The 72,089-nt window shown below is 40.7% G+C and overlaps 3 protein-coding genes across 3 annotated transcripts in view; all 3 read right to left on the reverse strand.

Moving 5' to 3' along the window:
* Positions 1-6,137: 6,137 nt before the first annotated feature.
* On the reverse strand, positions 6,138-11,890 carry tekt3 (tektin 3). Its single transcript, XM_022743445.1, has 7 exons — positions 11,321-11,890; positions 10,586-10,669; positions 10,412-10,482; positions 10,112-10,255; positions 8,847-9,069; positions 7,435-7,589; positions 6,138-6,442 (listed from the first exon to the last, which is right to left on the reverse strand). The coding sequence occupies exons 1-7, from the start codon at positions 11,888-11,890 to the stop codon at positions 6,226-6,228; spliced, it is 1,464 nt and encodes a 487-aa protein (XP_022599166.1). The 3' UTR covers positions 6,138-6,225.
* Positions 11,891-41,114: 29,224 nt separating this feature from the next.
* Positions 41,115-62,276, reverse strand: cdc42ep4 (CDC42 effector protein 4). Its single transcript, XM_022743332.1, has 2 exons — positions 62,076-62,276; positions 41,115-45,735 (listed from the first exon to the last, which is right to left on the reverse strand). The coding sequence occupies exon 2, from the start codon at positions 45,542-45,544 to the stop codon at positions 44,528-44,530; it is 1,017 nt and encodes a 338-aa protein (XP_022599053.1). The 5' UTR covers positions 45,545-45,735; positions 62,076-62,276; the 3' UTR covers positions 41,115-44,527.
* A 4,205-nt stretch (positions 62,277-66,481) lies between these two features.
* Positions 66,482-72,089, reverse strand: part of sdk2 (sidekick cell adhesion molecule 2) — an 85,973-nt gene continuing 80,365 nt past the window's right edge. Inside the window, exon 44 of the mRNA XM_022743299.1 lies at positions 66,482-68,711. Within this exon, the coding sequence (XP_022599020.1) occupies positions 68,289-68,711 (423 nt within the window). The 3' untranslated portion in view covers positions 66,482-68,288. The remainder of the gene's footprint in view (positions 68,712-72,089) is intronic.

Consider the following 72,089-nt stretch of genomic DNA (forward strand, 5'->3'; position numbering starts at 1 on the left):
CGTCGTTAAGATGGCAGGACTTATCTTCACGTTAGCGCAGGCAGACAGTGAGAGTGCATACCGAAGCCATAGATAGGACCTCAGCCAGAGGGGGTGGAGGGTGGGCATGAATCTGGAGATTAGACATGATTGAGTTACAGTAATTCCATCCACATACCAACATGGAGGAGAGTGTTAAAACAGATGCGGCTATCATAAGTGATGCTTCTTTTTTTTCCTACCAATGTAATTCCTATTAAAATGTTTAAGTATTAGATGTAATGATGTAGCAAAAAAGACATCACCAGAGGTGGGACTTTGTCCTTGACTCAATTAGATTCCATTTCTTGCTGATTTTAAAACACAGTGACAGGCTGCTTTCTTTCACTTGATTGCATTTTATGTAGTTCCACTTATCTCAAACCACAATCCATTAGCTGTGATGAATAAGTGGCTCATACTCACAGCAGACTTTGAGACAGCGGATCCAGCTGATGCTCCTTACGGGTCAGGGGTAAGGCCTGTCTGCGTCACCACCAGGGAAGGGAGCCTTCTTGCCTTGTGTTTTCGAGTTGTGGCAGCTGTCGGTCAAACGTGGCTCAGTCCTTGAGTCCTGTCATCAGCATGTGAGGTGCCGTTGTCTGTCGGCCCACGGAGCTGCAGTAGTTTAATAGCTCCCCTCCTACTACAGCCGTGTCGGAGTCGGACTGCCCCTCTCTCAACTCACATTGGACTCCTGTGGCCCCAGTCTATCTAAACAAACTTGCACCCACATATACTTGCATGCATGTATGAGATTTATTAAGCATAGGACAGAAAGCACATGATACCAATAACTTGCATAGTCAAAGCAATATTAAGCATGCAAATTGCATATGAGTGGGTAGAAATAAAAGAAGAGAAGAGGTGGAGACAGGGGTGGTGGGAACACAAAAGGGGGGAGTGGCAAGCAAATAGGAGAGACAGAAAGGCTGAAAAAGAGATGAAAGGTAAATACAGTCTGTTTGTTTGATAAGTTTGAAGCTACTTGCAACCCTTGTCTTGTCATCACACTTTAATTAGACCAGACACGGGGTGATGACAACAGAGGGGTAAACTGAGCCCCGTCCTTTAAAATACACTAAATACACACAACACATTGCCAAGTGATGTGACGGCCTCCTGTGTGGGTCAAATTTCAAATGAAAGCTAAAATGTAAAGGTTTCAGTTTAAAACCATGCTAAGGTAGCTGTGTCATTGCTATATTATCAGAGAACATGTTAAATCTATGCTGATGAGTTAGCTACATAAGGTTAATTCTAACCCTAAAACCTCACCATTTGTGGATCATTTCTCATTGAAATGAAGCTCTGAAGCAAACTAATTTTACCATTAAAACATAACGTTGGAGAATCTATAAGGCATCATCTGACATTTCATATGGTCATGATTCACTTCCTGTATCATTCAATTTGTAAACGGGAAGTTTACAAAGCATGAAAGCACTGAAAATGTGTTTATGTATAAAGAAAAACTACAATCCGATCCAAGTGTGTTGCTCTGGGGAACATTGCTTGTGTTTTTTTCCTCATGAGCACTGTGCTTGTTCCCTTGGTATCGGATATATAAATAAATAGATAAATTTAATGAATGTGACTTTAAGTCAAATTACAGTACACAGCTCTCAGCCATCCTCACCCCACTATGATTCAGCAGGAAAGACTGCAGTACAGCATCATGACCTCTGTGTCGCTCTATTATCCTACCACCCCTCTCTGGCCGAGCCGCTGTCTGGAATGAGGAGAACCGGACTCACAGATCAATGTTATGGATTGTTCCAGAATTCCATTTTATCACACAGATGACCCAAAGATGGTCCGTCTCCTCTACGTTGTACTGCATGTACGGGTCTTTGTAGCTGACCTTTGAACTTTGATTAGCAAGTTGGGCTTCTCCAGCTTATCGTGGAGTTATGTGCAGAATGCCGGGGGAAGATGATGTTGATTGAATAAAAGGTTAGAGACGTAAAGATTTCTCATGTGAGCAAGGATCAGCAGACAGCCACACAAAACCACAGAGCCGCTGTATGTGATGTCGACAGTTAGGATGGAAAACCACATAGAATATAATGCATCTTATCAGTCTGCCTCCAGCTTCCTCTCTCTAGCTCTTAGCAGTTACTAGGCCGATTAGTAAACGGATTCCCGCTTTGTTTCTTTTCTTATATCCTAGTTTACAGTAATAGACAAACGTCATAACCCCAACGATGGAACGGCCAAACAGCCTCTTGAGAAAACTCAGAGTTTTGGCGCAGATCCAAAAGCCGCAGGAAGAGCTAGTTCCCATGAATGTTTAGTGTTCAGTTCAAACTGAGTTCTCCAGCAGTTTGAGATGAGCAGAGTTTTAAATGTTCCATATCATAGAGCCAGTGGGAATTAACTAGATATTCCAGTAAAAGCAATGATCCCCTGACAGCATATTTAAGTAATGTTGTCAGGGGAGGTGGATATATTTTCAACATTTATGACCCAGACACATTTTTTTATGTTTAATTTGTTACTTACAAGCAGTATCTCATATGTTATTCACATTTATTCCCCCTCTATTGCTATTGCTACAAATCTATGATCGTGGCAAAATAGCTCATTACATTTTTACATTTCTTTTCCATTTATGCTCAGCTAAAACTGTAATTGGATATTTTCTAGGTATCATGTAATGTTGATCTTGCAGTTCTACATTCCCACACTGTAGTATTTGATGCATTTCATATCATAAAATTTCATTTCCTTTTTTTCTTTTTTTAAACTTTGATGTTGAAGGTGGACATGGGGTTTGAAGAGGATTCAGTTTAATATTATTTGGCTTACTGGGTAGGCTATTAGACAAAAGTCCTAAATTGAATTGGCATAAAGAATGCACTGGATACATCACCTGTGCAGAGTATCCACTGAAAAAGAACAAAACAAAGTCTGACATAGTACAGCAAGGAAAAAAATGGTAAAATAGCACATTTTGTCATGTATGTAAGCTGCAATAATCATCATTATTTATATTAGCATTGAATGAAATCACTATATAATACATTAAATGTGAAATTAGTTAATTCCCAGTGATTAAACCCCTAAAATTATCACCAAATTTTGCAGCTCTACAAAGGCTTTTAGCCTCATTTAGCTCATTGTTTTAGTTTAACAGTTGGTCATTCAACATCACCAGAACCCTGTTTCCAGCAGCATGAGAAGGCTGCTTTCAAAAGAAACAAACAAATAAAAAAGCAAAAGTAAGGGTTGTTAAACCTACTGTGTGCTGTGCTCAATGACATAAAAATAACTTTAGCAACTAGCAGGAGAAGGGAGTGGAATAGCTAGCATGTGAGTCAGATTTTTCACTGATGTTGGTAGAAACAGAAAGGGCTGGCTGTAGGGTGATGATGTTGCTCTTTTTCAGCTGGATGTGTACGCAGGCCCTTTGCTAACACGTTAGCCATAACACTTTAATAACGCGATAACCTGTCACGGCTGTGTGTCTGTTTTAGATGTGCATCCTCTAGTGGTAAAAATGATAATAAATCAGCAATAATGCAATCAAGTAACCAGCAGATAAGCTTGTGCCTGTCTGCGAAGAAAGACTCAAAGTAAGACTCAATGTAATGAGGTAATCAGTGGTAATATATTGTACTTGGAGGGAAAAAATAGTCTCCATGACATCCAGCGCATTTCTTCTTCAGTGATGCATACTATGTCTAGGTTTGTAATTACAGCACGAGTAAAAAACCGTCAGTGACTGACATCAGTCTCAAGTGATCTGCAATCAGCTCTTTAGTATGGTATGATGGCATGTAAGAAACACAGAATAACATGGGGCACAGGGCATCTATAACAAGAGTGCATGTTAAAAATAAACTGCCAATATGTTTGGAGTGCGGGAAGAATTTCAGAGTACATTCCCCATATGCGGGGGTGGTAGAGGAGGTCAAATAGGAAGGCCTATTTGTGTTACATCCAGAAAGGGAACCATAACCTCAAATTAAACATGGGAGGGAGACAGAGAAACAGGGGTTCATTCCACTTAACTGAACTTTTCATGGGTACCTCCATTATGTATTTCTGAACCATAAATGTGGGAGTTGAAGGGGGAAAACAAAGGGGACAGATGAAGGGGAGAAAACCCCTCATCTCTGTGCTATCTGTCAGTATGTTTAATTACAAGTTGATGAGAGCAGGGAGTCTTTTGATGTAAGCTAGACAACACGGGGTCTTTCTTTGCGATACCAGGGCTCAGGAATGTGCCTGGGCACAGTAATATGAGGGCGCACACACACACACACACACACACACACACACACGTTTAACACGCACATACATGTAGGAAACCATGGCAGAGACCTCCTGCCATTGACTTGCTCCTGAGCATTGTAGTCAAACAAAAATGCTGTTTGCACAGCAGGGAAGGCAGAGAAGGCAGTTGTAAAACATCACACCTAAATCAAAGTGCAAGTTACACACATGCGTACACTGAGTGGTTTATGTTTATAGTCACTCCCTCCCTCCTTTCAGGAGCCTGGATAGTGAAACTACTTACATGAGAGATGTTGATGCTTTTACCTTCAGTTTTCAGCCACTAAAAGGATTTAGATGGAGCCAGTTTTCATGATAGAGTTGAGGTCAAACTTAGAGCTTAGATTCCACGTTGCATCTTTTGTCACATATCTCTGATTATCATGCCAGTCCAGACTAATGTCCGTCTCGAACTTCCATTCACTTTGTCTGCAGGTACTCACCCAAACTGAGACATACAGTATTTTGGTTTTATGGCATATACCCTCTACCCACTGGTGCTATAAAATAGCAAGGATTAGAAACATAAATTAACTGCAAGGAAAGAACAAAAGAGAATACAACTCTTGCTTTGTGTTATGATCAGTTCCTTCAGTTAGATAGTGCTGATCAATTTAATGAATGGAGACGTGGCAACTTGTGTATAGGCAATCAAAGTTTACATTCCTCAGTGAAGCCAAAGGTTATGCAAGAGGTGCAGTAGTGGAAGGGTTGGCCCAAGGAGTGTGATAGTGTTTACAGTATGTGTGTGCCTGTGTGTCAATAGTTTGTTCAGGCTCTGAAAGGTGTTGACTGAATAAATAAAATGAAATGAAACTGATATACTTCACATCGCTGGATGTACGGTATCGAGTCAGGGTTAACTCTTTCAGGCGCCATTTCTCCAGGTACTGGAGCATCAGGGTACAGAAGGGTGGAGGTAAAGGGGAAAAAAATAGTGAGGTGTGTGGGGTTTAGGACTTATAGGATGGGTGTGGGGTTTCATACATAACTTAGAAGTTGTTTGCCCAGCTCCTCCTCTGGGTGAGGTGATGAGTAATGGGCCACACCAGTCATTAAAAGAAGAATGGACATAAAACACAAAAGTCTTTCACATTCCATAATTCTGTGTGCACCAAACTAGCATATCTTAGAGAGTATATGCTCTCACATTGAGCACTCTATCTAAGGTGACATTCAGGTCACTTAACCTGACAGAGCTGAGTGAGTCTTCAGAGTGTCTTTGTTTCTGGCTGTGTTGTACAAACTAATCTCTGCTGTTTGTTTGGAGATTACTGTCACATGTGCTACCAAGACCACTGTTTGCGCCCTACTGGGCTGTGGCCTGTCGCCAGTGTATTGATAAGAACCCTGGCTTGGATAGATAGTCGCACCACATCATATTACTGATGTATATTGTGTTAAAAACAAGGGTTACATTATAAATCAAGGGTTTCAAGGTCAGAAACGTAGGGAAAATACATTTTTTGTGGATTCTATCACACAGCATATTAAGTCACTGTTTATTCACAGTTATGACCACGACTGTTGAGGTACCACTTCTTCAGAAATTTGAAATAGGTGTGCGGGTTGTATGTGCAGTACATATCAGTGATTATGTTTGATGTTTTACAAGACTTTTGTTATATAATTTTCAAAGCTTCCTGCATTTTTTCAAGGATAAAATGTTTGTAATTGGAGGCAAAATTAAAGCATTAGGAGACATTGAGTTGTGCCTGATCAATCACCATGGCAGTTGATTTTTTAACGACATCACAATGTGTTGTAAAAACATTACAGGTACAATACTTAAAATAAGGACAATCAGCCTATAAAGTTAAATCATTTTGTTTACAATCAAACCCACCCTCTAAATCACTCCAAAAAATTTTAAAAAGTCATTGTTGATTAAATTGGTCGTAAAGGTTCCCCTTTCTAAGACTTGACTTAGGTGTAGCCCACCAGACGGGGCATGCTGGGAAAACACTTGCGCATACTCATGCACTTCTCCTGGTCCAGGAAGAGTGAGTTGGCCTTGATGGACAGGTCGTGTTCCAGGGTCACTTTGGTCTTAACCAGATTCTGCAAAGTGTTCTCAGCCTCCATCAGTCTCTCCTGAAGCTTATGAATGGTGTCCTCGATCTCTCTCACCTCACTCACAAGTCTAAACAAGGAGGGAACAAGGAAGATTGGTTAAAATGCCTGAAAATGTATCTTGACACAAGTGACAAATGTTCCACTTTGCCACTGATCAATACGTTTCATTATGACAGCTTCACACTAAGTTTTACATCCATGAGTGAACAATTGAAAATGTACAGTGTCAAATAGTAAAAATAAAACAATCTCTATGAAAATTGGTAGTCTACGTGTTGGAGTAGGGTTGGTATAAAAGTGCATTGCTGCGTGTCACTGTGTAATTCCTGAAACTGCTACCAGATGTTGCCAAAGTAAGAACTTTGAAAATTCTAGATAGTGGCTTTAATCGAGCTAATATTATATACCTTTTCACCATTCACAGTAAATTTAAAAATGTCAAATTAGCTTAGATAGATTGTATTTTAGCAACAAGGAAGTTCTAAATGAAGTACAATTACATTATCATTAAATTTGGTATATGTAGCTGGTTAATTGCCCATTCGTTAGTGTGGATTGTTTAATTTCTGAGCCAGTGACACAAATGCTTGTTGAACAAGCAATTGATTTTACATAGCTATTCTCTTTGAAAATTCTGTTCTTGTCCCTCATGGCTACCTGTGTGTTTGTGTGGCTAATCATGCTAGCTAGCTAGATGGTACTATGAACACCTTACCCCCCCAGTTTTACCACACTCAGTGGTCACAAATGACCAAGTATCCAGAAGTCTTGTAATCTGGATTTTAAATGCACTAGTATCCATTCAAAATGTGCCAGTCAGTAGGAGGTGATTGCTTGCTTGGCCTGCGTTAATCCAGTTTGCAGCTATCGTGAGAGTATCTTCCAAACAACAGAGACAGACAGAGATTCCTCCATTTCTAGTTAGATTTAAATAAATCCTTCCCATCACTAAGATTGACAGTGGTAACTCTCTTGGCAAGTGTGATTCATTTTAAGAAATGTATTCATAGTAATAATAAATTTACATGCCATCTGGCAAAGCAATAATTGCAGAGCTACCTATGGTGTGGGTTGTCCCTGCAGAGCTCTATGTTTGGCCTGCGGGTCCTCTCCTCCAGCCTGGTTTGAGCCACTTTCAGTGGGCACTCTTTGTCTCTTAGAGCCTTCTTCAGAGACTCAATCAGCATCTCAGTCTGGAAAATCTCCTGCAGAGTCTGGATGAGAGGACAAGACAGATACAGAATAAATTTAACAATTCATTGTTAAATCATGTTGGCAGCAGCTGAGTGCCTGTTTCATGAAAATAGCAGGACATCTAATGTAGACGGTGGTAATTATAGTAAAGGAGGAAAGACTGACCAGGAAGGAGAAAAAAGTGACCATCTAAAAGGAAGTAACAGTAAAAAAGTGGCACACTGCAGGCTTCAAATCATATGAACACAGTGCTGCACAGTGGCCTGCTCTGTCCAGACCCATTTGATCTAATTCAATTCAAGCGAATCACCTCTCCTTACAACTGACAGTGACTGAGGTTAATTAAGGACTGTGTGCCTCATATCACAGCTACTGTCAGATACAGACAGATGGGTTAAAACACCCCATCTAACAGCTGATGTGGACTCAGACAGTAATAGTAGTAGTACCCTGGCAATTAACTTGAGAACAATGTGATCCAGTGTAGAATATCGCACAAGCAATGAAAGAGGCATCTACCACAATTCCTCTCTTTTGACGGTAATGTTTTACAGTAAACTTGCATGTCAGAAGACAAATGTCCCCTGCAGGCCATGTAGCAGACAATACAGATTTATGTGAAGTGCACTCTGTGCACAATCTCTGCATAATATGGTGCTGAATATAGTACAAGAAAAGAGAATGGTACAAACACATGATCTCTTCCTAATTAGTGGCAAATTTAGTTACCCAATGATGGAGGACAGTGAATGCATTTTGTCTTTATCCCTCACATAGAGCCATGTGATTGGTCCTTTGAAGCCACTTTTTTTCATTATCCAGGCTTTTTTCTTTATCATAAAACTTCATCTGACCAAGACAGAACTTTGATAGATAATTCAAAATAAAAAGAGCACCCAGAGAGCACAGACCTCTGCCAAGGCAAGTGTCAAAAAAGCATACACCAGACTTCAGAGAAAAAAAAAAAGGAAATTCATCGTAAAGGATCTGGATATACCCCCAAAATTTAGTGGGTTCTTCCCCATCCCTCCACCAGGTTTTGTGGAAATCGGTTCAGTACTTTTTGCATAATCCTGGTAACAATTAAACAAACAGACGTGGATGAAAACATAACCTCCTCAGTGAAGGTAAAAAAAAAACTGAAATCAAAAATACTGTCTGTTTTACCACATCAAAGTTTAGGTCACCAATATATAATTATAAATTATGCTCTTGGTACACAAACATGTATTATATTTTCGCTTTATGAAATGCAACCATATAGAAAAGATGATGACCTTAGCCAGGTGTGTCTGCAGGCTGTTCTTGGCATCTGCGGTCTCTGATACACGGTTGGTGAAGGCCACGTTGACATTGTTGAACTGGTTCCACATTTCATTAGATGTGGTGTTCAGCAAGATTTCTATCTCATCCCTGAGCTTGTGGGAGGAAGCTCGTTCGCTCTGGGAGTGCAAGATGTTGTCGTCCGTGAACTTGGACCACGAATCTGGCAGAGAGAGTCTAACAGACAGAAAAGAATGACTTACTTTGAACGTGCTGTATATGGGAAAGAGTTGGGCAAGATCATGGGTGGTCCGTTGGTCCACCGCTTTGGTCCCTATATGAACAAGTACGTTCATGGTTTTAGGATGAATCCTAATGACTTTGGTTATCCGCTGACTTCATCTCTGGCTCCATCAGCAGATCAAATGTTTTCCTTATCCTGTGTTTGAAATATCTCAACATGAACTAGATGGATTTATGGTTGTACCCGAATGACTTTGGAGTCCCCTTGACTTTTCCTGTACAGTTCCACCATCATGAGGTTCACGTTTGTGATTTTGAGTGAAAAGTCTCAGCTGTTGGGTGGATTGCCATGAAATTTGTTATATACACATTCATGTCCCTCTCAGAATGAATTGTAATAACTTTGGTGCTCTATTGCAATCTTACAGAGCCACCAGCATTACTAGACTCAGTTTTACTATGGTGTTTTTATGCTTCTGTGCTGGCGACAGACGGGGCCAGAGACTTTGTGTTTTCGGGTTGTACATCCACCTGTCCCATTCTTGTGACCATGATATGTCAATAATGCTTCATGGGAATTTCTTCAAATGTGGCACAACCATTTGCTTGGACTCAAGGATGAACTGATTAGATTTTGGTGGTCAAAGGTTAAGGACACAGTGACTTCGACAAAGGATGATTTTGGCTTTGTGAATGCAACATCTCAGGAACTCCTTAAGGGAATCCTGTCAAATTTGCCACACATGTCCACCTGGACTCAAGGATGAACTATTTAAATTTTGGTGTGATCTCACAAAACATGTTTTTGGCCTCTTGAAGCTGATATCTCAAGACCGCATACAACCCCAAGGCAGCAATTCTAGTTAAACATATTTGGCAGAGAAAATAGGGCAGTGGTTAACCAAAATGACTTTCAAAGGCTGTCTAACGTGTTATTGACAATTTAACTGAAGAGCCCAGTCCTATTCTAAGCTGGTTCAAACAAAGATGAGAAACTGTTAGCATTTAATATTTGATCACATAAAACTATACTCACGAAGGGTCTAGTCTTTCGATCCCTCTGTAATAGCCAATACCATCTGATGTGTTCCTCAGATGGTGACACCTGTCATCGATCCTCTGGGCTGTCACTTTGTCACTCATGTCTCTTTCCAGTTCATGCTGGGCTGCTCTGTTTGACCTTAGGATCCCCACAAAGAAATACAGAAACAAAAAAATAGATAAAATATTAAACATAAATATATCAAATGCATGTCAAACTTCACAGTTTTGGAAGTAACTATACAATAGGATCCTGCATGTAATAATATTTTATTAATTGATTTTTCAGACTCACGCCAGCTGTGCGATGGCTCGGTCCAGATATCGCCTCATCCTTTCTTGACATGACTTGATGACTTCCACTTCCTCGTTGAAACACAGGTAAATACAGATACAAACACCTTATTTATTTTATCAGGTTGGTATCAGAATTAACAAACATATACTCAAACTGCTGCTTCACTGTTACCTTTATGAGGTCTTTCTCTACGTCGTCATGTACCAGATCGATGGACATCCGCTTCTCTCTGTGGTACAAACACTCTTGAGACACCTATTGACAGAGTGATCATGACTAAAACAAGTTGAGGTGGTTGTATAATGAGCAGAATTTAAAGTCACTCAATATGCTGCATTTTTCTTTCCTCGTGACAAATAGGTGGGGTAGTAATTTGAGCAGAATGGAGCAGGGCATGTACTGCATAGTGCGATACATCAGCTGCATTCTTCAGCTTCAGTTACCTGGAGAAGTTTCTAATAAGGTCTTCTGCCACATGATCTTAGCCTAGAAAGGTGTCTGTGTCATCAGATCTCTGGCTACATTAAGTTGACCCTCTCTGGGTGAAACAAATGACCAGACATGCTCTAACGGGACACTGAGGAGATCTAATTAAGAGTCTGACCCAGAAAAAGCACAACTGCATTTTAATGTGCAGATACTGTTGCTACAACCAAACCACTGTTTCACCACAGATACTGTCACCCGGTGATATAATATGCATGAATGATAATATGAGTGCACTGAACTGAACAGAAGCCAGAGAGTTAGCCAGGGTGTTAAGATTTCAGGATGCAATTTGAAATGTAAATATTTCCTGCAAAACGTTCCAATAACAAACATCAAAATTCAGATATTACTTACCAGAAGAGGAGAAATTGAAGGTAACACACACACTCACTGAATTATATCCCTTCCTCTCCTCACCTGAAGGGGCCCCTCGGTCTCTGCCAAGGCTCTCTCCAGCCTCCTCTTGACCTCAGTGAGAGCTGCTATCTCAGTCACCATGTTGTCAGTCTCATGGGTCAGCTCAGACCTCCAGAAGACAATGTCGTTGAGCCGCTCGCCGATGTTCTTGCTGGTGCTCTCCTGAGTTCTCCTGGTCATCTGCTCTCTATCCTGCATCAGCCTCATGGTGTCTCTTCTCAGTCTCTCTGCGCTTTTCCGGGACGACTCAGACTCCCTGTAGTTGTTTTGGTTGGACTTGTACCAATCGTCTGGGGTGTAGCGGGTAGTCAGCGCCGTCCTGTTGGATGGGTAGAACATTGTCTTGGCTCTAACCAGGTCTAAATTCTCTCGCTGTAAGGAAGAAGGGGTTGGGACCGTGCTGCTGCTCTTGAAATAGCTGTTGGTCCTCCACAGGTTGGCACTGGGATTCATGGCCAAGGCAGGCTGGGTGTTGCGATAGCTGGATGCCATGGTGGAGATGGCAGGGAGGAAGTGGCTGGTTTTTGGCCGAGCATATGTGGCTGTCAGGGTGGATCCAATCAGCTCCATTGTTGACTCCCCTCAGAGTGCCACTGGTTTTAATGCAAAATGATTGTCACAACAGACTAAATATTTACATATCATGTAGAAGATACATACATATTAATATATTATTTTAATTTTACCAATCCAAAACATTCAGAAATTAAATCAAAGATTAATCAAGTACTCTAACAACACTAAAGTGACAAGAAAGCATTAAAACAGGAAAACAAAAGTCTTACCGAGCTTTTCCTTCAGTACACAGCGTCTTCCTGCAGGCTACCTCTCGGTTGTGTGTACCTGGAAATGAGCTCAAGAACGCACTAAAGGTATACTGACATGCATAATAGATGGACAAGTTTGCAAGTCATTCATTCAGCCAGCCAATGGTGGTGCACAGTCCTGGGCTGCCGGAGCTGGCCTGTCCAAGATTTCTGTTGACACAGAAGCAGTTGCCATAGGTTACTGCAACACTCTGCCTGGGATTTTCAAATTAATGGTGAGCAGGTGCTTTTACTTTGTTCAAGGAAATGTAGTGGGATTGCAAAATGTCACTATTGTCCAAACAAGATTTTTGTCTTTGTACTTTTTCAATAATTGGATTTCTGTGCTACAGATCCTTGGCACGGTAACCCACCATAGACCGTAAATTTTTTTACATAACCACCATGGACTTGATGCTGCATTGTTCCTGGCCTCCACTTTCCTTCCTAATAACTTTATCTTCTTGATTAAATGTCAAAGTGATGCAAAGGTGAACCCTATGGAAACGAACTGATTAGATTTGTTTGCCAGCATTATAAAATAAAGTTGTTGTTTTTTTTTTTTGGTAGTTAGGTTTTCATTTTAAAGAGGTCATTTACCTTCAAATATCTCGTTAGAAGGGGAGCAATCTGAGCTTTGTCCAGTTGGCCGCCGAGCAGCATCAGATAGCTGTCACCCAGAGAACCTAGCTGTCTGTATGGATTACAGTCACCTTTTTAATGATTCATGCCACAGGAAGAGTCCACACAAACCCCTGTAGCACAGAATAATAATCTGTGTTGTGTTACCTAGCTTTAGAAATGAGGATCATTTACACTAATCTGTTCTGAAGGGGTGAGGCTAGACAGATGATAGCCTGGTTTCCACTACAGAGACAAGCAAAGCTGTAGCCAGGAGTTACTCAGCTGGTTTATCATCATCACAGAACTTTAACCAGAACAAAATACACATATGTGATTGTTCTGGGTTTTGCCAACATCGCTTATTTCTTATTTAACCTATCAGTTTAAATTGGTTGGTGCATATATGTTCATTATATAATGTTGTCAATATTTTTGGAGCGTTACTTTGCAGTGCTGTGGTTGTGACAGGTGAGGAGAGCTTTATGTGATGATAAACACTGATACAACAGCAGTGTTCTAGTTACATCAGCCCCATTACATGGAAATCTTTAGCAACCTTCATACAAGTGTTACCACCAGAGCTGGAAGAAGTATTCAGCTCCTTAGCTTGAGTAAAGTAGCAAAACCACAATCAAGATGTTTTCTGTTACAATTAAGCATCCTGCATTCCTCCATATTTCACTTCAAGGTCCAGCTGCTGTTTTTTGACCCGATATACTGAGATGTTTGAGGTGCCTTGACAGACATAGTCAAGATGAGAGTTTAAATTATAATATGTTCCAAAAAGAGCCAAAAATGTCAAATATTTTGGGGGTAAAAATGAATGACTAAAAAAAATTAAGAAATAAAATCTACAAACAATATATTGACCATTATTAATTAAAAAAAAAAATGTTTAACTTAAAAGACAAAAAAAAACAGCAGATGGCCAGATATTCCCCAAACTTTAAGTGTAAGATGACACAAATTGAAGCAAAGCATCAATAAAATAGCAATTACATCAAAAATCTATTAACCTGACCGTCAAAAATACATAAAATTACCACATGTAAAACATTTTTGTATTAGAATTTCTATTTCTCTCCTTTCATTTTATTTCTTTAGTGAGCCAATACTCAATCTACAATATCAGCCTGCTGATTTATTGATGGACTGTTCTATCCACTTGCATGTCATGTAATCTTACGCTCACTATTGATGGCTGTGTGATTGGCTGTATGTTCCTTGCCTTGAAATCTCCTCTGCGTCCACTATTTGACAGGCTAGCGCTCTGTGGCAGCTTCAAAGAGGCCGTGCTGGGCACTGCCCTGCAGCTCGTGGTGAGGCTACTATTGTCATAAACATGGAGGTTTGGATTTAGAATGGAATGACGTGTCATTGCTCCACCCCTGCGGCCTGCAGCATCACTTAACATGGCCAGGTTGGAGAAGGCCACCCCACATGCTTCTGCTGCCCTGACCTCAGCCACTATAAATACGCCCCAGAAAAGCATGAAAAGCCTGCCCTCGTACGAAATTCCTCCCCCATGGATAGAGCTGCGAGGGTCCACTGGAAAAGTGCTTCCTTGTCAACCTCCCTCAGAATGTGAGGGAAAGGTTAGAGGGGTCTATATATATATATATATATATATATATATATATACACTCCTGCATTGTGGCCCTTGAGAGTATGTTGTGAATTACTGCATAGTGGAAATATCTGAGGGAGCAAACATGCTGTCCACTCCACTTAGAGCATAGTGACACTGAACTGAAGGGTGCAATGCTCATACAGCAGGAATGAAAACTCAATAAATAAGAACTTTTTAATTAAATGTTGGCCTGACATGCATGGTTAAAAAAAAAAAAAAGAAAAAAGGTTTCCATATGTATGTGGTATCGTAGCCACTTTAGCAGTTAAGCTTCATAGTTTGGGGATGAAAAGTGAACCGAGCAGGAAAGGAAAAGTGTCATAATTTCTAGATGTTTATGTCATGTGGTCTGGCAGACAGGTTGACTGCCCTTTGACTTTTCTCATTTTCTCATCACATTTGGACAGAGGAGACAAAAAGAAATGATGCACTGGATCTCCAGTCAGTGCTGTCAGCTTACCGCACACAGAGGCTTGGATTTCATTGATTAGTAAATGAGAAAGGACTTTGGACTTTTCTCTGGCTTGAACGCTGGGAGACACAAGCGGTGCCTGACATCAGTTTTAATCAGGGGCGCAGGTAGCAATGCCCTCTTCAAATATGACAATACTGTAATTGTGCAGACTGCAGCCTCTTTCTCGGGCATCTGTGACACCCACAAAACCCCCTCAGTATTAAGACAAGCCAAATATAAACACAAGAATTCTTCCCTTATAATGAATCGGCCAGACATCATCAACCAGAGGCTCAGTGAGGAACGCCTCCTTTAAATTATGGTGAAAAATACTACCTTTCCTCCAAAACAAACACTTCCCCATTGGTCTCATTTGCAGCATCAACATCTGGTGTGTAACATTAGCGAACACGTTACAACCCAGGAATAACTGCACTTTCTCACTGAGGAAAAAGCACATAACCTGATGATGGCCTTAACTAACCTGTCAACAGTTCTGTCACACCCACTCCACTATACATACACATGCACGCGCACACATACACATACACACACACACACACACACACACACACACACACACACAGTCCCACACTCCCTAAGGCCTTGACACATCCTTCACTTTTCACCGTTGACCTCAAGCTTATCGGGTAAGAATAGAAAAGAGGCAGGGGTCAGGAGTGTTTTCTAAACATTTCCACCCAGTGGAAACAAGTCCTTGTCTATTCCCTTTTGGGACCCTGGTGTTTTCACTTCTTCTCCACACATCCCTTTCGATGTCAACCTGGCAAGCATCCTGCAGTCTGGTCCCACCACAGTTTCCTCTTTTTAAAACCTCACTTTCAGTCGCCCTACTCCTGACTGTATAGTTTAATGGATTAGTATACAGGGACAGCACTGTAATGGCATCAGTTTCCTCTCGTGAATTGTGGATGGAGCGGCCTTTGAGGAGGGTGGCCACACCTGGAGAGGAACACAGGAGAGGAAATGAACCATTAAATCTGATGACAGTATTAGAGATCCCCCGCTGAGATAATGGTGGGTCCAGATGGGAAAATCACAGGAGCCTCCCGGGCTCATCTCAGGTCATCAGTAGTCATTTGAGATGGGTGGGTGTGTTGCCTCACTGTTTACTCTTGTAGCCATGGTACACTATGCATCTATCCTTTACCTATTGTGAGTTAGTCATCCAGCTTGTCACTGAGGCCTGCTTTTTTTTCCCCCAGTGATAACAAGTGAGCGTGGTGTTTATTGAACTTGACCATGTGGGCTGATAACATCTGACTTTTCTGAGCATTTTCCTTGCAGGGGTGGAGCAAAAATGCACCAGAGATACGACGACTGTAGAGACAAAGTAGGACCTGTCTGCTGTTATTGACGCTGCAATTTAATCTTGTACAAAAACAATTGAAGATTGGATTCTGAAAGCCAGTTAGGCAGCATTTTCCAGTCTCATAAAGGGCCTCGGATTGATTTGCCGTGTCAGTGTTAGTGGCATAATGACATCATTTTCAGATGCACAAATTTAAAAATGGACATTAGCGTGAATTGGTTTCCAGTTAATGTGATGATTTTTTGAGTGTGTTGTGGTAGTTAGTGGTTAAACTGTTCAGCCATAGTGCAATGAGGTGTTTTTGTTTTTTGTTTTTGTTGTTGTTTTTGTGCGTATGTCTGTATGATCTGAACACTATCCAACATCCTGGCCCTGTCTGTCACACTCGCATGTAAATCTTTAAAAATGGGTCACAAATAATTATTTTCATTCTTTGTAAAGGGTTGTGTTTCCTTTTAAACAACTGGACACGGTAGAGGTGTGGAGAGGCAGCTGAAAGAGCGTCCTGTTGGCTGTGGCATAAAAAGGGAGTAGATGGAGCTGGAAGCCAGGAGGAGAGTGGCAGCGAGCTGGCCACACTGCTGACCCACCAACCAGAGAGAGTTGTGGTTAAGGGTCAAGGCACTCAACGAAGGCTGGACACCACCTGAACACCTCTTCCCTAAACTACAACTAGACGAGCCATGACTAGACTAGTTTGGAGTTGGCATCCTAGAAATGTGTGTAAATCTCTCAAAGAGTTAATCAAACTGAACTGTTTTCAGCCACAGAGTTGGTGTGCTAAAGTGTATTTACAGTAGCAAGACAGAGTGTGTGTGTGTGTGTGTGTGTGTGTGTGTGTGCGAGTGTGTGTGTGTGTGTGTGTGTGTGTGTGTGTGTGCGTGTGTGTGTGTGTGTGTGTGTGTGTGTGTGTGTGTGTGTGTGTGTGTGTGTGTGTGTGTGTGGCATCGCCTCAAAATGAAATACAGTCCCCATGAAGGATCCTGCCACCCAGTGCAATGGTGTGGCAGGAATAAGCTCCTGTATATCAAGCTTTGACCGGCAGGACCTGTGAATACGTCTTTGTCATGGGTTTGTTAACAACAAAAAAATATATACAATATCATCATTTTAGTAGAGTCAGATTAGTGTACATTGGCCATATACAAGTTGCATAGCAATTAACATGCTTGCATGCTTTGTGCATGTTTGTATGGGGTTGCATGGTAACTTCTGTGTTTGCAGGTTGATGTCTGTAAATTTGCTAGAAAAAGCCTTGGAGGCACAGAATACTCTATGGCCTCCATTATATTACCTACACAAAGGAGGCAAATGAATTTTGTATTAGATACTGTGACAGAGGAAGCAGCTGCCAGACAGACAGTCAGGCATCAGGATGTATGTGTATTGTTTGTGTTATCTGGCCTCACTGACTATCTATGAACCAGTGAACATCACTTATCATTCACATAAGCCTAAGCTAAGAAAAACTTAGCTCTTGTTCATTTTGTTCTCCACATTATCATGATCAGCACTTGTTTAACAGTCCCATATTGTATAAAGTCTTTTTTGATTATAAAGCAGGTCTAGGTTCTCTATTAATACTGTCAAAGTATAAAAGCGCCCAGTCCACAGAGAAATGCACACAGCCTTAAAATGAGCCGTCAGGACTTCTGTAACTTTGTGATGTCACAACAAAGCAGTCACAGCTTGCAGCTATGCCCCAAGCCCAGCCGATCCAGACCCACCATCCAGCCTTGCAGATTTGGTTTCTCTGAGCGTTTACCTGAAATCTGCTAAATATTTTATTTCAGTCACTCAGGAAACAGCTCAAAGGCTCAGAGCCTTTCTTCTGATTGGCTCACTGACCTGTTGTTACTAGAGCTCCAGAGAGAAGCTTGAAAGAGGAGATGTAAAACTACATTGAGGTGGTTTTTTGGTTCTTATACCAAAAATATATCTTTTTATGGATATCAAAACTTCAAAATAAAACACTGGAAAAGTGTAATATATGGGACCTTTAAGATCTCTCATGCTACAATTAAATGTAATGGTTGGTGGGTTGCTAATGGTTAACAAACGTCACAGACTGAATTCCACCTGTTTCGTTTCCAGCGTGCGCAGATAATGGTTCTCTTTATTCCTATGACATCACACCAAACACTTTCCATTTATCAAGTCAGTTAAGCAGATGCAGCAAACATCCGAAGGGGCTTTTGATTGTGACTCTACCTATGTATCTGTTTGTGGGTATTAATGAAATGAAATGAAAATATAAAATGAAATGCAACAGACAGAGATGTGCGCCTGATGTGGCGGGTGGCAGTCATATGTCGGTGCAGGGGTGGGTTAATGCCTTTCTGACCGGACAGGCAAAGGCTGGATGGACTCTGGCCACCACCCACCACCACCCCACTCTATGATCAAGGCTCCCAGTTGCAAACTTCCAGAGTGGGACGAGGGGGGCCATGAATGCAGGGCTTTGTCCAGTCCATGGTCATCACATTCCACTGGAGCCACTGCAGAGCGGAGGAGAGGGCAGGCCAGGGCAGGACAGGGCAGGAGAGGGCAGGAGAGGGGAAACACTGACCAGAATCTCTGCCTGTCATATTGTTGTGCAACATGACGATCATATCAAAGATGCTCGTGGTTCCTAGCCATTTATGTACAGTTTGAGCTCATGGTGAATTATAGACGGTAAGGTTTTCTGAATACTCTCTCTGTGCCAACGTCTTCATCCCAAACCATTCACAAAGCCAATGTTGGAGGTCTCCTTCCATGAAACCCTTGTTGTTTTCATTTTCAAAAGGACAGCACCTCTACTGGTCAAGCACAGGAAGTGTGCTAGCAATTTGTAGTGCAGTGGGAACTTTTCTGTGCAGTAATTGGTGCTTGGTGTGTTATTCTCTGACTGGTTTGGAAGGTATGAGTCATCAGAATCGGCAGTACTGGCTACTGACAGAGAAATCCCTCCGGCTGCAGCCCATGTGCACTGCACACAGCAGCCAAATGATTGCCTTCCATTAACACCTCCATTGTTAAGTTGGTCCTCTCAGTACTGGGTTGGTCTGTTGATTTCTCACACAACAACCTTCATGTTGAGGTTTTGTTACAAGTTGTTTTACACATATATGAGGTTTTTTTTTTTAAAGCTGTCCAAGTATCTATAAACCAAGTTAACAATGTGCTTTGAGGTTACAACAGGCTCTGTGCTAGTAATTCAAGCTATTTTTGGCCAAACGTTTATAAAGGGGAGAGAGGTCTAATGTTTCCATGCTGACTCAGGAGTTGAATTATTCACCCTGGGCGTGAGTATTGCTCTCACACACAAACCTCCACCCCAAATTAGGGAAAATGCAGCTTGTGCTTGTCATCCAGGCAAGACAGGAAGGGAACATGAATGATAGAAACCTCAGCTGGTTGCACGGTGACTCATGCGAGTAATGGTCAGAGGAATATCTGGAGCCTTAATCATGAGGAAAAGACCCCACATTCCTCATGTTGGTGCCACTTAGGAGCGAGGGTGTGAACTGAGCCATGTTCAACATGTGGCTAGCTGATGTGTGAACTGTATCCAGCACCACAGCAAAAGAGAAAAGAGACAAATGAAGAAAGGAAGGAAATAAGGAAGCAAGATGTCTTATTTCTTATGCTTCTTTTAATTTTTTTCCTTTGCTAACCCCCCCACCCCCACCCCCCAGCCTCCTTCCCCCATCCATATTCCTCCGCCATCATTCCTTTCAATCACTTATTAAATGTTCCATTTGCTACAGCTCTCTCACTACCCTTTTTATAGCCGGTCGTAGTCTATGTCCTCTCGCACAAAGAAGTGTCTGTCAGTGCTGATGGGAGACGGTGCACAGCTGGACCTTGGCAACATGGGAACAAGGGTTGGAACTAGGATTGGGGGAGCTGCTGGGTCCAGATGGACTCTGTGACTGTGACCGTTTCTGCTGCACGATTAACAGCCTTCCAAACACACCGTTGTCTCCAAGGGGAGAGGTTTGCCTCTGAAGGCAGAACAGCTCCACTGTTCTTCTTTGGCATAAAGTTTTTTGCTGATGTCTTTATTTGAAAGGCTGGAGCCTGGCCACGTAATGTGACTGTTTTTTTTTTTCCTTTTTTTTTATGAGAAGTTGTTTCAACATTGACTCTTGGATTGACTGCCAGCAAAGTGTGGGAGCTGAGGCAGGTGCCACATTACAGTTTATGGCAAGTTTTGGTTAGAAATAAGAAGCTCTGTAGAATTTTGCCCATTGTTTATGGCTTTGGCAACACTCTACTCCATGTGATTTGCCAGTTGAGAGTATGAAAACACAAATGAAATGAATGTTTTAATTAACTGCATTCTAAAAGCTTACACCCATGCTAAACTGTAATTTAATTTGATTAGATCTGAAAAAGATGCTCTACAGGCAAAGTTTAATTTGATCCTGCAATCACATGTACTGTGTAGTGACACAAGGTATGTGCTACACATACATTCAACATACACCCAGCTGCCACTACAGCATTCCCTGCTTGTGCATTCCCTTTGTGTGCTGCAGAAGGTCAGAGTGCATCAAGTGAGATATCAGATGGATACAGTGGCATGTTGTCATGTTAGGCCTTCACAGAGACACACCCTGCTGCAATGCAACCCTGCTGCCATTTAGAAACTTCTAATTAGGCATAGGTAACATTTAAATTATTCTGCTTAGGTTATTCTATGTCAGTATTCTTTACAGCATGCATGGAAAAAACTAAATGAGTAATTTACCCCCAAAGTGACCTCTGTAACAATTGTAATACTGGCTTTCAGTTTCTCTTCAGTTTGAATGCATTATATCGCCATTGTCCATTGTAGTTGCCTTGTGTATATGCAACAATGTGACCATGAAATACATTTTTGCATTAAAAAAAAACTGAACACTCTCATTTGCAGACACAGTCCCTGTCTGAATTCTTCTGCAGCAGATCATGCTGGCCAGACAAAAGGCCAAGGAAGATTCAGATTTACCGCTACAAGGCGGAGAGAGGCATTTAAAAAACCATGGCGTTTTTGTTCAGAGGCATTTTCCAACCCCGGCACCCTCCCTCTCCCTCTGAAATGCCAAAGGCATCTGCTTGACAGCTCCTCACAAGCTTTCAAATTGTTCTCCTTTTTCCCAAATTTGGACTGAATTAGAATGGGACTATTGTCAGCGTGTTTAGCGGATGGTCTTTCCTGGCAGCAGAACATCCTCATAAATGGACGCAGTTGGAGCTCGTCAATTTGTTGGACAAGATTTTTGCCTTTCCCACTGTTTTCTGGGATGTTGGATGTGTTTATCATAATCAAACTGTGGGTTACTGGTATGGCATTTATTCATTGGAGGTGCCAGGGTATCATAAATGGAGTAGGCGTGTGACAATTAAGGCTCCCAATTTGGGCACTACACAGAGAGCAGAGCTGTAGAAATGTCTCAGTGGAATCCCTAGTGGCTGCTTTTACAGCAACAACTTTCCTCTGTCAAATCCCCCAACCCCAAATATCATAATGACCCTCATTACAATCCATTCTAACTGTGATGGTGATGATGTTAGTATGTGTGTGTGCTGTGCTGTGCTGCCATGTCAGGTGTATGTGCCACGTGAGGAGTTGCCATGAGCTGTGGGCTGGCCCTCGCGTGGATCTGTGGCAGCTATACGCCCTCGTCTTGTGTGTGAACAGGATGGACCATGGCAGCTGGGAATGCACATTGACCTCAATGGGAGGAGCCATGGTCAGCAAAAGTGAGGGTCAAACGAAAGATCAGACCTGGTGCACTGTGCCTAGAAGTCATGTCGAGAGGTAAAGCAGGCTGCACGCTGCACCATGCCTCAAAATGTGAAGGAGGTTTTAATGAAACCTGTTGATGGCAACATATTTTGTTCACATTTCAAACTATTTTAAAGCCGCCCTAAGAATTTGTTTAATCTCAGTTTCTTTATCTTTGTTTAAAGGCTTTTGAGGGTTTTGGAGTACTAACTGTGAGGGATTCTCTGTAGTACATTGACAAAAAAAACATAACACACAAGCCTTGCTCCAGAGCAAGCATTTGTAATATCCAAACATATTTAGAACTTTTAGTAAACAACATCTTTGTTTCAGTTTCTTCTATCTTTAATCCTCTGTATGAGTGCTGCCAGCTTCTCCGGCTCTGGGTCTGTGTGTAACACAAGCTGCTGCGGTGAACTCTCAGTTGTTTAACACAGTTTTTTTCCACACAGTGTTTGGGGGCGACCACCCAAGTCCTCTGACCACACTGCACGTTGCTCCCAAGCAGAGCGGGAAGGGGATGAAGACCTTCGATGTGTTACTACCTCAATTCTCTCTCCCTCTCTCTCTCTCCTCCCAGCGCACCCAGCAACGGGCATCACGTGCCCACATAGTTGATCCTGGCTGCTGAGGACGGCAGGGCGCAGCTGCAGCTCTGGACTGGGTTTCACCCTCCTCAACGTTGGAAAACCTCCTCACACTCTCCCCTGGACAGCTGCAGACTACCAGTCATGGGCACCAGCGAAGGTGATGTCTGCCGCGTGGACTCTTTATGGTGAAGTAATATGAGGGGGTGGTCCTCACTTAGTGAGCTGCCAGTTTCATGTATTCATCTGTTGATTTAACTGGCTGCAGGACCACTGACGCACCAACAGAAACAAACATTTCCAGATGTGTTAACCACATGTGCACAGACATGCATAAATATTCAGCAACAAACATTTATCGCACAGCTCCAGTATTTAGCAGAGTTTTGTGCTTTGAGCTCTTCATTTATCTCCAGGTGAAACAACAGTTTGGATTTGATAACTTAGTTTGTATAGTGTAGTTTAACAAACATTATATATGTACATTGACAGCAAACACACTGCAAATACAGAAACGATGCCACAACAAAACCACACAAACCCCCAAAACAAATGCAACAGAAAAAAGATGCATATCCAGACAACGCAACAGAAGCGCTCCAGTATATAAGCACGCTATAACGCTTGCTACGTTATCTGTTGCTCTTTTACAATATTGTTAAAACTACGGCCAATGTAAAAAAAAAAAAGAACACATATCTTTTTATCGCCTTTTATCACGCCTCTTCTTTCTTTCTTTCCACATACTCCCTCCTTTGGTCCAAGGTCAAAGGCCAAAGGTCTGGTCAAAGGTCTGGTCACTCGGGTCGAAGCTGAAGCTTATGCTGAAGGTGTTCCACTTAGCGCTCCCCCTAGAGGCCTGGAGCATTTCTGTTGTGTTGTCTGGATATGCTGTGTTTTTTGTGTTGCATTTGTTTTAGGAGTTTGTGTGTTTTTTTTTTTCGTTTGCCCTTGTTGGACACCATAAAATCATGCAATTCTTTACAAACATATAAAATAATTCCAAAATGTTTATTTCACTCATTCCTATGGTGACGGAATGTAAATGATTTGAAGGACATGTGTTTCTTTTATCATTGGCAGGCTCACTGTTGCAATTACTATCCCATTACAACAGGTACATAGACGCACTCAACAGCTCACAATTGCAGTTTCACACTTAACATATGACAACAACAGTCCTAGTGTGAACCACATCTGTGTACAAAAACCTAATGGTAATCACAGCTGCAGCACAGGAACTCAATCACATCGTCCTGTCTTGTCCTTAGAAGGTCTGCAGACGAGGAAACTATTTCTGAAGTGTTTGACTATACGAGGGAGGTGCTGCTGCACTGTTTATGATGTGTAGTTTATTAGCCATGACTCGCTGCCATCTTGGCTCCTGTTGTGCAGTGGGCACAGAGGAGCCGGCAAAGCAGCCCAGTGCCCCCTGTCTGCTGAGGCAAACAAAGAACTGCTATGTGTCACGTCCACAGTTAAACGGTCTCACCGATCCAACCCCCCCCCCCCTCCACTATGCTTCTATCTGCCAGGGCTGAGCAGAAAAAATGATGAGCCCACCCGACACTCTCCCACCTTGCAAATTGATATCATACCAGAATCCCACTGTTGCTGTTATTCTGTTAGTCAGCAAACTTCAAATCAGTGCAAATGCAACTTGATGTCATTTTAGTGGTCATCACAGTTCAATGAAACAGCTATGATGTAATGTAGATTTATAAAATTACACATCCTCCCCGCCACCCCCTGTCTGCAGATGAGAATCCTGTGGGCGGGGCTGCCATGAGCATTAGGGGTGGGGACGGACTGTAAGAGTCCCTTTGGAAAATTAGGAGGAACTGCGGGATGAGGGTGGGAAGCAGAGGACTGATGATGAATGAGAAGTTCTGAAGTGAGGAGTGGAAGGAAGGGGTGAAAATGAGAGGGAGAAAGAATATGAGGCAGATAGAGAGCTCAGGAAAACTAGGACTGTGTGAGAAAGAGCTAGAAATAGGTAGAGGACAACGTGAGAGAACCAAATTTTAGATGAGTGGGATAAAGTCACTGTCAGTGCACTGTGTCCTGTCAGAGGAGTGTGTTAAGCGCTCCCTGTTGCCCCCTGTAGTTCATTTGTGGGGATGAGTGGAACAAAGTTGCCTTTGTCTGTTTCCCCCTTTGTAGCTTTTGGACATACTGTGGGTGATGTAGGCTTTTTACTGTCTGAAAACTTTGGCACCAGACACTGTGTGAGGATTTAAAGGAGGGCAATTAGAGAGATCAGAGGAGGCTCAAAGAAGGACGTTCATTAGAAAAGAAGAAAAAGAGCACAGAGGAAGAAAAGAGAGAAAAGGGTAAAAATGGCAAAAGATGTAAAAACAAACACAGAGGTTGGATTTGCGAGCTAACTGAGCTTGAGCTACCTGGTCTATCATTAGAGCAGTAATGAGAAGCAGACGGGGCAGCAGCTTACCCCTCACAGGGAATGCTACTTTCCCACAAAGGCCAACATTGTTTGAAAGTCCCGAGTATCCACGACAAGAAACTTTGATGTATTCAATTAAAAGCTCTCTGTTCCATCATTTGAATGAGGTGATTTATCTGTACTTAGAAAATCCATGTGAACATGAGTCCATCCTGCCCCCGACTGTGATTTAAGATAAAAGGCACCAGTACTTGTTTTGCAGATTATTGTTTAAGGTTACATTATGCTGTATAAAGGCAATCAGTGTTTCCAGACTGGTTTATGATGTTTAAGAGAAGCAAACTGAGCAGAATAAACTCTTAAGTCTCTTTCAAGAGGGTTAGGTTACATCTATATTATGAATGAAAATGCATTACTGTAGATTCATGCCATGCCTGGCCTCTACTGGCCTTGTTGTTGCTGTTTGAAGTAGAAAAAAGCAGAATAGAAAGAACAAAGAGAAAATTTGCCCCCTAAAATCTAATTTCCTGACTCTAAAGCCTGGTCTTGCAATTCCTCAACTGTGCACATAAAACAAAAGACAGAAAGTCACAGGGCATCATGACCTAACGCTGTACATATTCATATACTGTACAGCATATGGCTGATACACTTTTCCTTACACATGCACAGTTACATATCAATATTTTCTTTCCTGAATTGCAGTTGACGCAGTTTGGCTTTCAGCATTCAGCCAAAGCATAATTGGATCATTTCACTATTTCGATGGTGTATTATTACTTGCCTTTAGGTTGAAAATGTTATTTTCTTTAGGTCGTAGGATAACAACAATTACGTTTCTAAGTTTCTTGCTTGTGCATCCCATGCTGAGGGTTTTTTGATATCCTCTATTCTTCTTCACTGTTGTCATATTCTCTCTCTTTATTGAAGAAACACAAAACATTTTCTTCTTCTTTGCTTATCTGTTTTGGCTTGAGGCATTTCCTCTCAGCCTTTAATGTGAAATTACTCCCCCCCCTGGCTTCACAGCACACTGGTTACAATGCTGCCAGACTGACTGGGGCTGTATGTTCAGGAGCTTTTTAGTTTGGAGGAGAGCTCATTTATATGTTTATTTTCAAAAGTAAAGCAATTAAGGTTGAACTGTGGCATGTGCTGTACTTGTGACTGTACTCTGGTCTGAATATATAATAACAGTTCTGTGGCCTACCAGCCAAAACTTAAAATTTTATTTTTGAAGATATCAATATAAAATTCAAAAAGACATTTGGTGGAAGGTCGATGCCACTTTCATGGCTGTAGACTAACTTTGAAGCTACAGCCAGGGGGTAGTTAGCTGAGCTTAGCATGAAGACTGGATGTAGGGGAAACCAGCTAGCCTGGATCTGTCTAAAAACTCTGTTTACCTGCACCTTTAAACCTTTTTCTTAACCTGTTATATCTTGATTGTTTAATCTGCACAAATAGGGAAATGTTAAAATAAGAAATTTTGGTTTTATGGGGAACTGACGGCTAATAGTTCCAGCACAGGGATTTCCATAAAACCCTCCTATGCTATGCTAAACTAAGCTAAGCTAAGCTAAGGCTATATAGCACAGTAGTTAATGCACAAACCTGAGTTTGCAATCAGTCTTCTCATTCAACTTTAAATGAGTTATTTGTAAGTTTTGCTATTGCTACATATCCAAGCATTAACAGCTGTTTACTTACCAGTCTAGAAGAAATGTTGCAAGTTCAACATCAAACTTCATTCCTTTACTCACCAAGAGCTGTCTCCAGAGGTGGAAAGCAAAGCCAATGTTAACTCTTTCCTTTATCAACTCTTTTCTTCAACTGAAGTTAGCAAGCTAACCAGCTAGCAGTGGCCCGTTTCGTCACTTTCCAATAGCGACTCACTGTAGCCTCCAATCTGCCCTGAAGACGTAGCACTGCTTAGAGGATGTATTATAACCTCTTGTCTTGACACAATGATGGCTGGAGCTCTTGGCTGGCAAAAATAACTACCAACACCCTCATCTGGCAAGAAACCACATTCTATGGCAAAGACAACAAATAACTCATTTAATCAAGGAAGGAAAAAAGCTAATTCCCCCAAATGTCAAATTGTTCCCTTAAATGTAAAAGTAAAGACTAAATATGAAGCACAGGCTCTGATTATTCCTGCTCAACATTTTATCGTTATGAGGTAGGTAACTTATGAAGTCAGGCATCTAGAAGTCTGATCTGATTAAACTTAAACTTTCTCAAAAACTGAGATTTGAGAACTCTAAAGTTATCAAGCCCCATGCTGTTGTCATGCATTCAAGTGTGTTTCTGATGAAGTGTTGCAAGACTAAAAATAAGTACAGTGGATGTTTTTATTTGAAACCATGGACAGAGGAATGGAAACTTTGCATGTGGGGGGGGGGGCTGCAGCCAAATCTGCCTGATGTGTGTGCTTGTGTTTGAAATTAGAGAGCGATAGAGAGAGAGGGCGGAGAGATAGAGAGAGAATGGGCAGCTATTGTCTGGACATACTAAAGAGGAAGGTGCTACTCTTGTGATCTGACATATACTCAGTCAACACTTCAGACACACCCAGTCACTTAAAATGTCAATAAGTGACACAAACCTCTATATCACAACTGCTGATTTCAATTCAAAAGAACATGTTTCAGCTCACAGTATATGATACCTGACATAGACGTTTGAAAGCTGGAAAATGTTTTCAAAGCTAGGTCTTTCGCATCTAATATCGATAGCTTTAGGAATGCTGCTGGCCTTTATTGGTGCCAGTTCTGGTAACACCCAAAGCATCCAAAGCATGCCAGGCTGGGTGGGCTCGCCATTTATAAATACACCCCTCTAAACATGTCCGAAATTCACTGTGTGGCTTTTGCAGCCACGGGGTTCAGCGCTCAAATAATACGAAGGAGGAGGCCCATGTGTATTTGCGTTTATCATGTGCTTGTATGTGCATGTCAGGGTAACCAGTCAACAAGATATCTGACAGGTCAAGCCTACAGTACGAGTCCCCATGATTTATCCTCCCTGGGTTGTGTATTTACAGCCAGTGAAAAGCTATCCTGGATTTATGTAAATATGCCTCACATGCAGACATGTCTTTCAGTTCTTGTAGAGGACCTGTTTATGCAGTCATAGGTCACATCTATGCCTCAGGTGCAACAGCTCAATTAATTTAAAGGATAGGTTCGGATTTTTTAAAGTCTATTTTAATACATTGCTCACATGCCGTTTGATGTATATAGAAAGAATTACTGGTCACTGTAGTCTTCCTCCTGTCCATACTGGCTGTGAAGTGACACCTTTATAGCACAACTATGCTGTGAAAGATGGGTGACAAAATCCAGGCTTTGTTTTGTGCAGAAATGCAAGTTAGCCGGATCAAGTGGTTATGTCTTCCAAAGTTAGTCTTTTTAGTAAGACATTCCCTCCTTACTGCATGAGGAGTCAAGTGTGCAGGTGGTCTTAGAAGACAGTACAGAAAAAGTTGCAGTTATATTTTTATGGAGGCAGAGACAGAAGTTAAGATATTAAGGACATTTCACTGAACAACAAGGCAAGTCATTAGGTGTTAATAAAACACAATTCACTAAAATTGAATAAACCTAAGGATGTTGCTCCCAGGGTGTTATATTATCTGTTAATTGCTCATGGTCTTTATCTACATTCTCTCCAGACTGCCTCTGAGCATCTGAGAGGGATTATCAATTTTAAAGCACAGAAGGGCAAATTGCCTTATTGAAGACTTCATAGAATTTTTAAACTGAAAATACATTGCAAGAGGTTTAATATGCAGTGTCTGAATCCATCAAAGGCCATACAGTAAATACTACAGAGTTCCAACCGCTGAACAAGTGTCAGTGCACATCTCCAAAATAGCTGCTGTGTTTCCATGCCAAGGCATCAGTGGCCTTTTGACCTTCTGCGGGGCTGCCAGGCGTGTACAGAGGTGTAGATTTAAAGGTTTCTGAGTCCAGTTTGCCTCAGCAGCACCTCTATCAGGTTTTGTTGGCATACGACTGCAAAACCTGTTCGGCATGCATTACTAATTTGTGACGTGTGATGTTGTTAGCCTGTGAGTGGAAACTTTACATAAGGCAGACTGAAGGCAGTGTTATTTAATATTTGTGTACAGTGTGTTTCAGATTTAGTGTAGTGAAGTGCAGGATGAGAAATGGGCAGCATCAGGCTGTTTTCTGCAGCATTTACACACACTTTTAGAGGCAAGGAGGGAAACAACATGACAGAAGGTGAATCCCTGCTATTAGTCTTACTCTAGCTGAGGTTGACAGCTCTGTCAGCTATGCAAATCAAGGAGCTGGTTTGTTTTGTGTCTTCTTCCTGAGATAGTGTTTTTAGTTCATAAGAGAAATTGTTCTCAGATGTATTTGGTTTTATGCCTTTCTGATTTGGAGGGTACATGCAGTGCCCGTGTAAATAAACCCTTCACCTAAAGTGGAGGTGTGGGATTCTGACTGTGTGTGGTCTGCATGGAAAACGTCTCAGCCACTCGCACAAAAAGCTTCCTGGCAACGAGAAAGATTGAGGTCGATCGTCACACTCTTAATTCCTCTGCGGTTTAACAAGCTTCTCTATCCTTATTCAAACCAACATATTATTGTTTTCAGTGATTCAAGTACTGAACGCATAAAAGTTGTTGCCATAAGTAGAACTATGATCCTTTTAAGGCAAGGCCAATGACTGAGATACTTCACCGGCGCAGTTGTAGTTCTTAAGCGAAAGCTTCCCTCTCCTGCACATGCTCGTTAGACTTCGTGTTCTGCACCAAATCTCCAGAGTCTCGAACTTTTTAACTGCCACTTTGCACTTAGAGACTGCATTTTTCCATTGCTACGGCAAACCATCCCAAAGAGGCAGCGGTCTTCTGGTGATGCATGACTGAGAGGGCCAGCCAGAGGGTTTGTGAATGGCTGTCTTAATGGCTCTTTAATCTGCCAGTGGCTGTGACCGCTGTCAGTCAATGTGGGGCCTGCTCGGTTTGCTAAGTAAATGTCAGGGATTATGAATCGAGCCCATAAACGTTCAGAAATGCTCCTTTATTTTCTTCTAATGTACACTAATAAAAAAAGAAATACAAAAGAAGGCAACGTCAAGAAGAATTCACTGCCTTACACATAATACTTAATCAGTATATCAAGTCTTAAGCCCCTTTCTCCTATTATGGAGCAAAGGCAGGATAAAAGAAAGCCCATGAAATCAAATTGAGCCCTCGTCATCCACACACAGCGTGAAGTCAGCCCTCCTTTAGATGGAATGGCTTTTGGAACAAACCCAGTGATTCAGCTCTGCATCCTACAGGAAATCCCTATGAGTAGCAATGAAGAGCAAATTCTTCAGGCAGCAGTCCAGAATGCAGAGGCAGGTCACAGATGTGTGACTCAGGGATTTCAACATGTCTCTTTCTTACCATCTCATGTCTACAGTGTAACGATGGTGAAACCGAGACATCTGCCTTTTGAGATATTTTCTCAGCAAATTTGATTTAGTTTATGCAGCACTTGACCTTTCACCTTAATCTTTATTCTGGCGACAGTCTGTCTCGTGGATCATTTTCAGCCCAGACCAGAGACCATTTTACCTTCACATCTAATTTGTGCTTTTGCAGAAGATGCCTCACTTTTTGTACGGTTGTGCTTTTTATTTCATTACGTTGCACCAGAGCAACCGCTCCTCAGCATAGAGAAATACTGAAGGAGTTTTAAAGCTATGCTGCATCTCAGCAGTCCTGAGCCGGCATTAAATAACAAATCTGGATGCAAGATGAGGAGCGGGTTAAGTGATGCGATCATGGAGGATATCAGGGCTTCTAGACTGTAGCTCTTCAAATCCTGAAGCTTTGGCCAAAACCACAGGAACACTTCCTCAGAGTACGTTCAGCCACACACACACACACACACACACATGCATGTGGTAAAAAATAAACACTAAAGGGAAAAGGGAGGTGCACATGATGGAGTAGTGAGATATCCGTCCAGTCCATTTCCTCCTCTGTGTTGCGTTGTGAAATCCCTCTCGACCCCACCCCAGCTTTTTCATTCAGAGGGAGAGAATGTGGCGGGACACGCCTGTGCTTTCTGTAAATATCTTGGGTCTACCTCTCCGCCACCTCCTCTTCTCAGGGCAGGGATGGAGCCAGCTATGCATCCCCCCTTCCAAAGCTTCCTCATAGGGAAGGAAGCTGACCCTCTCCACCTAGTTAGAGGTTAAATCCCGGGGGGTGGGGTGGGGGTGTGTCGGCCCGGACCCTTCGATTGACAGCAGGAAACACTAGGAGGAAGCTGAGAGGAATTGTGGGTCTGTTTTTCAGTAGTAACAGACAGGATGTGTTATGTCAGAGGGGTGTTGTGAAGCTTTGACATGTCAGGGTTCTGTGACCTTACATTCTGTGAAAACACCCACCGTATCACTTGATATCTCTGTTACTACTAGTGTTTCAACAGATTTTTTTTTTTTTTCACAACACGTCTTTCCTGGCATTTAAGAGCAGCTCTTTATTTTCTACACCCAAAATGTGACCCTCCTCAAAAATCCCTCCAAAACAAAACACTTCAAACTAAGAGCAGTCCATTCAAGAAGCAGTATTTCCTGTCAGAAACACTACTGCTGCTTGAACGTGGTAAACACAAGAGGCTTTACACTCTAATGTTTACTTAAACAGGGGCGACAGCCAGCCCTTTATATCCAACATACCAGCACTCACCACCATCACCAAGTGCCGTTATAATAATCACAACCAGCACTACCCCATGCATTCCACAGCGCACCACTATCCAAGGCCAGACTGTACACCATGTTACATACTTCTCCTGAACTCTGCTCGTCCTTGGATTGAGTCCAAGCAAAGAAACTGTCAACAGTTTTCAGTCGTCGATTACATTAAAATGCCGACACAGGACGTTTCATTCAACAGTTTTCCTCCAGCTCGTGCATCCGAACATCAGACTCGACTTGACAGCAAGATACAGAACTGAATGTCTCACGAAACATTTCTGTGTTTTTAGATGATAATCAAGTCAGCTGCATATAATTCAATAATGGAGAAATATCTCACTGATTACTAAAATTAATAATACGTAATTTGACCAAAAATCACACATGGACATGCAAACGGAGGGCTCATTTGAATGACTTCTTAGGCAACACGTTTTGTGTGAGTCAGTACATCTACACATTAATGTCCAATTCATTCTATTTCCTGTGAACCATCTGTACTATGTTGTTGGTTTTAATTGTCAGTTCTTATTAGAAGTGATTTGACCAATAACTTTAAGTCGACCTTTAAATTAATATTATTTTGTCCATTTTTGAAGCGTCATTGTTCTGTTGCTAGTAGCAAACACATCAATTTCACTTTAACTGATGTTGTTACACTCATCTGTGACAGCTAGTGTATACCATGCATTAATTATTGGGTGTTTTATCCAAATATTTCTGCAGTGACCCTGACCTACACCCCCATTCAGTGGTGGTGCTTTTATACAACCGGACCTACCAGAAGGTAGGTCCCTTTATCTCTATAACAACATACTGTGCTCAATCCACTAATGAAGGAAGATTAAAAACGCCATTGCTGAGGATATTCTCACATGATTTCCTTTTGGTTTGAGGGTTCCCAGAGCTGGAGAAAACGGCTTCGGCCGAGCACTCAAACCTACACAAGGGGGCCATTTCTAAACTTCTGTTATTCCAGAGTGTTCCGCTGAAAGCCCTTAATGTGCAGCTGTTATCCCTTCACTTAAATGTGCTTTGCTCAGCTGAAAATGACTGAGATGGCCTAAGAAAAAAAACACCTGCCAGACTCATTAATTATAATTTATGAGTACCAGACCTTGGACCTTGACTTGATGGATAATTTCAAACAGGCTTTCAAATACAGCCTGTTGATGGAGGTTATAAACAGAACAGTTTCAGTAACAAATATTCTGACTCGTGAAACATTTTTGGCAAGTAGATACAGAGCAACCGCTCCTCAACATATTCTCTGTAAAACATCTCTCCCTCCTGTAGTAAGTCATTGTTTGGATGTCTTTTGCAGTAAGCTCAATCACAACTCTGTGTACACTCACACAGATTAAGGGGCTGGCTTCATTACGCACCCATCTCGGTTTGTTTGACCACAGTCTCATTTGAAAAGATTAATTGGCTGGCTCGAACTGGCTCAGCTCGACTAAACTAAATATTTAAGTTTTTGAGGTGCATGCGGTCAGCTTCAGACCCCTCATGATGGTCTATACTTGAACCTGGTTTGTTTTTCTCAGCCCACGCGGCCATCACACCCTCGGCATGGCAACTTCCCATCTTGCTCACATTCCAGCTTCTTTTTCTATAGATTTTTTTTTTTTACTGCTTTGTGTGTACATGAATTACATAATTGCTTGCTTTTGAGCACAATTTCTGTCTCATTACAGGATACAAGGTGGATTACAAGGTGTACGCGCTTGCTTAGACTAAACAGAGGAAGAAATAATTGTTGGTAAGTCTGGGAGAGATTTTCAGTGTTTGTTCAAAGGTGCATTTAAGTGACGCTGCATTAAAGGACTCAACATAACGGGTTCCCCTTAAGATATCACGCTAGAAACACACTGTAGTTCGGACCCAAAATTACACACCAAACACACACATAACTCCAAATTCATGTTGAATTCAGCCTTTGCCAAGTATAGCTTAAGAAGAGTTAGTGACAAAATGTGTTGATGCAAGATCCATGATCCAAAGATGATGTGATATAAGTGTAAAATATTTGGTATTAAAGGATTTTGAGTGATGTAATATATGTCACACCCATGTAATTGATTGATTATTCAGGCAAAACCTACAGTATGGATCAATTTTGCGTAAAATGTCCTGATATGAATAGTAAAAGTAGAATCTAAAATTTTACAGCATCAATGGATTTCTGCCTCATAGTGTACAGCTATTTGATTACTCATGGAAATATCTGATTTTCAAATGTGTATTTCTGCCAAGAGCAGATGAGGTGATGTGGGATACAACAGAAAGACTTTATCAACCAGGATGACCTTCATTAAGCCCTTTATCCTCCACGATAAAAGAAGAATCTTTTAACTCGCATTGAAGCAATTACTTAATCTAATAGGCTGAGATTTATCAAGACACCAGGGGGAAAAATGACAGCTTTGGATTTAGTTGTCATATCTTTTGCTCCAAGAAAAGCAAAATGGTCAGATGAAATAATAACTTCAGGAACGCCAACAAAATTAAAAAGTTACACACAGAGAATTCATCATTTGGTTTTGAAAGGTTTGTTCTGCATTGTGAGAACACGAATGTTTTCTCAAAGATTTTCCAGGTCATGAAAGGTTAATGAAACAGTTTGAGAATTACAGCTAAAACAACAACGTCCCAAACAAATGATCCCAACTTGTTACAAGCTGGATGCTTTTATCGTTTCTCTGTGATGGACAGCTGCAGAAAATAATTTCAGCAAAGATCACACATGTACAATGTTGAGCTTTACATGCCATAAGAGCCTCTACTCATAACTATTGTATCGGTTAAAGGAGAAATAGTCAGTAATGGAATGGAAAAAATGTTGCTATACAAAAATAGCTGGCTCCATCTAGTGGTCATAAATAGATATTGTAAATATATCCATCCATCCATCCATTCATTAGCTATACCGCTCATCCTTCTAGGGTCACAGGGAGGTTCTGGAGCCAATCTCAGATGACATTGGGCGAGGGCAGGGTACACCCTGAAGAGGTCGCCAGTTCATCGCAAGGCTGATATATAGAGACAAACAACCACTCACATTCACACCTAGGGGCCCTTTAGAGTCACCAATTAACCAAATGTGTATGACTCTGGGAGGAAGCCGGGGTACCCTTCATTGTAAATACAATGAAATAAAAATTTTGAAAAAATTTACAGCCACTTTTTTATCTGTCTCGCTGAACCTATTCTCATTATAATGAAATCAAAACATTTAAAAGTGACAAACTAAAATCTATAATATGAATGTTAATAGGTCCTGGTATTAAATTTTAGGTCATTTCTGTCGATATAATTCCTTTGTTCTGTAATATTTCATGTTTGCTATGTTGTATCTTCATTTTAAGTGAATAAGAAATGTTTTTTAAATGTCAAACAATTACCTTGGGTTCCTGAACATAATTCAAACATATGAAATGAAAATAAAATAAATGAATTAATTGTAATTGGGGTCACTGAGGCTATGTTATTTAAAGGAGCAGGTCTCAGAGATCTCCGCTGTTTTGTAAATCAACAATTAGAGAATTCTTTTATTAAAATATCAATATATATTGATCTCTTTGATAGTTATTACTGTAAATAATTAATGATTGTTTTGCATTGTTACAGTAAGTCAGATTTATACTGAACCCTACTTATACCTATCACCATTCAAGTCATTGGCCCTCTCAACAATCAGCTCTAATGATCGCTGAACCTTCATTAAAGTATAAAAGTAGGAAGTAGAAAAGCTTCAGATTTTGGTCTTGACTAAGAAAACTTTATTAGACAACACATAGCACAGGAATTGCAAAACAAAATTTTCAAGGAGATTTTTGAAAGACAAGAAAGTAAGCAACTGCATAATCTTATGAGCCTGTAGTTGGTAAACTCAGATATCCAGCAGATAGATAAGACACATTACTGTACAGTGGATGGGGGGACATCAAACAGGAGGAAAAGCGGGGTAAATATTTACAGCATAGCACATAGATATTAATTTTTCAGCAGGATATTTCATCTCACTGGCAAGAACACAGACTGCTCCCAAGCGGTCGCTCCAGTGAGTCACCACTCTGATCCAGCTATTTGTCCTCCTCCACACTGAAACAAAGGAGACACATCACTGAAAGCGCAATTTAGAAATCCTCTTAGCTGCCCATGAAAACACATTTTGTATGCTTTTTGGTGTATTGTATAAATGACAAGCCATAGCCCAGCTGAAGGATATTAGTCTAATTGGCCATTAGGAAACCTTTGGTGGCAAAGATATAGACATGGAAAAAAATGTTCTTGATTATTATTCTTGATCCAGAAAACAAAATAATGAGGTCGTATCTCCAGAGAGAAATGTAGCATATATACATTAATCCTATGTATAGTTGTTTTTCAGTAGTGTATATTACAGCAGTAAACTGTTTTCATATTTTTAATTTGAATTTAAAGCAGATTTGTAAAGGAAAAATGTGCAAAGGCTGCGATTGAGATGATTCAGTGAAAATGGGATTTTGAGTTGGTTTCTGAGAAGAACATTCTCAGATAAAGTGATGTATTATAATGCAGCAATTTCCCATTGTGAAAGCTGTGTTTTGTTTTGTTTGTTTTTTTTACATTAGGCGAGACTGAGGATTGAAAAGCCATGGATAGTTTGTACTACAGACCTATCTGAGGGACCAGCTGCCTGACGTAAATGATGCCATTCAAAGTGAAAAGAGGCAGTTTTGGGGAAAAAAGGTAAGATGAAATTCTCCTCCAATACATGGCCCAAGGCATGAATACAGTGGAAGTACCAGGGAAATCAGATTTCAGCACAAGAGTCCATTATGGTTAATTGTGGGACTTTGGTTTACAAACCCTGGTTGATTTGTAAACAAGTTTTGTGACATTAAAAACTAGGTAGTTATTATTTTCATGTCCATTTTTCTGTAACAGCAGCATTATGATGGACATTTGTCTCACTTCCCTCAATAGGTTCAAAAAACAGTAATCCAGAGCTTCACCTGCATTTCCATAGAACTGTCAGAAGAGAGCAGTAGTGGCACACCATAAACACGTTTATTAACAAGTGCTTTTGTTTTCTGAAGTACTGAAATTTAAACAGTTCTGCAAGTGTTGTATAGGACAGCTTTAGAGTGATTTGCCAAATAGGAAGAGAGGAAGCTATCCATTTCAATCAGACTGTACTGACTCTGCTATATCTGTCAGTTTTCATGTAGCTCTGAGGGCAGCCAGGCCAGCAGTGCTTTAGGTCACTCATTTAATGCTGTGGTGGAATGTAACTATAAGTACATTCACTCAAGTCATGTACAAGAACAATTTTAGCTGCTACTACTTTATTTGAGTATTTCCATTTTATAATACTTTATAGTTCTATTCTACTACATTTCAGAAAAAACATATTATGCTTTTTACTCCACTACAGCTATTTGACATCTTATCTTTGCAAATTTAGTTTATTAAAGACAAAATATAACCAACGAATCAATTGTGATGTATTATTATAGATTAAGCTACAGAGCAGCATGTAAAGTATTTGAAATGCTCCATTAATGATGCTTACACATTCATACATTGACAATCATAATCCAATATTATATATATATATATATATATTTTACACATTTTTTATGACTTACTATACTGTTACGTTTCTATTTCATACTATATCATGAAATTTTTATCACATACTGTACTATGACATTTTTCTGCCTTACTATATCATTTCATCTTATGCCTTGCCATACTATGACGTTTTCATGACCTTTTATACCTTAATATACTATGATGTTTTTTTGACGTTTTATGCCGTACTATACTATGACGTTTTTTGGCATTTTTATGCCAAACTATACTATGACGTTTTTGCGCCTTTTTATGCCTAACTATACTATGTTGTTTGATGCCTTACCATAATATGACGTTTTCATGACCTTTTATGCCTTAATATACTATGATGTTTTTTTGACGTTTTATACTATACTATGACGTTTTTTTGCATATTTATGCCAAACTATACTATGACGTTTTCATGACCTTTTATGCCTTAATATACTATGATGTTTTTTTGACATTTTATACTATACTATGACGTTTTTTTTGCATATTTATGCCAAACTATACTATGTTGTTTTTTTTACTTTCTATACCATACATTGGTATGCCTTACTATACATTTTTATGACTTACTATACTATGATGTTCTTTATGACTTACTATACTATGACGTTTTTATTACATAACATACTATGACATTTTTATAACTATGTCGTTTGATGCCTTACCATAATATGACGTTTTTATGACCTTTCATGCTTTAACATACTGTGATGTTTTTTTGACGTTTTATGCCATACAATACTATGACGTTTGATGCCTTACCATACTATGACGTTTTCATGACCTTTTATGCCTTAATATACTATGATGTTTTTTTGACGTTTTATGCCATACTATACTATGACGTTTTTTGGCACTTTTATGCCAAACTATACTATGATGTTTTTGCGCCTTTTTATGCCTAACTATACTATGTCGTTTGATGCCTTACCATAATATGACGTTTTCATGACCTTTTATGCCTTAATATACTATGATGTTTTTTTGACGTTTTATGCCATACTATACTATGCCGTTTTTTGGCACTTTTATGCCAAACTATACTATGATGTTTTTGCGCCTTTTTATGCCTAACTATACTAAGTCGTTTGATGCCTTACCATAATATGACGTTTTCATGACCTTTTATGCCTTAATATACTATGATGTTTTTTTGACGTTTTATGCCATACTATACTATGCCGTTTTTTGGCACTTTTATGCCAAACTATACTATGATGTTTTTGCGCCTTTTTATGCCTAACTATACTAAGTCGTTTGATGCCTTACCATAATATGACGTTTTCATGACCTTTTATGCCTTAATATACTATGATGTTTTTTTGACGTTTTATACCATACTATACTATGACGTTTTTTTGCATTTTTATGCCAAACTATACTATGTTGTTTTTTATGACTTACTATACTATGACATTTTTATTACATACAATACTATGATGTTTTTATGACTTACTATACTATGACTTTTTATGCCTACTATGACATTTTGGGGCATTTTTATGCCTTACTGTACAATGTCGTTTGATGCCTTACCATACTATGACGTTTTTGTGCCTTTTTATGCCTAACTATACTATGTCGTTTGATGCCTTACCATACTATGACGTTTTTGTGCCTTTTTATGCCTAACTATACTATGTCGTTTGATGCCTTACCATACTATGACGTTTTTGTGCCTTTTTATGCCTAACTATACTATGTCGTTTGATGCCTTACCATACTATGACGTTTTTGTGCCTTTTTATGCCTAACTATACTATGTCGTTTGATGCCTTACCATATTATGACGTTTTTATGACTTTTTATGCCTACTATGACATTTTGGGGCATTTTTATGCCTTACTATACAATGTCGTTTGATGCCTATGACGTTTTTTGGCATTTTTATGCCTTACTATACAATGTCGTTTGATGCCTTACCATACTATGACGTTTTTGTGACCTTTTATGCCTTAATATACTATGATGTTTTTTTGACGTTTTATACCATACTATACTATGACGTTTTTTTGCATTTTTATGCCAAACTATACTATGTTGTTTTTTATGACTTACTATACTATGACATTTTTATTACATACAATACTATGATGTTTTTATGACTTACTATACTGTTACGTTTCTATTTCATACTATACCACGACATTTTTATCACATACTGTACTATGACATTTTTATGCCTTACTATATCATTTCATCTTGTGCCTTGCCATACTATGATGTTTTTTTGACGTTTTATACCATACTATACTATGACGTTTTTTTGCATTTTTATGCCAAACTATACTATGTTGTTTTTTATGACTTACTATACTATGACATTTTTATTACATACAATACTATGATGTTTTTATGACTTACTATACTGTTACGTTTCTATTTCATACTATACCACGACATTTTTATCACATACTGTACTATGACATTTTTATGCCTTACTATATCATTTCATCTTGTGCCTTGCCATACTATGACGTTTTCATGACCTTTTATGCCTTAATATACTATGATGTTTTTTGGACATTTTATGCCATACTATACTATGACGTTTTTTGGCATTTTTATGCCAAACTATACTATGACGTTTTTGTGCCTTTTTATGCCTAACTATACTATGTCGTTTGATGCCTTACCATATTATGACGTTTTTATGACTTTTTATGCCTACTATGACATTTTGGGGCATTTTTATGCCTTACTATACAATGTCGTTTGATGCCTATGACGTTTTTTGGCATTTTTATGCCTTACTATACAATGTCGTTTGATGCCTTACCATACTATGACGTTTTTGTGACCTTTTATGCCTTAATATACTATGATGTTTTTTTGACGTTTTATACCATACTATACTATGACGTTTTTTTGCATTTTTATGCCAAACTATACTATGACGTTTTTTATGACTTACTATACTATGACATTTTTATTACATACAATACTATGATGTTTTTATGACTTACTATACCATGACATTTTTTTTGCCTTACTATACTATGACATTTTTTATCACTTACTATACTACGAAGATTATAATGCTTTACTATAATATGTTTTAATCACATACTGTACTATGACATTTTTTATGACTTTATATACCCTACATTGTTATGCATTACTATACATTTTTATGACTTACTATACTATGACCTTTCTTGCTTTAATATACTGTGATGTTTTTTTTGACGTTTTATGCCAAACTATACTATGACGTTTTTGTGCCTTTTTATGCCTAACTATACTATGTCATTGAGGTTTTTTGGCATTTTTATGCCTTACTATATAATTTCATCTTATGCCTTGCCATACTTTGACTTACTATAATATGACCCTAAATGAACTGGATTATATGAAAAAGTATATGTTGTGTTTAATTCCTGCAGGTTCATAGCATGTCATGAAACATGTAATGTACAAACAAGTAATGCCTGAGTATTTTAAGTGTATTTATATTTTATCAGCCCAGCACTGAAGTATATTAAAATCACTGTCAGACTGGTGAGCTTTAATTAGCCAACAAGACTCATCCTGCCTGTGACATGAAAATCTGTAAAACAAGGTTTTCTCTTTCCTTTCAGGCTTATTTATGTAGAATAATCAAGAGTGGCTGTTTGTTAAACAGTGTATGTGGCTGGAACTCTTTCAGCACCTCACTCTGTTAAAAAAAAAAAAAAAAAATCTTAGGTCTACTTCAAGGTCACATTTCAATGTGTTCTGCTTATTTTAGAAGTAGGTTGTGAATAAAACTGCAAGGAGTTTGAAAATGAGACAGCCTCCTGGTGACAGACCAACAGAAATGAGACAAAAATGAGCCATAGTTAAAGATTACCAGCTTTCTCTTTTATTGAAAAATATAGCTGTTATTTCAAAGAAAGGAAAGTGAGAAAGGTAAATATATTAATATACTGTAAAACCAGAATAAGGAGTAGGAAAAGAAAACAGTACATACTTTGCAGAACACTACAGCCACTGAATAGAAAAAAAGAAAACATTCTACAGCTGAACTTTGAGCCAGTTGTTTTTCGCAGTCCTTATCTTTTTTTGCCACTCACCAAACCACAGCTGTCGGCGCATGGAAAACTTTTAAGCAGACCTGGGGCAAGAAAAGTATTTGCAAATTCCTTTATATGGTTTATTCTGTCCTACTTAGCAGTTTCCCACAGCGAAACATAACAAATGCCAGAGAGTTAAGACAATTACAAGAAAGTATATCAGAGCAATTCAGTATACTTTTCCATAATTCTCCATTTACCTCTTTCAAATTAAAATTCTAACTCCACCAATTTGGCAAACTGGATACTAAACGTAAAACTTGCAAATACAATTTGGCCACAAATGTGCCGTTTAGTGTTGAAGCCACTAACATTCTTCTGGTTCCCACACTAGTACCACATATTCACACAGCTGATAACAAGGATTGTTTGCTGTAATCATCAATGGCACAAATTATATTTACATTAGTTGATTAAAACAATGGCAGATAAGGAGTGTTTTTGTCCTCTCTTTTAAAGTGTCCATTGCTCAGTGAAGGATTGCAGCTGCCCAAGCACTCCACAAACCACATAGTTCATAATGGTTCAAAAAATGAAAATAAAAAAAGTAAAAGACAGCTTAAAATTTGGCCCATTTACGTCAAAATGTGAAAGCGATCTGACTCAAAGCATACTGCATATCTACACAGAAAAAAAAAAAAAAAAAAAAGAAGAAATCCAGAAAGATCTTGCTAACATTAACCCAATAAAATGGTTAAAACATACTTGGCAATTTCCTCCAAAAGATTCTGAACTTCTTGCAACCTGCTCATGTAGACACAGCTCCAAAATATCACAATAACCCGAGGGCAGAATGGCACGGCATCCTGATTCCATGTGCACACCTCTGCATCAGTGCCACAACAGGAAATCTAAAGCTCCTATTTGTCAAATGTGGCAATTAACTTTCTAACACATAATAAAAAAAAAAAAAAAAGGTCTGACATTAATCATGGACACCAGAGAGGAAAGTACACCTCTTTTTGCCTAATTTAGAACTTGAGAGTAACCTAATGGAGACTGAGTGAGCCTGCATTGTAAAACCAACTAAACACACACACACACAACATAAAAGCATCCCACCTGTCTGTTCCTGACCTTGCTGCTTTTGGAGAAGTTCCAGCTGGTTGGGGGCCAATACTCCAGAACATTTAATGAGTAGCCTGGGAGAGGCCAGACGATTGGTTGATTTAATCATCTGTTCCTACTGTGTGATTTGGGTTGTTTAGTTGAGGAGTGTGTTCTCACTTGTGGGGCCAGTTCAGGAAATATCTTCCACTCTCACTCGCCTCCAGACATATCCGATGCCCGTCTATTAAGTAGCTGCGCTCTAATAACACTTTGTACATGTTGTTACATCCTGTCTCTGCCCTTAAAGAGACACACGCCTGGACACATGTCTACACAGAGGAGGATGTGTTTTCGGGATAGAGCCGTAACTATTAATTATAATATAACCATTTTTCTTCTGCTGCAGCGACTCCATCTTCAAACATTTCTGATGTCTCTCTGCTGACCTGCTAATCCTACCAACCTCAGTAATGACGTGGAATGACGACAACAGACATACACACAATTTGCCATAATCCCCACCTCTGTCCTGTTTCAGTACAGGACACAGAACACATACAAAAAGGCCTCTTTTCTGACAAAATCAATTTTTCTTTTTTTGCAAATTAAAAAGCAGGGCTTAGTTGCACAAAACACCTTAAGTTTTCTACTTAGGTATGGCATTTAAGATTTGATTTCTCCTTATCTGAGGGAGTTATTTTAAGGGTGTTGCACAGAATCTCTTTTCTTCATTTATTGCCATAAACTCAGCTCATGTTGCAGTTAAGGTAAAGTCTGGTCGCTAAGATCTTTTGTGCAACGGTTTAACTGACTTAAAGTGATTCCTTAAGTAAAGGATTAAGAAAAGGAGAAAACCTTAAATACTTAAGTGACCATTTTAAGGAAACCTTAAGGGTGTTTTGTACAACTGTTTTTATTTTAAGGAAGCCTTAACTCAGACTTGAAGGAAAATCTTAACCTAAGGTTCTTTATGCTACCGGCAACCCAGACACTTACAGCGATTGATTTTGTAAAAAATAAGTCATTATCAACTAATACAGCCTTAGCATGACAGAGATAGCATATAGTAATGTGGCTTAGACATTTGTTATGTCTACTTTAGTCCAAAAATGAAGTGCCATGTAGCCAGCGTGCAACCAAGCTGGCTACTTCTGTGGTACCATTAAGTTTTTGTGAGAAATGAAACTTATCAGATATAAACTCAACTTTTAAGACCTAGCAGTGCACATTAGGAATAACCCATCCCTTATTAAAATCAATGAATAAATACCACAGCTGTCAGTGAATTTAAAGAGTTGCCAAAGAAAAAGAGAGAGAAAGTCGCAAAATGATAAACTACCCAACTCAAATACAACAGGCTACTGTAGACCAACTTCCTGATACTATATGTACATAAAATATAGTAAAAAAAAAAATGGCAGAAATCACCCCCATTAAGTCATATGTGAACAAAAGTAATAACCACTTTATCTATGTAGTGTCTATGCCAAAACTTTGTTATTGGCAAACGAAGCTTTGTGATCACTCCCACGTGCAGCAATTACAAAGCTATCCGAGTTTCACTTCTTGTCCTTTCCCTCTTCCTTCCTCAGAGTGTGTACTACAACATCCAAGTTGAGTTTGCGACCCGGCACGTCCCTCTTCTCGCCCCACACACCATGCTCCAAATGTGATATTCATGTGATTGACAGCTGGAAGCACACTCTTGTAACCTCATGGTCACCTCTATACTTCTTAAAATTAGTGTGATGCTCATAACCAGTGGCTCGCTGACGGACACAGCAGTCACTACTTTTTTTTTTCTTTTTTTTTTGAAAACAGAATTTCCCAATAATAATAATAATGAGTTCAGAGTTTGACATCGCAAAAAATTGCAACAATCAACAAACCCAGACGTTTCAGAAGTGCAACCTTGTGAACAGTCTGTCTGCACTCAAGCACTCCAGTTCACGTCCTTGCTACAGCACAGTGAATAAGGCTTAATTGGTTTTATTTTATGATGTTGACAAAGTGTGCAGAGATAGATTGATCTACAAGAAGCTTAAAGCAGATGTGGCCCTGCCTTTAAATCCTCCCTCTGCCTTTCCCAGCTTGTGTCAGCCTCCCAACACCTGCTCATCTCCATTAGTGTCCGTTTGGGCCAGAACAGGTTTGTCTACACTCGAATCTCATCATCATCGTCCTCATCCATGAAAGTGAAATCTCTGTCATCCTCTCCACGTGGTGAACTGTACTTTGCACTGTCCGTGTCGGCATCGTTGAGGTGGTACTGAGGTTTCTCCTCGGTGGCCGAGCCGGAGCTGGACACAGAGCAGCTATCCAGGTTGTGGTGGTGGTGGTTGTTGTTTCTGGTGTGCAGCTCCGGGGTGTAGGGATCCACCATGGCCTTCTGCTGGTACATGCTGCGAGGTGGCCTTGCAGGGGCCTGCTCCTCCACATCATCATCATCTATGTGGGGTATGAGGGATGGCGACGCGTGGCCCTCGCTGCTCTTACCTTCCTCATAGCCAAGGTCATCTTCCTCCCAGCCTTTCTTTTCCATCACGCTCAAGATATCCCCGAGCATGGAGGGCCCCAAGTCGATGTGGAAGGACATCATGGACTCTGCGTGCTTCATCCCTCCTCCCTTAGGCATGGATGGAGGCAAATCTGTGAGTTCGCCAAAATTGCGCTCATCGAACTCTGCATCAAGCGTTGCCATCGCTGCTGCTCCGTTTATCGGCTTGCTTTCAATCTCTGTCAGCTTCTTCATGGGGCTGGAGGAGACGCTCTTTGGCAGCTGGTTGCTTCTGTTTGTATCCTCGTCGTTCAGGTAAGGTAGGGATATGGCGTTTTTCACAAAGTTGGATGAACCACCAGAAGGCGCCATCATATTGTAGTCATACTTGTCCCCTCGGTTTACTGACTGAGAGCGCTTGCTGCTTCTGAAGGTGCGGGACAGCAGCCCTGGTTTGGGGCCCGGGGAGCCCTGCTTTGTTTCCGGCTCCCTGGGAGGTTCCCCCGATCGGGTGCTGAGAAATGAAGTGTCCCCAAAGGCGTCGCCCCCTCTGCCCACATGCATTGTGTGGCGGAAGTCCCCCAACGGAGCGCTGATCATCTCCGCAGTCAGGTCAGCCCGAGACCGCCGCTTCGATTGGTTGGAGTTATTCACCAGCTGCTTGAGAATAGGCATGATGGCAGGGTCTCTGACTTTAAATCCACAGACGAATCAAACTGGGTTCTATAGGTGTTCAGGAGGGTTCCTTCCAGAGATCTTTGGCTTTTGTATGAGATTTTGTCAAAGGAAGTACAATTCCAGGTGTTTAATGTGTGAAGCCATTCTGGACCTCCAGCTCAGGTCTCATCTTACAGTTGTGGATCGACCTGCGAAGAAGAAAAAGAGCATTAGCGCCACATCACTACTTATATAAACCAAGACCAGCTATGCACCTTGGCAGGGCAATGTGGAAACATGCAATTAATAACACCAGGCCATTTTAATCTAGGAAATGTGAAATACTACTTTAAATCCCTCTCTAAGGAGCTATGTGTCTATTCATTTCTCATTACTATCACATTACTCCTTCTGCCCTGATCTGCATCTGTATGGAAGCTTTTCTTGCCAGTGCTTCAAAAATGAAGCCTCACTTGAGTGGGTCTAAACTCGCAAAAGCTTTATACAATATGTAGACGTCCGTAAGGGAGTTATGTAACAGTGAAGTAAAGCTTACTGGTATAAAGTTCACAGCAACTTCACCTAACTTTGAACCAGGAATAATACCCCTAGTAAAGTTTACCAAGTGCAAAATAGCTTCCCATTCAAACATGTTTGTGCAATTCTTCTGATACATTTTTAGAAAAACTCTATAGGCCACTGTCAAATTCAATTTTTCAAGTGGCTGCAGTTTCTGCTAACACTGCTGTGCTTTAGTTCCCATTTAGGCCCCTGACTGTTACATAACCATCAAGATACAGGATACTGGGAGCTGGAGCAGTTCTAGCTGGCAGGAATGAAAGAATGACAAAGAGGAAGAAAAAAAAGAATGAAGTGGAGCAGCATTTCTTCAGCATTGATCAACTTACAGAAAGTCCTGGTCTGCTACATTCTGTTGTAAACCTGCTATCAGCAAAAGACTTCATCGCTACTTCAGTGTGTTTTTATCTCAGTTTTTGACTTTGTCTATGTGGCCTTGATGGCGACATTTGAGCAACAGAATATTTTGTTCTGTCTATTGCTGCCTCTGTTTATCCAACTATCTCAGTTTTTTACTGAACATAACAACATCAATTGGCAACATACAGTGCATGGCCTTCAGGTTTGGTGATAGCCACAGTGACAGATCAAAGCCTTAAATGTAATGTGAGGAAAGCAGGGGCGCTCTTGATTGAACGCAGGTTCACTTTGATCCTGATCATCTGTGACTCAATAAGATGATAATATGGCTCATTTCAGCATTTAGACCAAACTGCCCTCGAGTCACCGGTGACTCAAGCCTTGAAATGTGATCTCAAAACGGAGTCGAGTGAAGACGAGGTTCAAACTCCCACTTACAGTCCACTAGCTCCATGTGTTACTGACATTAACAAGGGTTTCAATTGTTTTTAGCCAGACAGCAATCCCATCATTCTCAGTGTTTTCGAAAGGGAGCTACTAAAGCCCACGCTCTAGGCCTGTATGCATTACACCCCCCCTCCTTCATCCCTCGTGGATGAATGGGGGCTTCACTCAACAATATTCCACAGCAACGTCATCCATTAAAACATTTGCATCTCTGACAAGAACCCATTGAATTGGAAAGGCAACTGTAGCACTACAGCGAACAGAGGGGGGGTTTGATAGATGAAAAAAAAAAAAAAAAAAAAAGGTCCTGTAGTTCTGTTTTGTTGTTCGCTGCTCTTTCAAAAGACAGATCATCTCCAAAGAGAACTGAACTCTATCCACTGCCAAGATTTTCTCCTCTACAACTTCATTCAAGATTTCTTCAGTGGTTCTTGTTGTACTAATGCGCGAGATGCACTGTCCGCACATCAAAAAGCACAACACAAAAGGATGGCTAACAAAGAGCAAATGCATTAACAATAGTACATGAAAAGCTGATTTTCCAACTTCTATTGTAGAAGTAATTTGAGTTCAAGTTCACACCCTTATACAAGACAACTGGAGTGGGCCTTACTGTTATGAAAAGGTATTTTAACAGCAACTGGAGGCCAAATTATGAGATTATAGCTTAAAGTAAACAAATAGTATTTAATTCCCACTGAGCAGACTCATAGTGGTTAGATTAATGCAGTATGGTCTATCATTAACCAAACCCTCCATTACTTTATGCCCTGAGCATTAGCCAGTTAGTGACTGACCACTCAAGACAACTTGCCATCTGATATGTTCCTCCCTACTGCTCACAGTTTTGTGTTTCTCTATGGCAACATCAGAGCAGCAGAGCGCCGGCTACAAAGCAGAGCTTCCTGTCTCTCTAAGCCGGCCGGAGACACACAAGAGAGAGAGAGAGAGAGAAAGATTTTATCCCCCTACATGGAGAGATCAGCTCATTCAGATGGATTAACCCTTCCTGGTGGTCACATGCAGGGCAATAAGACAATCACCACAGTGCTGCATAGCTGAAGGGGAATGCTTTTGATGTGCCATGTCAGGAGAAGACATTCAACCTCAGCATAAAAGATGTCAGTGGGTGCTCAAATATCAAAACAAGGTGCAAACCTCACACCTTAAGTCATTCAAGGAAATGGCCCATTTTATGTCTTTTTTTTTGGGGGGGGGGGCTTGGTATTTGATGGGGAAGAGCTGTAAACCCCCCACCCTCAGGATCATCAAGACTCCATTGTCGTGGGCATGACAAAAGATGGAGTATGACCTGCAGGCAGCCCTGTCATGTTCACTTCTAGCCTTTCAGTGCTTTAAAAAAAACAGATAAATCATGAAGAATGGCATCTTCATGTGCATTTCTCTGTTTCAAAATAACACTTCGGGAACTGTTTTGAAATTGTGAAAGTGCTTTAACGCTCTGCATATAAAAAAACAGCTCTGTTAATGTTCTTTTACATAAAAAAGAAGCATTGATGCTTTTTCTCCCAGTTGTTTTGGAAAATTTTTATCCATTTCACCAAATCAATGTCAGGCATTGATGTTTACTTTGAGCCACTGTTGTTGATATCTTTTAAATACAAAGCCTGATCATATTCTAGTTGATGGAAAATACCAAACACTAATAATGATTACATATTGTACAAAGACATCTATTGTTATGTTGGAAGGAAAATCTCAGGTTTAGTTATTCATTGATGAGTTATCACAATTTTACTGTTATGTTATTCACGATTTTTGGGTTTCCTTTCTTTCATATTTGGAAAATTTTAAGATTTTTTTTAGATTTACTCAATTGTAGAGGTAATGTTCAACAAGCTGAGCTTATATATGTTTTTTATTAGTGGTTTCATTGCATTACAAACTTTATTTTCTTCATTTTTTTATTATCAATGCTGATTTGTATTTCTTACAGACATGGGCAAAAAAAAGACTGACTGTTACAATTATTCATCTTATTTTACCTCACTGTATCTTATGTTTTCCTATGTATATATTTTTTTGGCAAATAAAGTGAGGAACGGATTAGAATGGATTTTCTGATTTTTTTTGTTGGTTCCTTAATCTGTCTGATTTTGTGAATGTATGGAGGATTATATACAAGTTATTCATGAATAAATGAAAGTTTTAAATAAAGCTGTTTCACTTCAGTGTCTAGACAGACAGTAAAAACATTGTCAAACATTGTGCCGACGTCAACTTGATGACCACAGTTTCTAGTCAGGCCTGTGTGTGTGACCCAACCAGTTCACACACTCTCAGGTCAGCTGAGGGCAAAATTCCATCTCAGCGCTCTTTCTACAGGCTCCCACAACGAAACAGACAAACAGGTCACACTATCATTACATAGAGACTACAGCACGCACATATAGCTGAACATGTTTGTGTTGGAGCACTAAATGTGCCCAAAGAGGTAATAAGTATCAGTCACCGCGCCAGCTGGTGACGAAGCCTTTATGTAACCGAGCACTCAAAGTGCCACATGACTCCAGCTCAAACTGAGACAAGTGGTGACAGGGCCATGAATGATTAAAAGCATCTTATGTCGCCGGAAGACTGATGCGCACAGAATGACATAACAACCGCCATGCTCATCAGCATTCAGTCTCGCTGTTGTAATCCCGCAGATTGCGGGCGCCATACCGTCCTCTGCTATCCCATGTCTCCTTTTACTCAATGAACAGGGGAAAGAAGCTTTGGATGCCCATCCAATCACAGCTCGGCTACTGTCAAGTTAAACCATCATGTGTACCCGGGCTGGAAGGGTTTCTGGGTTTATTTTTGACTGCATTTTAATTTTTAAAAAAGAGACAGGGAAAAAGCCTGAAAGAAAATCATTTATTCATAAGGCGGAAGCCACCACTCAGATGTTACAAGGACTCAGGTAAAGGGCCATTTCACAACAGTTGTGGGACCCTGGATGTTGTCTGGCAGGTTCACTTTATATCTATAGAATAAATGTGAATATAATCTAGAAGAAAATGCTTCCGTTCCAGATTAACAATTTAAAAAATTGCTGTAAAACAAGAAATTAACTTGGCAAAACTGCATAATGGTGACCCAATATAATTAGAAATACCAAAATAATCATGTTATATGATTATCAGTCAGTAAGTTGTACACACCCTGCATGTGTTTACTAACCTCACCAGCCCACCTGTAAACTCAAAACATACTTCTTCAGCCTGGCTTTTAATTAAATATGGTTTTTAGTCATTAGTCACTTTAGACCTCTTTGCTGAGGCTGCTGCCCCCGCGACCCGGATCCGGATAAGCGGGAGACGACAAGACAAGACTTATTTTACTGTAATTATGTTGTAAATTTTATTCTATTTTATCTGTTCTTTTATCATCACAGTTTTTTTGTTTGCTTATATTATTATAGCTTTTTAAATCTATTTTATTGTATCTTATTAGCAGCTTTCTTACCCAATTTGTCCTTTTCTTTTTAGCTTATCAGTGATTTTTCCGTATACAATTCTAGAATTTCATTTGGGCAAGCAAAATTTTAAGTATTAACATTGTGACTTATATACAATGAGGGTATTTTAGCATAAAACTCTGCGAGTTTATCTTTAAGTCCTAAACACAGAGACTCTGCTGAGTGAGCAATAAGAAAAGTTCTGCTTTGTTTAACCTTGAACTAGGCAGAATCGCCTCCATTGTTCAACCCTATTGTCAGCAACATTGATATGCAAATGGCTATAAGAGCATCTATGACACTGCTAATCAATTAATCAATGGGTGCTGCATAAGAATGGAAAGTTCTCAACTATGACAAAAAAAGGTCGGCAAATTTCATTTGCCGCTACTTTGTGAGGCCCATGAAGTCGCAAACATCTGATTCCCACGGGGGGAGAGGAGGGTGGCTGTGTCAGAAGCACTGAAATAATAACACTCTGTCCCGTCAGTAGTGTCATGGAATCCTTACCACAGTGCATCAAAGTATAGCTGGGAAAGAAAACAGTTTAAAGGTGCAGTAGAATATATGGGTTGCTCACTAGCTTGTCAGTTACATATATAATGTGAAATATGCTAGAGATGTACTACAAGTGAAGGAATTATGAGAGCTCATCAACTATGTATGAATCTGATTCCGCCTCACATCATGCAGCCGTAGCCTTGGTGTGAGCTCATTAGCAAAGCCTCCATCGTACTTCAATGTGTTTTTTTTCCAAGTGCCTCAAAAGTTCCCTCCAGTCCACCGTCTACTTAATGTCCTTAACTCACCGCACAGATAATACATGAAGGAATATGCTGTTTACATAGCTTCGCCAAACACACCTTAAAGACTGAGAGGTGAATCAGAGGGAGGTCTGATACAGTAACACAATACATTTGATGTGATTATCTACAACAGTGTGTGGATCTGTTACCAAACAACAATAAGCCCATGCAGTAAACTATCTACTTTATTACTGCCTGCTACAGAGGGAACCAGTTCTTCCTGTTCGACTTCATCTCCAGTCACACAGCTCAACGATAGTAACTCTACATGACAAATGGCAGAAATATATTGAAGAGAAACAGACAGTAGGATGTGAATGTTAAGAAACAGAGGAAGCATGGCCTAATCTCACGCACACACACACGTGTGTCGAGGAACACACCTACTGTATTTCACACAGGTGTGTCTCTGACTATTCTCCCGGGGTAAACATACAGCACTCCGCACTCACTTATTCAACACGACCACAACATGGAGGAGACAGTAAGTATTAACAGTGCAGGCTGGACTATGATCCACACCATCAGAGACAAATGAAGATGAGGGCGAGAACAACTCATTAGACCCACTGACCATATTTAAAATGACACAGCAATAAATGTCCATGAGGAGCTGCAGCTGCCCTCATGTGCCATCATCACTTCCATAACCAGTTTTGTTTTCCTAATGAATTCGTCAACTAAGCAAATTTAAAAAGTATCTTATTTTGGACCAGTAATGACCATGTGGAGCGTTCTTGATCTCTTCCTGCAACTCACATCCTTCCACAGTGGATTATATTATTAGTATTATGATTAATCAATTATCAATATATAATTGAATCATATTTCTCTGAAAAAGACAGTTATAGTTGAAAGCTCCAGACGAAGGTAGTAAGTGGATCTTTTTTTTTTTTGTCAGATTCTTAGAAGAAGCTTGTTAGGCATTAAAGAAAAATACAATGTTTTCTGGTGAGAAACACTAAATGTAAACGAAACCTCACTCGCTTCAAATGAAATTTCCTCTGGGCCCGTTTAAAACTCTAATTAGCAAAATGTTCTGTGTCAGTGGGCCTGTCCTGACATGCCACACGTGTGCTATTAAATTGATCTCAGCACCCTGAAGCACTTAAGAATTATAGAAGTTTCTAAAACACCAGTTTGTCGTCAATAAATATGCAAAAAGTGCTTAATAACCTCATTAGAGGATACATGTGTAACAAGAAAGTTTACACCATTATGTTACATTACGTCCTGCAAACATTGCTCCATGCAAACAGGTTCTAATGCAGCAACAGAAGCAGAGATTGCAATGAAGACACCCATCACAAATGTGAGCAGCTGTGCAAATATTTAGATATGGCAATGGTTTGCATAATAATATTTAAAGATGATGGAGCTGCAGCAGCTTTAACAAGGCTTAGACATGTAACAGGTTGGACTTGGACAGAGGTGAGGTGTTCTGATCACACCGAACTGTTGATTTATTTATCTGCAGACGACTGGCAACATGGCGAACACTCATCATGTTCGTGTAAAATGGCTCTAGGAGACGAGTTCAAACAGCTGAGCCCGGGAAAATATACCTACATCAGCAGGACCGTTGGCCATGTACTACAGGCCCTCTGTGTATGTGTGTATGTGTGCGTTTGGAAAGTGTAGTGTATCAGCCTCCAGGGCCCCAGTGCCGCACAGGCAGAAACAAACCACAGGAGGATTAAGGGCAGCGTGTTCAACGTGAGCAAATAAAACCAGCGTGCCTGGGCCGGCCCTCTGCGCTGTGTGACAGGAGCTCAGGGCAGCAAACACTACACATCCACGCACCCAAAAACACACAAGCAAACTAACCTCCCACTGCCCCTCCAGCCAGCCAGCCAGCACTCCTCTTCCTCTGTCTGACTCCAAAATCCACCTTCTATTACTGTGGGTGTGTTGCAAAAGCTCCAGTGACACAATCCCCACGTGACCGCGTTGAGCGATTTTTTTTTTTTTAATCTTTCCAAATCCTGATATCCAGAAGCAGAGGACAGGCTTCCAAATGATTTCTCTGTGTTTCCAGTCAAGCTGGCCTTTTATGAAGCTGTTACTCCTGCATGGTTGGACAAAGTGTTCGGACAGATACTGGGTGGGCTGCCACGCTGTGGGGGAAGCTTGGCTAAAAACCAAACACACAGATAATGAACATGTTTCTTGATTATCAAATAAGAATTTACCCAAAACAAGTCTCCCGAGAGAAAGAAAAAATGCTCCTCCTCTCCGTGTACAAGTTAAAAATGTGAAGGGGCACAACCTTTCCCACGTGGAGCAACATTTCCGTAGGGACTCTAAAAGCAAAAGCAGAGGCACAGATGGAGGCAGTGAAGAGAAACACACCCTCAGAGGGGCAGTGGAGGGTGTCACCGCATTGGATTCACTCAGTCATGCCAGCGTAGCGACAGACGTTCTTTCACCGTGTCCTGCATGAAATGTACCCAAACCCTCATTATGTTCCACAGTGGAGGGATTGTACCCTCCTCTGTGTGTGAGGGTGTGCACATGAGAGTACATGTCTAATTAATCACTGAAATCCGTCGCATCAGTCTCTGACGAATAGACAGCATTCACGCCTGGTACCAGAGAGCAGGATCTGGGCCAAGTGGTTGAATTAAGCGTCCAATAGCTGCTGGACGAGGAAACAAAGCTGAATTTCTACTGAGGACTGCACCAAAAAAAACAGACAGACGGGGGAATACAAAATGCTCTCTTACAGCAGGGATGCCATCGTCACAGTCAGCTCGCACTAGAGTTAATAAGTTCTAATTTATACTGGATATACTCGCTGCTACTTCTCCAAAGGGTCAGAAGCAGAGACAAGTTGTTCAGAATGAGACCAAGGGGAAACAAAACATGCCAGATCACCAGAAAGGATAAGCCAAGGCCAGTGTGATAAACTTCAGGCTCTACTCAACAGGAGACACACACACACAAATTTTGGTCAAATCAGCAGGAGGTTTCTCAGTGTGACTGGAAGATAAGTGACCGTTTTTCTGCACTGTGTCAACTTCTCAACGGCTCATGGTCATTTTTTTTATTCTTTTTATCAGCAGCCTCCCTGCTGAAGTCAAACACACAAACCAGCTATAAAGGCCTCAGGCACCGAGCCCTGACTGACGAGATGAGTTAATAAACCCCCGTGGCTTTAACTTTAAAATGACATCAACAGGAGACAACAAAACACTTGCTGACAAAAGAGAGCACAGACGCTTGCAAACATGGCCACTTCTAACCTGACAATAGTAATTCACAACCGTTGAAAAGAAAAAATATAAATAAAATAAAATCACAGAACGGGTCGGAGATAAAGAGCGGGGCACGTACGCAGCTACTGGGCTCATAAAATCACATTGTTAATGTAATTGTACTCGTGCTTGTTCGAGGAGGACATGCTTCTTTTGAGTGAGTTTTCGTGCAAGTTATTCCTGAAGTGACTCTTCAGGAAGGTCAAACTCAGAACACAGGGATTGATTACATCTCAGCAGCTCAACTCACTGAGATGGAGCTGATCAGGGTGTCTGCTATAATCCAACGTGGGCGTCTAAGCAGCTGAGTTCAAGCTCATTTAAGTCAAATAAAGTCTATGATTAACACCCATACCATTAATCAGCAACCTAAAAGCAACAATATCAAACATCATCTGTTTCCAGCGCCTAAAATATGAAGAGTTGCTACTTTTTTCTGTTGTTAAATATCATTATGAACTGAATATTTGTGCATGTTGGACTTTAGGTCAGATAAAGAAATTCACAGACATCAACTTGGGGTCTAGGAGCTAAAAGCATGGATTACATCAGACAACAAAAAGCCACATATTAAGATATACGCATCTACACAGTACCGGTCATAAGTTTTAAAACACCCCCCATTTCAGCAGTTCAAGTCCAGTGAATAACCTTAAATGGTGTAAAGGTAAGTGGTACACTGCCCAAGGTAAAAACAAAACAAACAAACAAAAAGTATGGTCACCAAAACCTAACAAATCATGTAAGCTTCATATAAAACAGTTTTTCATTCCAGCTTTCCTGCAGCTATGGAAGTAAAAGAAGCCTTGAAAGTTCCTACACGTTGACACGATGACTTACAAACCCTCTGTCTGTACAAAGGCAGAGATGGAACAAACTGTGTTGATGCATCATTATGACAATACTGTACTGCAGGAAGTAGTACTGTATATACTGTAAAAAGACAGGTACCAAAGAAGACAGTCTGGTTTGTCAGGGCTTCAAAATACAGCAAGATAATGACCTGAAACATTAGAAGAATAGAACCAGACTTCATGTGATGGAAGAGCAGCACACTCCCCAGACTTAAACCCGTAGGTTTGGGGTGAACTGAACAGAAGGTGACAGCAAAGCAAGCTACAAGTGAAACACATTTGTGGGAACTTCTGTAACAGTGTTGGGAAAAACGGGAGGTGTTATAAAACCTTTGACCTTTGACCGGTAGTGTATAATACATGGCTTTTCTGAAACCTTGAGATCTGTTGCCAAGATGGTAGAAGTGCCAACTCCTGAGAGATTTTGGGAATCACCACCTGATCATGGCAGGAAAGCCTTTTGAAGTATCGTCAGTATCATCTTACCACGATCCATCTGTCTTTGATTTGTTAGCTTTCATATTTGGCATGCTACTTAGATTTGCAACAACTTTGATTTCCTGGAAACGTACGGTATGTCGGCAAGCATGAAGTTTTCATTAGGGAAGCACATACAGATTGCCTGCTGTGGCTGTATTTACATGTGTGTGTTTGTGTTTGTGTTTGTGTGTGTGTGTGTGTGTGTGTACGCACGTGTGAACAATAAGTTTAAAGTCCATCAACGGCCCCAAGTCAAACTGCTATAAATAGGTTCAAGGGTCGTCAGAGAGAGTTGGTCTCTGCTCGCGAGTCAAACATACAGGTCAAAAACAATTATACAAATACACACACACACACCCTGTTGGTTCCCAAATGACAAATTTCTTGCATGTCACACAAAGTACAATAGAGGAGAAAGAACAAAAAACAAAGCAGTACAGAGGAAGACGAGAACCATACCTTCTGGCACACCCAAAACACAAGCACGACAGATGAATGCCAGTACGTACACGCACGTGCACGCACATGCACACGCACACACACGCGCACACACACACACACACACACACAAGATGGGTCTCAAAGGTGACCCACATGAAGGACACCCATAATTTACAGTAATTCACGTTAATTTAGTACAAAGAGACAAAGGCCCGAGATGCTAATCTATCAAGGTATTGTAACCTTTCCCCACAGTGCATTCACAGCACTGGATCGCTGACCTGGAAACATCCTCTAGAGGCTTGCACAGGAGGATGTGTGAGTCTTTATTCATAAAGGAAACCAGCAATTCTTACAGGGTGATCAGACAGCCATGATAAGAGCCCACAATAGTTCATGCGACTGTTCCCATCTCCTGAACTAGTTTCCTGGCATGAATTTGTCATCCAGTGAGCACAGAGGTGAGCGGTTATGCCAACAGTCCTCCTTTGTCTTTTCAGTATGCATGAGAGAGACAGAGACCACCTGTCTCTGTGTCCACACAGAGCCACAAAACAATGAGGGCTCGCTGGACTGAAAACGGACCAAAGTCTGGACCACAACGGCCAGCTGCACACCACCAGCCAATATATGACCCAGTCGGAGTCAAGTCTACATATATTGCACAACCAAAATCCTGCTGTTAAGTGATATTGTGTCAGTTACTAAGGGTGGAGGAGGGAACTTAAAGGAACTATTTGTAAGTTTTGCTATTGCTACATAACCAATGTTAGCACAGACAGCTGTTTATCACCAGTCTTGCTAAGAGCTCCAGCCATTAATGTGTTTACAAGATAATTCGCCCTCTGAGCAGCTACTTCTTCAGGGCAGACTGGATGCTACAGTTACTCGGTATCGGAAACTGATGAGATGGGCCAACTGGGCCAGGGTTAGCTGGTTAGCATGCTACCTTTAGTTGGAGAAAAGAAGTGATAGAAATAGAAGCAAAACAAGATTGTTGTTTTCCACCTGCTGAACTTGCAACGTTCCTTCTAGACTGGTAAGTAAACAGCTGTTAATGCTAACGCTGGCTATGTAGCAATAACAAAACTCACATATAGCTCCTTTAATGCAATCATAAGTGGTTAATACTAAGTAGTGTTTTCCACAGTGCTGCTACAGATGACAAAGCTGATGGAGGACTGACTGTATTTTAATAAAGATGTAAAACAAAGCAGCTGATAAATCTGTTATAAATAAAAATCAACTGCTGGGTTATTATTAATTTTAAACCATAAACAAGATTTTCTCATTAGTATAATTACAAAGGGTGATTTATACTTACAGCTATTCACAGATTTCCAAAAAAAAAAAAAACTTGAGTTTAACAGGAATTATCTCAAACATTTGACCTTGAGTCTGAATTAAGTAAACATAAAAGTAAAAGTTACCCGAAACCCGAAGTTTCCCTTCAGAGCAGAGGCTTTGGTATTACTTTCCCAGCAGGTCCTCATCAGCAAGTCAAAAATCACAAAGCTATGACACAGTTTCCAAAATATGTTTGTATGATCATCTACTGTAATAAGAGAGGCTTCCAGAGGACGTGGGTTGGACAGGTGTGCCCCCTGATGATAGATAATGATGTTCTCTGGTGTTCTTAAGACTAAAATTGAAATTGCAGAGGATGTTCTGTAATGTTCGCAACGTGGGAACAACCCACCAGTCTGGCCACATTCAGCCTCACTGGAACTGCCTTCACCTCAGACATGATAATTACCGAAACTGGTTCTGCAGCTTTAAAACAATGCACTTCAGGACATAAACAATGACAGGTGCTACAAAAGCGATGTGCTGTAACAATAAATCTTCAATTGTATAATATGTTACTCTGGAGCACAAGTTTAGGAGTTGTCGAGTTGGCAAGAAGGGATTGAAATAACTGCAGTGAGGAGTGTTTTTACACCTCAAAGGAAAACATTTCCTGTTGAACTGGTTCTTTTTCTCCACAATAGCCACGCTACACTGATAGCAACCAAAACAGGCACTCATCTGAGTGTCAGGTGCATGTGGGTTGTTGCACAAAAGAAAAACAGAAAGAGCTGTGATATTTTGTTGCCACTTTGCCAAAATCAGCTAAGGTTTCTGTTTGAGTAACAGAGAACTGAACCCTGACAGACTTTCAGGGAGGTTTGTCTCAAAAACCAACTGTGTTGACTTCTTAAACCATTCAATACTCAATACAAACTTTCTACTGAGCAGGACTGATCATAAGGCTTGATATCAGTGGTTCCCAACCTGGGTCACAAGACAAATATGAGGCATCATAAGATGATCAACAGGATAGGAAAACAGTTAAAAGCTGTGTCTGCTACAGGAAATCATTTTCTTTTTTTTCTTTTTATTCGGTTTTCCTCGAATCTTTGCTGTTTTTCTTGTGGATTACTTTAGCATAGATCCACGCAACCAGGTACACAAAGGGTAGGAACCCAGGACTAAGGCTACATCTACACTATGAAGTTTTAGTTTTAAAATGCATCATTTTTGCTATGTTTACACCTAGCGTCCAAGCTACTAGAGAGTGTCAGACCCTTAAAACAACAACTTTTGGAAGTGGCGTGGGCCATGTTTTAGTCTGAAAACTCCAGGGTTACGTTTTAGTCATGAGGGGCAGCAATGGAGTTTTCGAAATGATGATGCAGATCTCCACGTTTGCTTCCTGATTAAGTCTTATCAATCACAATGTATCAAACCTCTCTGGTTAGTTTTCAAACTAAAACAGGGCCAACAGCAGTTCTGAAAGTCTTAGTTTTAAACATAGCAAAAGTGATGCATTTTAAAATGAAAATGTATTAGTGTAGATGTAGCCTGAGGTTGAAGATTATTTCTGATATGGAGTGAAAACACTCTTTTGGACAGATTGTTTTTGTTTTAAAATGAATGCATTAGTGTGGACATAGCCTGATTGCCTGGTTGATGGACTTCTGGTTAACTTGTTTCTCTTGTTTGAAGTTCAAAGTTGTAAATTCTGTAAAAAGCCTGAAGCCGTTGGCGTAATGTTGGATTTTGCTTCCATAAGAAGTCTGTTCAAAGATTAACTCAAACATCCTCAGTATGATTTCTCCTCCTCAGTAAGAGTTCAAAGACCATGCTGCTTTCTTTGCAGGCGCGGTGAATCCTGTGATTGTCTGAGACGAAAACAACTCTAGTTTGGAAGTTCAACATAAGCCACAATGTTTCCCAGTAACAACAGCTGAATAAAAAACATCACACATCCTTCACTTTTGAAGTGATTAATACTTCACAGAAATCAGGAGGCGTCCCACAGCTCTAGAGCTCTGGAGTGCGTTACTGAAACACTGCCAATAATGTAAGAATATTTCAATAAGGAGCTGTTTTCCTACATATTACAGATGCCATTTTTAATTTGACTCAAAATCTATTTATTCTGTAGTGACAACTGCTCTGGACATATAAACAGATTCCTCACTGAGTTCCCTCCAAACTCTGTGACCTTTTGCACAGTCTATGTAACAGCAACAAAACCATGCAGAGGACTAAAATGTCAAGACATTCTCCCATCATTCCCTGTTGGTCTCCTGTGGAGCTTGGGATAAAGGTGGGTGGATTACTGAAGCCACAAACTATTTACATAGGCATTTCCTGATGAGAAGCAGCAAGAACATGCAATATAGTGTAAGTTATCACATCTGACTCCAGTTAACTAATCTGTATTTCTTCTATAAACAAAGAGAAAAGTTTATGCTCCATACATTAAAACTCCACATAATATGGCAGCCAGAAACACTAATAAAAAAAGGAAGGAAATTAGTTGCCCTCCACTTTAACCAACAGCCTGAAGTTAGTGTTTTCATGAGTGCAAATGAGTCTAACTCTCTCTCCCCAGCCCCCACTCCTGAACGCCCTCTTTCCAGTATAAAACTGTTATGACCTCAGCGCATTCAGAGTTGGGCAGGTAGCCAGCTTCCTCACTACGCAGCAGCAGTATCCTCCAGAGCAAACTGAAATACCAATAAAAAAAAAATAAAAAAAAAGCACAGTCAGAGATGACACACACACACTCCCTTCCCCTCTGACTCGGCAGCGCATACAATAGATCTAGATGGAGAGATATCTGCCTGGCAGCTCTGGAGAAGCCATACACTAAGGGGGCTGAAAGGCCTGGAGTGTGTGGCGTGATAATGCACCACTTTTGTCACTGAGAAAAAGACAGACAGGCAAGATGACGGCAGGAAAAAGTGGCACAGCTGGTGTGAATGGTGATCAGGCAAGAGTCTGACCTTGGTCTAAATCTCTCCAGTCGACTTCAAGGTGCACAGTCAAGCATTACCCCCCCCCCCCAACTACCTCATTTCTCTTTATCACAGGGTTACTGACACAGCCCTGGGTAAATGATTCATCAGGCATAATGACAAATACTGACTGACCTTAGGGCTGTTGTTAGGGTGTGGTTGTGTGTTTGTGTGTGTGTAGGAGGAGGTCAGAGGGCAACAGTCGTACAAAGACAACACCAAAGCCAAGCCCATTAGTCAACATGTCATCCCACTTTTGTCCAGACTGGTGGTTTAACAAGAACAACGCTTTGATTACTCATGATAAGCGAGAAATAATGAAACCAAATGTTATAAAACGGACCTGCACACTTTACGGTCAGTGTAGTTAAAAGTCAGGCACACACTATACGGCCTTCAATTACTGCATGATGAATGAGGCTGGGCAGGTATACGGCCAAAGTGGCAATTCTGGAGTAAATTACCCAGTTCATCAGGCATGATGACCATGAGAGGCAAGTGCCAGGTCTGTAAACACAAACAGGACTCACTAATGAAGCGGGAAGCTGGACGAATCTGGGAGTGAGGGATGAGGGGAAAGAAGCCATGTAGTGTGTTCAGCTCTCAGAGATTTCACTGTGTTTTGTGTTCCCACTGCAGAGAAAAGTCCATCTGCTCTGATTAAGCCATATCCTCTCCTCCTGCAGCTGAAAATAGTTATTTGGGACGCTTATTTCAGACTCTGCAGCATAGTTCCCACCAGTGAGCATCCACAAAGTGAATAAGTTGAGTTATTAGTGATTTGTAATATGCAAGTCCAAGAGGTCTGTGGACCCTTGGGGGCTCCTAATGGGGAACCAAAAATGTGGAATAGTTTACTTTCTCTGTTATTTAACCTAGTTAATGACTCCTTTCATCTAAGGCTTTGGCCTTGCCTTGAAAACAGATGATTATGTAATTTTATAATGAATTATACAAAGTAGGATTGGGTCCTCTGTGCCAAAATCTAATCAGGTCAGTGATCTAGCACTTCCATACTTAGAGATCCCCCTGACATACAAACTGAAAAACTTTGAGTTCATGGTCCTGATCCAGGACCAGATAGCAAAAGTTTATCCAGTGACACAGACTATAAAGATGTAGATCCATACACAACAAGCCAAGATTCCCAGAGTATCTGGAGACAAAGAAGCAATTATGACACAAGAGGATATTTCCTTTAAACTAAAGCGGTGCCTTTCATAATGTTATGGTTTGCCCCATTACTCTCTAGTCTCCAGCAGGCAGGATTGGAGGACACAGAGGACGCCAGAGGGCTCATTGTTGTCGCTCCATATGGGACAGCCAAGAGCTCGATGAGACTGCCTGGCGCTGATTGTCCACAAGCAGATTTGACATTCAAATGAGATGCAGATTTCACACCGTGGGCTTAACTTCAACCTACACGTCCCCTGACCCCACAGAGGAGTCTGGAAACTACATTAAACACACAGCCGTGTCAGTACTAAAAGCACAACTTATCTTAAATCAGGGTAAAACAACAGAACATTGCAGCTAAAGTGTAAAACGACAGTCACACATGAAGAAATGTTACCTTTCTCTGCGGGGTCCACGCGAGGGGGGAAGTTTCAGTTTTCAGGTTATATTCCACGTAACTTTCGCTGAACACACGAGAACTCGAGGTGAAGCGTGTGTGTCACTGAAAGTGAAGTTTCGTTTGCTCAGCAGGAGAAGCAGGAGAGTTTTTGCAGCGACACAGCCCCCGTGTCGGTGCTCCGGCGTCCGTTTAGTTCGCTTCAGTGTGGCGCACAAAGCCTCCCTCCCCTTCCATCCAACCCCCCCACCCCACCTCCTCTCCCCTCATGTGCCAGAGAGAGCACCACCTCCTGCTGCGGTTTAAAGGGACAGTGTCCTGTTTATCCACAACACATAACAATAGGCAGAAGTTGAACTTGGTGAGGCTCCCCAGCAAACTGTGATGAAAGAAGTATTCAGATCCTACTTATGTAAAAGTAGCAATACAGCAGTTTGAAAATACTCAAGTAAAAGCCCTGCATGAACTACTTTATATACAGTTGTATATACAGGGATACCAGATACATACTAGGGGTTATGAGATTAATGGGAGAAGAAAGAAGAAAAAACAAATTCACAAATCTGTTTTCATTTTTTTTTTACTTTTTCTCTAACTGTTGAATTTTGATGAGTTACTGGATTATTTGAATGTTTATTGAAATGAAACCAAGTAAGAAGTTTAGAGGGGAAAATCACTATTTGGTGGAGCTGTTAACAACAAAATGTGACCCTCACTGAATCAGTGCTTATAGTAAAATGTCAGAGGCCAAAAAGGCTGGAAACCATTGTGCAAACTTTTCATCTTAAAAGTGACAAGTAACTAAAACTGTCAAATTAATGCAGGGTAGAAAGTGTACTTGTTACTTTCCACCACTGCTCCCAAGCCACCACTCCAGAACTAATGGCAATGAAATAAGAAATAAGACATTTATTTATTGTGTATGAATGGGTGAATGTGGCTTGTAGTGTGAAGCTATATAAGTGCGATCCATTTACCGTTCCATTACAGTGACCTTGAAACTTTGACCACCAAAAATCTAATCAGTTCATCCTTGAGATTTTTGTGCCAGATCTAATGAAACTCTCTCCAAGCATTCCAAATGTATCACATTCACAAGGATGGGACGGATGTGAGGGCACAGTGACCTTGACCTTTGAACTGCCTGAATCTAAATCTTATCAATTCAGCCTTGAGTCCAAGTGAACATTTGTTCCAAATTTGTAAAAAAAAAAAAAAAAAAAAAAGAAAATCTCTCAAGGTGTTGCTGAGATATTGTGGACCACAGACAGACAACCTGAAAACATAATACCTCCTGCCAAAGCTGTTGCCGGCACGGAGGCGTAATAGCATAAAGTGTGAACATGCAGTACATGTCATAGTACATTCTGGTTGAGGCCTATTTCAAAAATACCTCTTTAATATCAGAAATGTTCCCTCTGAAAATGAGCAGAGTCCATAACATTCAGCAGGATGTTTATTTGTAGCATTAGGCCAAATGTACTGCAACGTAGCCAATTACTATAATTAAAGGTCTAGACACACGGATTTCATTACTAACTCATAATATCTATGAAGGAAATTAGGGTTGACGTTATGCCCTTTACTCAAATTATTTTTGATGATGATGATGATGATGATTTCCAGATGACATGAAAAATGGCCTTTAATTTCACACATAAAGCAAATGTATAACCTTTGATGTGTAACACATTCAGGAAATGTAGAAATGAGCTTGTGCCTGTGTGCTTGCCACAGTCATCTGGTCCTCAGGTGTGAACTTTACTCTTGTCCCGCCACTGACGCCCACCTGTCTGTTAAAGTCTCTTTCACCCACCTGTAAATATCATCAGGTCTCATTATCGCACAATGGACCAATTAGAGGTGCAGAGTTTAACGGGCAGCTCTGTTTGGATCCTTCAGAACTTCAGTGAGTCCGTGCAGGAATAAAAATCTTTGATGGTGCATTACCCTGAAGTGGGCCCCCTCATTCAATTATGGCTTCCTCGTGTGGCTTTGTGTTATATGTTATATAATGCATGCAGCCTGGAAAGGCTACAGTAAGAAATTAGGACATGTGGGACTCTTTTTCTTCTGGTGGAAACTTGTCAAGTGGACAAACCAACACAGTGATAAAAATAACTGAGACCAAATATGACTTCATCCAACAATTTCAGCGATTTATGTCACAATTTTCATCTGCCATGGATCCCTAAGTGAATCTTTCTTGAACCACACACTGTGGAAACTGGTGTCCATCCACACTGCAGGAAGGGCGACAGTGAGGTTGGCTTGGGCAAATTAACTTACCAAAATGTCTATGGTCATTTTTGTGCTCTCTCCCATAATGCACATCAAGTCAGCAACCAATTTAAGCATCCACCAAACAGTACATTAGAAAGGCGTTCATGAGCGGCACTCAGGGAACATCCCTTTTCTCAAATTAGTATCCTTTCTCCAACTGCCAGCATATCCTCTTCAAATCCCCCAACCACCCTCAGAGAAGCTCACAAATGAGGCAATTAAATTCAGGGTTTCAAACTCCTTTGAACTACACCTTCTGTCTGAATCCTTTAATATTTCAACTGTGGGTTCTCAAAGCTCAGGGCTATTTAGTACCTTGGTCTCCCTTTTTAACAGGACCACCAGCTCGTTCTTTTCTCTGTCGCTCATGTCATGAGGGAGAGAGAGAAAGAAAGACATAGGGAAATTAACATTTCAGCTCGAAATACCTCCTGTCTGTGATTCCTCTGTCAAAGGGAAATTTCCCATGTGTTTTCAAAAAAGGGATTAGCCGCTCTGGACACGCTCGCTCCAATTCCCTGTTCTGTCCTATCCCGTCTAATCTCCTCTCTTCTCATGCCTATGTGTTTAGTAGGTTAGCCCTGGATCGAGTTGACTGTGATCCAATTAGCATCTAACACCATCTGAAACTGTACATGTGCTTCTGTCGTGCAAGTATGTGTCTCTTACTTCTGCTAAGTTTCTGTTCAACACATTTATTACGCCCCCAAATACATATGGATATCACTTAATGTGCAGTCGGAGGGGCTTAAAGCGCCAACTAAGGCAGTTTAGCTAACTGAAGAATGACTGATGAGCTGATGAATTGTGGTTTTCTGGGAGCAAAGAAGAAGACGAAGAAGTCAGGAGGGAACATTTGAAACCTAGACAACAGGATTTCACACCATCTGGACTGATCCAATTTATTGCTGCCCTGAGTAAACACTAACGTTAGGTGGAATTTCATCAACTAATTAGGCATTGACAGATCCATCCTATATGTGCATACACAAAACATTTACACACACAACTTTGCTGATATTGTGCAGTCTTGCATTTTTTTTGCTGGTAAACTGTTTTGGTTCCCATTTGATTGTGGTCAGAGTTGATGTTATGCACCGTGGGTGTTTAACACGTTCACTTGTTTTCATGGAAACACTAAATAAAGCCATGTTCAGACTGAAAATTGCACTATGTCAAAAGAACGCAGGGGGTGGTGTTTGTGTGGACGTGCTGCTGCAGGTACCGACGAGAAGATGAAATAGGATTTTGTTTGATTTGGTTAGAATGTATTGTTCGTGATCAGGCCAAATCATGGTTTGATTATATCCCCTATGGTAATTGTGTTTGCATTCTTTCATTTACTCTGTGATGTGGACCGATGGCAGGGGGTGGATACATACGTACTTATATAACTAAGAGTTACATTCATTACTGAATAGGAGACAACTGCTGTGCAATCACCATGTTTATGTTTTTTCATTCGCTGTGACAGAAGAGTGGTGATTGCAGTCAGCAGGTCTGCAGTGGAAAGGGGCGTTGCTAGGTATGTGTTACTGAAAATGAGAAGACTATGTTGTGTGGTGGAGGCCTTGCAGCACTGGGCTGTGGCTAAAGTTGTCAGGATCCTTTTGTAGCAGCACTGAAATGAATGAGGACACAACATTTTAAGACCTGACTCATATTGCGATTATTTTGACAGATATTGCAACTGCATTATATGGCACAATTTTAGTGTCAATGATCAATTTTGCATTTTCATTTTCACAAAAAAAAAAAAAAAAAAAGATGTCATTTTTGCTGGGTCTTATACCAAAAAAGCATGTTCCCTTACATCTGTAGAATATGATTTGTAGTCCGTGGTATCTTTGTAGCACCACAATGCTTTTCTATTACATTTATAAAAAGGTATGTCGTCACACATTTTACCTTTATCAAAATAATTGCAGCTCCTGAGATTTCAATAATATATCAATGAATTGTTCAGCCTTAGTTTGAATGAAGCTTTAGTCTATGTGACAATAGTTATATGATTTGAATGTCTCCATCCCAACCTTGTCTTCCCGTCCTTCCATCTCCAGTTTGCAATTGAGCACCAGAAAAGCTAACATTGAAAAATAATTTATTTCAGAAATGTACTGTGATCATATATTCATTCAGATTCTGCATGATAAGCTTTTGTTGCGTACAATGAAATCACCCCACAGAGAAAAAAAAAAAAATAAGTAGATGATTTTTTTAAACTTTTTTTTTTCTTTTGAACTATGGAAACTAGGAACACACCACTGAGTCTTCACTATAGCGTTATGAGTGTGCCCGGCGCCGGCCCTCTGTGGCGTTACTCCAGGCAGGTTTACAGTTGCTGCAGGTCAGTCTCTTTATAACCAGACACACAGTGAAGGATCTATAAAGCTTACGCACAAGAAGTGTTACCATACACACGCGTGCGTGCGCACACACATACACACGTGCGCACATACACACACGCATTAGCATTTGGGACACTACAGTCACACCTGAATAGTACAGAGCGATTGATTACATAAAAGGGAAAGAGGTGAGGCAATTCAATGACATCATCTCTTAGCGCAGGCTCAGCGCTGCCCCGTGATAGTGGTCAGTGATAGACAGGAGTTATACCAGCAGGGGAGGAAACAGAGAAAAATCCTCTTTGTTTCTTGTCAGAATCACACTGTTAACATTTGAGCGGGACCGGCAGCTGTGACAATCCCACACTGTACTTCAGAAAAGTTTTTGACACTCTTGGTTTTCAAAGCATTTTTCAGTAGACGTGCAGAATGAGACTGATGAGTGTATATGTGAGCCAGCAAAAGGATGAAAAAAACATATGGGTCGTGTATGCAAATGAATTCACCGCCCATATCTGTCAGGTTTAAAAGATGGCTCTCGTAGCGCGAGGGCCAGCCGTTATGATGCCACGGTCAAACAGCAGCACCGTCAGCAGTTCAGTCACAACTGGTGCCAGATATCATAAATAAGTGTTTCTCTATCAAGGCATCTTTGATTCACTGTAACACACTCACAAAAAAGGACTTTAAACACTTTCACTTTAACAGATATACACTCATATATCCGCAGGATCCTTCAGGCACAGCACAGTCACTGACATTTGACTCGCCGTGGGCCAAATGTTGTCCGACTTCTCTTATGTGTTTGTGTGCTAAAGGCCAGAGAGCCGTTTCCATGAAAACACAATGATTGTTTCTCCAAATTTCCGCTTCAAACTCTCCCAGCCCACACATTAAAAATTTGTTTGATTTGGCATGAATTCCACATCCACGTCTGTCTTTTTTTTTTTTTTTTTTTTTTTTTATCTTGTCCTTGTTTTTGTTTTTACATCCAGGCCATCCGAACAAACACTTGTCCTTTTACTTCCACAATATGGCTCCATCATATTGTTACATCAGTCTCCGTCAATGCACGAGTCTGCACTGGCATGATTTTGTCGTCTAGGTACATCTACTATATATATGTATATTTATATGTGTGTTTTTCCAAAGATTCTTGTGACTTTGTACAGAATCAAAGAGATTACCATTCGACTTGTGTTCCATAAACAGTAACAAAAAAAAGAAGGAAATAAATGTAAGAAAAAAGTCATGCAAATAGTTCAAATAGCAAAATAAAAAAAAGTGAATAGATGTTGCAGAGCAGAGTATTTTATCAACCGGTGAGAAATCAAAAGTCTACACTGGCACACTTGCACACATTACACAAAAAAAAGTGCTCCAAAAAGTCTCATAGTGTTGTTCCGCATGTATCCAGGCTGCATAAGAGAAATAATGTGAGATAAAGAAAAGTAATGAAAAGAAAGAAAGGCGTAAATGACTTGATTGGGTTGACTGCGCGTTATGCAATGCTATGTTCTCCTTCAACGCAGGTTGGGTGGGTAGATATTTCCAGAACTTTCTATGTCCCTTTCAGCATTTTTCACACAAAGGAGGAGAAGCCAGCAATGGGGGCCCGCGAGCCTGGGGCTAGACTGCTGGGGGGCCTGTAGAGGGTGCTGTGCTGGCTAGGGGGGTTGGAGCTCTGCTGGGAGGGGGTGGGAGTCCGGCTACCTTTGGGCCTAAACAGGCTGCCCTGGCCCTGAGGCTGGCCTTGGGCCTGCTGCGGCTGGGGGCTTGGCGAACTGAGTTGGGGTGGCAGTGGTGGTAGAGGAGGCAGCGGCGGCGGGGCGCAGTGATCAGGGTCGCCCGACTCAGACTCGGTGTAGCTGTAGGCCTGCGCCCGGGATATGCCTTTCTGCTGGCGGCGCCAAGAGTTGTAGTAGGTGGGGTCGCTTATGTAGTGGTTGACGAAGGAGTGGGTCTTCTGTCGGTTGGGGTCCACCTCGTACTCGCTGTCGCTTCCCTGTGAGAGACAGCAGAAGAAGAAACACTGAGTGATGGCGTTAGAGTGGGAAGATTGTGCAGTGTTTCCATGGGGAGCAGTTAGAGATGCTGAGGCTATAAATGTAAATGAACATGAAGTTATTGAATTATTCTGAGCAGAGTCATCAATTCACAATCATCCCTGTCTAAACAACGAACACACATGCACACACACACACACACGCACATTTACTACACAGCACGAGTACACATGGACGTCAAAGATGGTCAAAGATGGTCAAAGCATGATTACTGAAGGATGACTTGTTACTGAAGCGTGCACTGAAAAACGGACAAAGGCAAAAGGTCAATTTATCTACAGGATTTTTGTAAGATCTTTGTATCCACACCACGCCAGCAAGACGGGGTTTGGTGTTGGTGTATATAGAACAGTGGACCACATAAAACCCATAATGGGAATCTCAGGGAGAGGATTGGGTGGGGAGTTGCAATAGGAACCAGTCACCTATCAGGCTAAAAAAAAAAAACATTCAAAAGCAGGCAGCCACAGGAACCTCACCAAATGCAGTGGAAGTGTATGTAGACCACCTGTCCCATATGAAAACACCAGCGCCTCCTATGGGTGAACAGAACAATGGGTTTTACAGTACATCACCATAACAGAATGATTCAAATGGCCCAGTCATGATGATGGCAATACCATAAATATGTATACATATATATGTATAGATCCTTTTCTGTGTGAATGGTGTGAAAAGCTGATAAAAAGATGAACAAAATAAACAGATTGTGAACAGGAAACAGAATTGATTTTAAGAGTTCACTGAGAATTTTTTTTTTTCTTCATGTTTCAAGTGAGTTTGAATTCCACCCAAGCCATCTGTAGAGAAATGATCACGATCCTCAGCACATTCTTGTCACTGACTCTCCACCTTGCAGCAGGCTCGTCTGGAAACACCATTGTACTCACGTCAAGTAACATTCCATGTGTCGGACTAAAAAGCAACGTGATCATTGACTGCTGCGGAGCGTATTGCTCATGGTCAACTAATTGCAATAAAAGCAAGCTGCCAATTGGCCAGCTAGCCCTGCGATTAATCACCGGGATACAATGAACTAATGCACGCTTGACTTTGCCAAAAATTGTCACAGGGTAATTTCCCAAAGAGGCAACTTAGGTGTATAAAAAAAGTATGACTGTATAAAAGCTTCTTTGCTCTCTCACCCGTCATATTATCATGTTCCATCTTCTCATACAAGAAACATGGCTGCTGGCACGCACTCGTAGAAGAACGCGATCCAGAGCACAGATCCTTTGCTGGATATTGCACGGCACATATGTGACACATATGGCGGTAGAGTCAGATTTCCCTCTGCCTCAACTCCTCTCCTATGCCAAACCCCCTATATAAAAGCTTTTTCTTTTGTTGCATGTCAGCAGAGTTTATAAATGTCCAAACACTAAATGCTTGGGTTGAATTAGAAGAAAAATGGCCCCGCTTTTTCATCCTCTTTGATTCTAAACAAAGGGACTCCCTTCCCCCCTTCTTTTCCCCAAATTAATCAAAGGCAGACCATGTGCACAGCAATGTTTTCTGAAATCAATCACAATGATCATATATCCTTTTCTTTTTTTTTTAAACTTTCTTTTATATGGTGCTTCTTCTCAATAAAGACTCGGGGTGTGAGATGCATCAGTGGTTGCGTGTGTTTGTGTCCATTTGTAATATTGTTGTAAACACTTGAGGCCAACCAGTGTTGAAAAAGCATTCCAATCATGCCAGTGTGTTTAGCAACACAACAACGCCATAACAAGATCCATTCACAGTGGACCGACGAGACACACTGAGCCACTTCAAGTGGTATTACCTCACTCTCAAAGAATTAACACTGCATTGAGGGATGAAACGCCATTCTGGTTGTGTGTGTATGTGAGAGCGTGTGACTGTGTGTGGTAGTGGCAGTGGGGAAAGAGTGAGTGCAGACCAAGTGTTGACATGGTGAATTGCGTCCTACTCCTGTCTCTTGGAGCTTGGCTGTGAAGTGTGCGCAACAGATGTTCGGACTCTTAAAATGTTCTATGTACAAGCAAACACCTCTCCAATGTGTCCTCTTTTTTTTTTTTTTATTGCTTTTCGATTCACCAGCCAGTCTTTCACAGAAATAACTCAAGGATCCAGCTTCAGCTGAGAAGCTTGAAGATTTCCTGTGGGCCAGCGTCGCAGGTGAAACAGCGCCTTAACTTCAGCTCATTACAAGATAATTACTAGCGCTGGATTCTGTGAAAGAAACAGGCTTTAGGCACGAGATGCAGCGTTGCACTTCAGCCTCAAGGGAACCAACCGTCGTGTTTATGCATGGATAAGACAGACATATGCCATCCTGCCAGTGTCAATTATTAAACATTTTTTCATCATTACGATGTTAAATTAGGCAGAGAAACAGATCTAATTAACTGGTGAAACCTCTTGACAGTAGTTTATTTTATCAACAGCATAATAAAGTTGCCCTGTGTTCATGTTTACAGTCACTAACAATGTAGGGAGAGGAACAATGTAAGAGACAGAAAACAAGGAGAAAAACATGACAATGGAGGTGTAACAAATACGGGCCAAGGTACGATTTATTGGAGATGAATTGGTCATTATCAGAAAATAAGGCAGCTGTTCAGCCACTCTATCTCAAAGAACTTTGACCTTTGACCTCGACATATGCTGTCATCTTGGATTGTGTGTTTTTACTTGCAATTACGGCTAAATTTGTTCCATTGCACACCTTAGAATTGATCGATTATTAAAATGCTTTGTAAATAACTTTACTTTCCTGAGGTTCATATAACGGCACAAGATTGAAACAACAATCTCCTGGTGAGCAGGGATCCCATCCCCCCTCCCCTCCCCAAACATTGATGCATACCCCAATACCACAGAGTGGGTCAGTCCTTTGTCCTCTAGTTATGGATTATTTCAAAGAGGAGGGGGAGAAAAGAGGGGGCTGTCTATGTCACTCTCATTGATGAAGTGAACCCAGCAGGGGTCCCCTGAGACAAAGACAATAACAGTATATGTGGGGCTCGAGGGGGATTAAAGTCCAGAGACATTCCCAGTACATATTTTTTAAGCTATTTCTGTGCAGAAGAAAAAGAGTGGAGGATAAACAGGAATGGGAAGATATGTTTTTTGGCTGCATACTGAGCCGCCTGCTGCATCAAGGCAGGGATATAGTCCTCCTTAGCAGCTCCAATCCCTTCTGTAATGTCTGTTGATTCATCAGAACAATTATAATCAAAGGGATTTGTGATTTTGTTTGGCGTTAGCTCTGTCCAAGACTGGTGGATTCACTTTAATGAGAGTAATGGAAGCATGTGCATTTATTCCTTTAACATGTCATAAGTATG

Source organism: Seriola dumerili, unplaced genomic scaffold (assembly GCF_002260705.1).
Source record: "Seriola dumerili isolate Sdu_G_001 unplaced genomic scaffold, Sdu_1.0 BDQW01000068.1, whole genome shotgun sequence".
NCBI lineage: Eukaryota > Metazoa > Chordata > Actinopteri > Carangiformes > Carangidae > Seriola > Seriola dumerili.

Coding starts and splice junctions, on each gene's coding strand:
- cdc42ep4 (XM_022743332.1), bottom strand. CDS start 45,544: ATGCCTATTCTCAAGCAGCTGGTGAATAACTCCAACCAATCGAAGCGG.
- tekt3 (XM_022743445.1), bottom strand. CDS start 11,890: ATGGAGCTGATTGGATCCACCCTGACAGCCACATATGCTCGGCCAAAA. Junction 10,670..11,320: donor AGACCGAGGGGCCCCTTCAG/GTGAGGAGAGGA, acceptor CTCTGTCAATAG/GTGTCTCAAGAGTGTTTGTA. Junction 6,443..7,434: donor AGGGACAACCCACACCATAG/GTAGCTCTGCAA, acceptor CTCCTTGTTTAG/ACTTGTGAGTGAGGTGAGAG.